We start from the raw sequence: 72089 nt of genomic DNA, 5'->3' as shown, positions 1-72089 counted from the left end.
AATATATATTCATAGTAAAACAAGTATTAAAAGCACCACAAATTATGAAGAGGAAAACAAAGACCACTCCAAGCCCTTGGCAGCATCTAGGCATCTCTCCTATTAAAAAAAAATATATAGGGCTTCCCTGGTGGCGCAGTGGTTGGGAATCTGCCTGCCAATGCAGGGGACACGGGTTCGAGCCCTGGTCTGGGAAGATCCCACATGCCACGGAGCGACTGGGCCCGTGAGCCACAATTACTGAGCCTGCGCGTCTGGAGCCTGTGCTCCGCAACAAGAGAGGCCGCGATGGTGAGAGGCCCGCGCACCGCGATGAAGAGTGGTCCCCACTTGCCGCAACTAGAGAAAGCCCTCGCACAGAAACGAAGACTCAACACAGTCATAAATAAATAAATAAATAAATAAAAGAACGTGAATTTCTTAAAAAAAAAATATATATATATATATAAGTACACGTATTTTATATATTTGTAAAATAGACAACATAAAATTTACCATTTTAACCTTTCTGACCATTTTAAGTGTACAATTCAGTGACATTAAGTACATTTACAATATTGTACAACCATCACTGCTATCTGTTTGCGGAACTTTTTCATCATCCCAAACAGAAACTCTGTACCCCTCTTCAACACTAACATCCATTTCCTCCAGCCCCTGGTAACCTCTATTCTACTTTCTTTCTCTATGAATTTTTCTGTTCGAGGTACCTCATGTAAGAGGAATCATACAATATTTGTCCTTTTGTGCCTCACTTCTTTCACTAAGCATCGTGTTTTCAAGGTTCATCCATGTTGTAGCCTGTGTCAGAACTTCATTTCTTTTTAAGGCTGGATAATATTCCATTGTAGGTACATACCACATGTTGTTTATCCACGCATCTGTTGATGGACACTTGAGTTGCTTCCACCTTCTGACTGTCGTGAATAATGCTGCTATGAACATTGGTGTACGAGAATCTGTTTGGGTCCCTGCTTTCAGTTCGGTTGTGTATATTCCTAGGAGTAGAGCTGCTTGATTGTATAGTAATTCTATGTTTAACTCTGAGGAGCCACCAAACTATTTTCCACAATGGTTGCACCATTTAACACTCTCACTACTAATGTATGAGGGCTCCAGTTTCTCTGCATTTTCACCAACACTTGTTATTTTGTTTTGTTTTTGGTAATAGCCATCCTACTAGGTGTGAAGTGGTATCTCATTGTGATTTTGATTTGCATTTCCGCATGACTGATGAAGATGCCTGTTTTTAAAATACTTTAAAAATCAAAACATAATTTAAATACAGTAGAATTGTAGTGAACAGTTCAATGCATCTGGTCTGGTGGCCACCCTGTATCAGTTTCCTGTGACTGCTGTAACAAATTAACACAAGCTTGGTGGCTTACACGACAGAAATTTATTCTCTCACAGTTCTGGAAGCCAGAAGTCTGAAACCAAGGTGGCATCAGGGTCACCCTTCCTCTGAAGGCCCTAGGGGAGGATCCTTCCTTGCCTCTTCCAGCTCCAGGCATTCCTTGGTTTGTGCCTGCATCACTCCCATCTCTGCCTCTGTCTTCCCATGTCCTCTTCCCCATGTGTATCAAATCTCCCTTCCCGTCCTCTTACGAGGACACTCTCATTGGATTTAGGACCTTCCCTAATCCAGGATGATCTCATCGTGATCCTTGCCTAATTACATCTGCAAAGACCCTGTTTCCAAATAAGGTCACAGTCACAGGTACCTTGGGTTAGGACTTGGACGTATCTTTTTGGGGGATGCAATTCAACCCATGACATAGCTTCCACAGTCAAGATAGAGAACAATTCTATCACCCCTCCCTCAAATTCCATTATTTTTTTCTTTCATTTAAAAAAAAATCAAGATGGAACCGTAGTGTCCTTACTGTTTTATAACCTGCCTCATCCATGTAATGCTGGACTCTACACGCCTTTTGCATGTCAGTCGATTCAAATCAAAGTGCTCCATTATCATGTAAACTGAATGCATATTTATAGATGTGAGTTTCTTGAATGACATGTTGTACTGAACTTGAACCCTCAGGGCCTAGTACAATGGCCAGTGCATAGTAGGTGCCTGATCTGTGTTTGTTGAGTGACTAAATGAAGGAATGACCTTTCCAGCAGCGGTGAGGAGGTTGCCTATGTCTGCGGCAGGCCTGGGCTCTCCGCATCTCCAAGCTCCCCCTGTCCTTTCTAGGTGAGACTTGCATTGTCCAGTCCCAGATCGGACCAAAATGACTTGCTTCCCTTGCCTTCCCTAGAAACCTCCAGAGACTTTGCAGCCGACTGCCTGGGAGATCAGAGGTGTGTTTCTCCCCACTTTGGATGCTCCCCCCTTGAGGATTTTCATTCCAGAGAGGGCTAAGTCGACTCTCTCCAGGTTTTATAAGCTGATAGAACAGAGCTGTCAAATGCTTTTTATGGGAGAAGAAACAGGAAGATGGTTTGTTTTGCAGACAGCGGGTTATTGGGTAATTACATTTTTATAGAGCGGTTGTGGGACAAATCAGGGCCCTGCTGTCTCCTTTGATGCTAAAAGGCAGACGGTCCCATAAAGATCAGAACAAGGGAAGGTGAAAGGGGTCAGGGACAGAGCCTCCCCTTGGGGGTCAGCTTCGGCCTGAAAGCCTCCCCACCAGGTGCCCCTTTGGGAAATGTCCTCCTCTTCCTAGGTGTTTCGATTAGAGTCATATGCATGCCAAACTCTCCTACCTCCTTCGCTAATGGCACATAGAGAAAAGGAGAGACAGAAAAAAGGTGTGAACCCTAGGGCCACCCCTGAGGGAGCCATCACTATTCATTTTCAGTCTTTTGCTTACTTATTCACTCATTTAATCACCCATTCATTCATTCTCTCACTCATTCATCTCTCACTCTGATTCATTCATTTTTGCTCATTCATTCTTTCGCTCACTCATTCATTCATTTGCTCATTCACTCATTCGTGCATACATTCAAGAGTTTGGACACTTGCCTCGGAGCCTGAGTGTATTTTATTCTGAGGGTCCATTTATTCATTCATTGAACCCATATTAATTGAGGGCCTACTATGTGTCAGGCACTGTGGCCCTCATGGTGAGCATGGCAGAAGGACTGGAGAAGATTGGCAATAGACAGTTGCACCTGTATCAGATGTGAAATGCTAGCTGTGATAAGCACTGGCAAGGTAGATTTTGGAGCGAGGGTAGGTACAGGAGAGTCCATCACATGGCATCTGAGCTTGTCATAGTGATCAGAGGAGGCTTCCCTGGAGGACCGAGGTCTAAAGGATGAGAAGGTGGTGATGGTGGGGATGGTCGGGGTGGTGTGGAGAGAGTGTTCCAGACAAAGTGAGAAAACTCTGCACGGCTCCATGGAAGAAGAGAGCATGCAGCTTTCAGGAAAGGAGAGCAGCAGTGCCCCAGAGCTTTCCTGCCCAGGAATTCCCTGTTCAGACCTTGTCTTGGTTCCGTTTCAAAGACAACCTCCTTTCGCAGAAACAAAACACGCCACTGGGCTACCATCTTAGCTCCAGCCAGAAACCCAGAGGAAGCCGTGTGGGGACAGGTCTGGTGGGAGCTCAGGCAATGTAGCCTGCGTGGTGGCCTGGAGAGGGCCATTCTTTCGGGCCTGGAAGTTTCTAGAAAGCTGTTCACTGCTCTTCCTTTTCCTGCAAGGTTTGAAACCAGGCTGAGGGCCTGCGTTTTTACTGGTCCCATCTGGAGACAAGTGTTTCAAATCAAGTTTTCTTCCCCCCCTGTCTCTTAAAGATGCCTACCTTCTTCGGGGGAGGCTCCCCGACCCCCATGCTGATTTCCTGCTGTGGAGACAAGTACCTTAATAAATGACTATTTATTTGGCTGGGCAGCCCTTCTGTGTGTGTTTGGTTTCCTGCTGAGACCTCCAGCCAGAGTCCGGAGGTGTCTTTCTTAAAGGGGTAGAGGAGATGCAGGCCCTTTCTAGTATTTTTTTTTTTCTGTTTATTTGCTGTGAACTGACAATGCTCCACTAGGCGGCTTTGCTCTAGGGATGCATCCCTCTCCCCGAGAATCTCTCCCTCATCCTGCTAGATACAGGCCCTCCCAAGGCCCCCCAAGCTGCTGGTTGGGACCGGCTGGCTGTACGTCTAGCCGTGGGGGCTGGAGACTAAGGCAGCAGCGGCCCTGGGAAAGGACGAGGGAGATAAAGAAGGGCTTGGACAACGTGTCAGTCCCAAGTGTTTTAGCTGGGATTCTAAGGAATCAGCGCATCTGAGTTTTTGGTGGTACGAAGAGGCCCTTTCCCGTAATTGAGGAGGTGGAGCCAGGTTAAAGGAGCCATCTACGGCTCCTGCTGGGGTCATGCTCTGTTCCCCACTGCCATGCCTTTGCTCAGGCTGTGCCCCCTTTGCCCGAAACACCCTTCCCTCCCGCCTCTTGGGGGAGCTATTATTTACCAGGGGCCCGAAGGGTGAGAGGTCCTGTTCTAAGTGTTGGGGATGCAGCGATGAACAAAACAGAGGACGTCTCTGCCCCCATCAAGCTTATGTTTAAGGACGAGATATGAATCCACAAATAAACAGATATATGGTGATAAGTGTCAGGGAGAAATAACCCAGCAGGATAAGGAGGTAGGTGGTCAGGGAAGATCGGCTTGATAAGGGACACTTGTGAGAGATTTGAAGTGGCCAAGGGAGCCACGGGGGGTACCTGTGAGAAGGGCCTTCCTGGCAGAGGGAACAAAAGGTCCAAAGGCCTGCAGGCAGGGCGGAGTTGGGTGTGTTTAAGGCACTGCCAGGAAGCCGGTTGATGGATGAGGAGTGAGTTAAAGGATGAGACCAGAGAGGGAGGTAGCTGGACAACCAAGCCCTTGTCAGACCTCGTGGGCCCCTCCCTGTAAGGAACTAGGGTTTTATTCCAAGTGAGATAGGAGCCAATGAAAGGGTTTAGTGGAAGAGTGATGTGATCTGATTTATGTTTTTAAAGGGCTCACTGGCTGCAGCAATTAACACGAATGAGCTCATCTCATCTTCACATTTCTAGGAAGCAGTACTTTTATTGTTCCCATTTTACGGATGCAAAAATGGAGGCACCGAGAGCTTAAGGAACTTGCTCAGGGTCCCACAGTGAGTGAACAGCAGAGCCCGGATATGATCCCATGCATCTGGTGGCAGAGTCTGTAGTCGGGCACCGCCACCTCCAGGAAGCCCCCTCTGTGTTCTCCAAAGCTGGGTGAGGAACCCTTATGGACTTAACCTTTCTGAGCCTCAGTTTTCTCTAAAATGGGTATGATAGAAACCATCCTTGTCTTATTCAATGCAAAGAGCTATTGGCAAAACCAAGTGAGGTAACCTGTAAAATAAATTATACTACTAAAAAGTATTGTTTTAATAACTAGCTCCTATTTATTGAGCACTCATGGGGTGCTAATTCCTGCTTATTGGGTGTCATTTAATCACCAAACCACCCCAAGGCACAGGTGCTATTATTATCCCACAGAGCCTGGAGTAGAGAAAATGATCACGACACTTGGAGTGAATTAATAGAGGTGATTTCCTTGGATTCTTTTCTTTTTGCCCCAGTGGGTCTTCAAGAATGCTCTGTTCGTAGTGTCTTCATCTCCAATGATTATAATAATATTTTTTACCTAAAAAGATTGTGAGGCTGCCCTGCAGCCACTCAGGTCCCTTCCTAGGAAGCAAGGAGTTACCCATTTCTTTTGCTTTTTTCCAGAGATAGTCTACACAAAGAATGCATGCAAAGAAGTTACAAAGCTCTAAATATTTGTAATGCAAATGGTATCATACAAAAACCTCTTATTCATTTCATTTAACAATAGGCCTTGAGATGATTTCATTATAATACAATAGACTACTTCGTGTTTTTAAAGAGTTACCTAGTATCTTATCCTATGGCTGTCTCATAATTTAACCTTTTGCTATTAACCAGAGCTGCAATGACTATTATTCTATGTCTGTCTCTTGGCACACAGGTGAGGATATTGGTTGGGTAAATATCCAGAAGAGGATGTGCTGGGTTAAATTATATGTACATTAAAATTTTGGATAGACATTGCCAAATTCCATTTCCTAGAGACTGTATCAATGTACACCACCCACCAGTAATGAATGAGAGAGCTTATTAGTCCGCAAGCTTGCTAACACAGTATATTATCAAACTTTAAAAAAGCATACTGTGAGAACTTGTTATACATACTAGTTTTTTGATATGCTTATTTTTGACTTAATATTAAATTACAAACGTCTTTCTGTTTCAAAAAATATTTTTCAGCAAAGTAATTTTTAATAGCTATACAATATTACACTGCATGGGCATACTGTAGTTTATTTGATCAGTTCCCTCTTGTCAGATATTTAATGTTTTTTGTTTTTTTTTTTTTAAAAAGAAAAAGATGGATAAACTTGACTGTTAAAATCAAGAATTTTGCTCATCAACAGAAACCTTAAAAGGTGAAAGACACATTACCAACTGGGAGAAAATACAATACACAGAACTCACAAAGGAGAGTATTATCAGTCATATGTAAAGAATTTTTAGAAATCAATAAGTATAGCTCAACGACCCAATAGAAAAATGGGCAAAATACATGAACAGACATTTCAAATGAGGGACATATATGGCTAATAAATACATGAAGAGATGTTGAACATCATGAATCATCAGGTACATCAAGACCAGAATGAGATAGTATTTTACACTCATTTGTTTGGCAAAAATTAAAAAAAAAAAAATCTGACAAACCAGGATGAAAAAGGATGTGGGGTGCAGCGGGAATGCAAATTGGCACAAGTGCTTTGGCAAAACAGCTTCATGTTATAGTCTCAAGTTGAAAATTCATAATCCTCTGATCTAGTAATTTTTCTCCTACATGTATATCCAAGAGAAATAAGAATGATCCCAGCTACTGTTTACAATAATGGCTAGAGACAAACTGAGTGCACATTGGTGATAAAGTGGATGAAAAAAGTGAGGTGTTTTCAAACACTGAAACATAACACAGCAGGCAAAACAATGAAGGATGCTGATGGCAACAGCGTGTGAACTTTGGTGCAGGTGACACTGTTGACACCTGCTCTACCTATGACTCTGTGCTTGTATCTTCAGCGCCACCAGCTGGAGCCCACTTACTTTGCCATTTCCATTGCAGGCTGGAAGTGCCTGCGAAATCGCATCCCTTAGGGAGAGTTCTCAACCCTGGACTGACATTTGACACCCCAGATCCCTCACCATTTGGGGGAGATAACTCTGCTGTGCGTGGATGACACACCCTGAGTTTCCCCAGAAAGATTAAGCTCCACAGTGAGTTTAAGAAATTAAGAGATTAAATCATCCACAGTGTGGTAAAATTGATAAAACACTTAAAAAATGAGACAAAATTCGTATAACGTAAGTTAACCATTTTAAAGTGAAAGATTCAGTGGCATTTACTGTATTCACAATGTGGACCAACCACTGCCTTTTCTAGTTCCAAAACATTCTCATTATCTCCAAAGGAAATTCATATCTATGAAAAGCTGTTGCACCCCATGTAATGTGCATTTACTGGCTGTCTTCCTCTCCGTGATGGTCTGAATGTTTGTGTCTCTCTCCAAATTCCGGATATTGAAACTTATCCCCTCCACCCAGCAGGCGATGGTATGAGGAGGCGGGACCTTTGGGAGGTGATGAGGTCAAGAGGGTGGGGCACTCGCTGATGAGATTAGCGCTCTTTCTCACCCGAACCTGGACCATACTAGCTCCTCGATCTGGAAGCCATAAAGATGAAGAGTCAAAAAATTATATATTACTTAAGTATGTGTAATGGTAATCAGTTCTTTTACTTGTATAACTGTGTTAAATTCTTCAGAGTGTATCCTCAACCATTCTCTCCTTGCCTATGAAAGTGGGTAAATCCACACTGTCCTTTAAATTATGTTGCTTTCGTCCCACGGGATCCACATTTTATCACCAATGACTCTTCCTCCCCATCTTTAAACCTCTTTGAAAAACATTTCCCTTCCTGCTTGCTTCTTTTTCCACTCTCTTAGCCAAGTCTATGTCCTTTGGTCTAAAGTTGCATTTTTTAAAAAAGACTAGTTGCTCTAAAATATGATGTTCATCTGTGACATAGATGAATGTTAACGGCATTGTCGTCCAGTGTATAATTTGATGACAGTGTTCTGGGAGATTCTGTATGGAGAGAAAACTTCTGCCCCTGACATTTGAAAACCCAGAGCTGTAGCAATTTTAGAAAATTGAAAACATGAGTGGCAACAACAGAAGAAAATGAAAATTACTCCATGTCTTGTACAGAGTGGTTATTCTTCCTTGCCTCACTCTGCCTGGAATGATTTCTCCTTTACGTGTCCCCTGGCACACTGTTATTCTTCTGCCTTGACATGGAGACTAGGGCTTTTCCAGTGGCTGAAATGGTAAGGAAATTAGACACAACTATATATATATTTTTTTATTATTCTACTAAAATATACATACCGTAAAACTGAACATCTTAACGATGTTAAATATACAGCTCAGTAGCGTGGGGTGCATTCACAACGTTGTACAAGCATCATCACCATCCACCCCCAGAACTCTTTCATCGTCTCAAGCTGAAGCTCCATACTCCAAAAATACTAACTCTCCATTCCCCTCTCCCCCCAGCCCCTGGCAACTACCACTACTTTCTGTCTCTACGAATTTGAGTATTTTGGGTCGTGTGAGTGGGACTGTGCAATATCTGTCCTTTTGTGTCTGGCTTGTTTCACTTAGCATAATGTCTTCAAGGTGCATCCATGTGGTAGTATGTGGTGGGATTTCCGTCCTTTTAAAGGCTGAATAATATTGCATGGTAAGTAGATACCACAATTTTGTTCATTTTTTTCATCATTTGATGAACACGGGTTGTTTCCACCTTGTGGCTGTTATGAATAACGCTGGTAGAAACATGGATGTACAAATATCTGTTCGAGTCCCTGCTTTCAGTTCTTTTGGGTATGTAGCTAGAGGTGGGCTTGCTGGATCACATGGTAATTCCATGTTTAATTTCTTGAGGAACCACCATACTGTTTTCCACAGTGGCTGCACCATTTTGCATTCTTACCAGTAGTAATGCAGGAGGGTTCCAATTTTTCCACGTCCTTGCCAACATTTGTTGTTTTCTGTTTTTGTTTGTTTTCATAGTAGCCATCATGATGGGTGTGAAGTGATATCTCGTTGTGGTTTTGGTTTGCATGATATTTGTTTTGAATGCAGTCTGGGGACCTTTCTTCCTGTGAGTGTGGTTTTAGGTGTCTTACCGGGAACCTGGGAAGTGCTTTTTTTTAATGATATCGGCTTGTCACAATCTGTGTCTGGAATTACCTGGACCTTATCTGGATCCTGATTCTTAACAAATCAAAAAAAAAAACCTTGAAAAAATGGTGATTAGACTTATCATGGAGATGATTTTGAAATGTCTAGAAATATTGAATTACTGTGTTGTGTAACAGGGACTAACATAGTGTTGTAGATAAATTGTACTTTAAAAACAAACAAACAGCCTCATAGAAGAAGAGATCAAATTTGTGGCTAGCAGAGGCAGGGGGTGGGAGGTGGGGGAATTGGATGAAGGTGGTCAAAAGGTACAAACTTTCAGTTATAAGATAAATAAGTACTAGGGATATAACGTACAACATGATAAATATAATTAACACTGCTGGATGTTATAGATGAAAATTGCTAAGAGAGTAAATCCTAAGAGTTCTCATCACAAGGAAAAAATATAGTTTTTCTGTTCCTTTAATTTTGTATTTATATGAGATGATGGAGGTTCACTAAACCTATTGTGGTCATCATTTCATGATGTCTGTAAGTCAAATCGTTATGCTGGACACCTTAAACTTCTACAGTGCTGTATGTCAGTTATATCTCAATAAAATTGGAAGGAAAAAAGAAATAAATATGAAAAAAATTTTAAAAACTGAAAAAATAATGACATACGAGATTACTAGAAATCTGAATACTGGACTGGACATTTGATAATATTAAAGATTATTGTTAAATTGTTAAATTTGGGGGTGTGACAGTGGTATTGTGGTTATGTTAAAATAGAAAGCCCTTATCTTTTAGAGATACATTCTGAAATATTTGTGAACAGCTTGATGATGGGTATGATGTTTGGGATTTGCTTCAAGATAATGCAAGAGATGAGGGAGGGAGATGGAAGGTGTAGATGAAATAGAATAGCCATGAGCTGAAAATTGTTGAAGCTAGGAGATGGGTAGGAGGGATTTGTTATATTATTTCCTCTACCTTCCCTACTTTATTATATGTTGAACATTTCCAGAATTAAAAAATGCTCACTTGAATTAGGTTATGAGTGTACCATTGAGCCACCTTAAAGTGCATGAACTTTGGGGTCAGAGCAACCTGGGTCGGAGTCTGACCCTGACTGATCTCAGATGGACAGTTCTGTGTGGGGCTGGGACCAGCTGGGGGGCTGGGGCTCGGAACATGCGAGAGACTAATTTGGAAGGAGGTAATCCCAGACAAAGGAAGTTTTGTGAGTAAAGACACAGAAATGACAATGGACGGGAGAAATGAGGCTTGAGGCAAGGAGGCTAGTTTTGAGGCTGGTCCAGGCTTCTCCAGAGAAACAGAACAGATAGCATGCATATATATAATTTATAAATATAAATAACCCATATATTATTTATTATATAGTACATAATCTTTTATTATAACCTTTGAATTATAATTACTATTCATAAACTATAATTTATGAATGTGTATACATTTATATACAATTTATAATTATATAAATATCATGTTTATGTAAATATATAAAAATATAAATATGTTTATAAAATATAAAAAGTATACATAGAGAGAATGAGACATAGAGAGAGAAAGAGATTTTAAAGAATTGACTCATGTGATTGTGGGTGCTGGTAAGTTCAAAATTTTCAGGGCAGGCCAGCAGGCTGCCTGGGGACCCAGGGAAGAGTTGCTATTGCAGTATGAGTTTGAAGACACTCTGGAGCAGAATTTCCTGTCCCTGGAGGAATCTCAGCCTTTTTGGCACAAGGCCGTCAACTGATTGGGCGAGGCCCACCCACATTGTGGAGAGTAATCTGCTTTATTCAAAATCTACTGATTTAAATGTTAATCTCATTTTTTAAAAAAATGCCTTTACAGTGACATGTGGACTGACGTTTGACCAAATATCTGGCTACCGTGGTCTAGCCGCATTGACACATAAAACTAACCACGACAGAGGCCATTGTAGTGCTCCAGACAAGATGCACTGAGAGTCTTATCCAAGACACAGGCAGGGAAAATGTAGATGAGGGGATGGATGTGAGTGTTGTTGAGGTAGTAGAATTGACAGCACCGAGTGGGAGATACACGTGTAGACCCGGTGTCTAGCATGAGTGCTGGGGCAGATGGTGTTAATATTAGCACGATGAGAAGAAAGAGGATTCTAGATCATTCACAGGTCATTACTGAGCAGCTGCTTTGTCCCTGGCACTGTGCTGGGTTCTTGGGATGTGCAGCTCTGGAGGTCAGATGTGGTCTCACTGGGCTAAAATCAAGGTTGGGCTGCGTTCCTTCCGGAGGCTGTAGGGAAGAATTGTTTGCGTGCCTTTTCCAGTTTCTCAAGGCTGCCCCCACTCCTTGGCTCATGGCTCCTTCCACTTTCAAAGCAGCACTGGCTAATCAAGCCTTTTACATCATATCACTCTGACACTGACTCTCCTCCCTCCTTCTGCCCACCTCCCTTCCCACCCCCCAATTACATTGGGTCCGCCCAGATAAGCCAGGGTATGTTACAGTCAATTGAGTAGCAACCGTAATTCCACCTGCTACCCGAATTCCCCCTTGCCATCATGGAACATAGCAGATTCACAGGTCCTGAGGATTAGGATGTGGCCATCTTTAGAGATGCCTAAGACGCCCTTTTAATTTCCTTATGGTTCAGATTAACCTGCAGTCATGGTGTGTGCAGTGGGAAGAGAGAAGGAAGGGAGGGGCAAGGGCTCATTGTGGGTAGGGAGGACCTTCCTCTGTAGATCATACTATTGTAGAATGTTAGGGTTGTTGCCTGAAACATCAGACTTTTCTTGAAGCGTTGATGTCTCTCCTGCTTCTCAGATCCTGGAATGGATCTCCCCTAAAGAGGACTGGACGTATATGAATTGATAGCTGGGGTTTATTTTCCCATCTGGTCCATTGGCTGCTGACGGATGAGCTTGGTACCTCTTCCATAGAAGACACTGCGATACTGTCATGTCACAGTGGTGTGTGGGGTGAGGGCTCCCTTCTCCCCACTACCTTCCTTAATTAAATGGAGGCTCAACCTCTGCCTGATTTGCATCTCTTTTCCTTGATTCTCCCTCACTCACCCTCTGGTTCAAAACTAAGAAAGGAGGAAGAAGAGGATGCAGGGCGTGCAGTGGGTGATTAAGTACACGGGCTCCAGGTTAAGACACATCTGAGCTTTTAGCCCAGCTGCGCCACTCAAGAGCTGCGTGACCTTGGCAGGTCACCTACCTGCAGCCCAGATTCCTCATCTGGAGCCTGGGTGTGGCAGGACCACCCACAGCCTATGCCCGTTGGGTGGATTAAAAGAGGTAGCCGTTTGGAAATCCCTCTGCAAGGCGAGTGCTGCATACAGTAGGTGCTCAATAAATGCTCACTCTTGTTATCATTGTTCTTGTGTTATTGAAATTGCCTGCTTCACGTCCCAGTTCAAAATTTACCTCCCCTCAATCAGGAATTCTTTCCAGGTGTCCCTGCCCTATTCTGAAAACAGCCGTACTCTGTGTTATTCCAGAGAGGTCTGTGCTCCATTATGGCAGACTGGATGATATGCTTGATTCATCTTAGTGCACATTAAAGAGTGTGCCAGGCTCTGACATGTTCCCAGAGAGCAGGAACAGCGCCTGCTGATGTAGGTCTAGGACTTGTACCGGGTAGGTGTTTGGCAAACTGCTGGAGGGAAATGACGGCCAATGTGTGTGGCTTGTGAGCCCTGCTCCCCAGAAGCCCCTTTCCCATATTTTCCACCTTTTAGGAGAGAGGGATGACAGGAAGGGGGCTTTGGACCACTCCACGCGTAATAGGGAGAATCCTACAGAGAGAGGTATTTACTTTATCCTAAGGCACCTCCAGGCACTTAGCTTCACTCCAATTAACACAATACCCAGCTACTGGATTAACCTCTAAGCACAACCGGGGCTATGTCACTCACCCCCTTGGTGGTTCCCCTCCGCCCACAGGACAAACCCACGCTCGTTAACCCTGACTTACAGAGTCCTTCCCCACCCGGATCCCACCCTGTGTCCTCTGTCTGTCCTCAAATGCACCCTTTTTGTCTCACCTCTGGACCCTCTCTTCGGCTGGTCCCTCTGCCTTTAGCACCGTTCCCTCCCAGTCTATGTCTAGCCAACTCTAATCATCTTTACACTTCAGCAGAAACCTCACCTCTTCCTGGAAGCCTTCCATGATACCTCCATGCTAGGTGCCCCTCATCTGCCCTCCAGATAGCCCTGGGCTCTCTCTTTCCCAGAACTCCCCCCACGTTGCATTATAACTGCCTCATCCTTGTCTTTCTCCCAGGGACACTGGAGGCTCCTGTAGGTAGCACCTGGCTCTGTTTTACTCACCGCTGAGACCATGGTGCCTGTTCTAGTGTCCTGGGGCTGATGTAACAAGTTACTACAAACTGGGTGACCTGAAACAACAGAAATGTATTCTCTCATGATTCAGGAGGTCAGAAGTCCAAAACCAGGGTGTCAGCAAGGTTGATTCCTTCTGGCGACCTCCGAGGGAGAATATGTTCCATGCCTCTCCCCCAGCTTCTGGTGTTGCCAGTGAGGCTTGGCCTTTCTTGGCTTGTGGCTGCATCACTCCAGTCTCTGCCTTCATTGTCACACGGCCTCATCCTGTGTGTCTGTCTTCCTCTAAGGACAGCAGTCATTGGCTTTAGGGCTCACCTGAATCCAGTACTACTTCATCTTAACCAGATTACATCTGCAAAGACTCTATTTCTGTTTTTGTTTTTTGTTTTTTTTTGGCCTCCTCGTGGCTTGCAAGATCTTAGTTCTCCAACCAGGGATCAAACCCGTGCCCCCTGCGTTGGGAGTGGGGAGTCTTAACCGCCGGACCACCAGGGAAGTCCCCCTATTTCTAAATTAGGTCACATTCACAGGTATGAGGGGTTAGGATTCGAAACATATCCTCTGAGGGGCACAATTCAACTCGCAACAGTGCCTACCATATCTATTCATCCTAAATATTTGATGAGTGAGTGATTGCTTGGAGAAATAAATGAATACGTGCATCGTCTGGGAGTCCCTGTTTCTCTAGGAAATGTCACATCTAAGCTGGTACGTGAAAGGTTCTGTGGAGAGTGGAGACTAGGAAAATAAATTGTACGAGAGGATTCGGGTGAAAATACACACACAAATACACACTCTCAGCCCCCCTGCACGGGCAGCGCTGGGAGGAGGCTGGGAGTGGCGGCCTTTGGGTGGGACCCTGGATGGCTCTTCCGCCCCCGACCTGTCCCTCGGGGCCATGCTGCGGTGGGGCTCAGGCACCGTTTTATTAGTTGTGATCTACCGTCGTTAACTCCCTTAATCTAGACTTGCTTGCCCATAAAGCCCAGACCTCAGGTATTGGATTTCCCTGATCAAAGGGTGGTGTGTGGAGAGCGCTGCCCAGGAGGGCTTGGCGAGGCTCGTAAACACGGCCGGCCCGGGGCACAGCACATACCCTCCCAAAGATGGGCCGATGGATGTCTGGAGCAATCCCATGTGAAATATTACTGCTGCTTAAATGCTGCTTCTGGGATTTACAGCTGGGTATTAATCGGCCCTGCTTAATGCATTGCCCATTGCCCTCCAGCAATTCAGGGAATGGCGCTGGTAGGGCCAGAAGCTAATTCCGTGGATTAAAGCAGAAAGAGCCCCCAGCATTTGGAAGTGTAAGGGACAGTTTTGACACCAGCAAAACGTCTACGGCTTTCCCCATCACAACAGCCGAAAGTCAGGCTTTTCCAATAGGCTACATGTAAAAGGAGAGGAAAGTCCCTTTTGCTAAATGCCATCAGTTTCTCCGTCTTGTTCAGCCCTACTTTACTTAACCACGCTCCCCTCCTGCTCCAGGACTTTGTTTCCTGTTTCCTACCCACTGCAATGCTCTTCCTTCCATGGGTCCTTAGGTTGTGCCTTGGAAGTCACCTCCTCCAGGCAGTCTTCCTAACCCCCATGTTTTGTTCACCCCGTCATCACGATCATAAGGTTGCCTCGCAATTGTCATTGTGATTTTTCTAGCCTGGCTCATCCAGCAAACTGTAAGTTGCTGGAGGGCAGGAGTTGAGTTGTTGCCCAGATCTCCTATTTACAGAACCAAGCTCAGAGTAGACACTCAGTAAATCTTTATTACATGAATGAATCAAAAGAGGCCAGCAACAGCCAAGGGTGCAGTTGACAGTTTTTAGTGATGACATAATTGCATTTGGTGTGTTAAGTCTTTTGACCAGGGATGAATAGGTGGAACACAGAGGATTGTTAGGGCAGTGAAACTATTCTGTATGATATATAATGGTGGATACATGTCATTATACATTTATCCAAACTTATAGAGTGTATAATACCAAGAGTGCACCCTAATGTCAACTATGGTCTTTGGTGATGACGGTGAATCAGTGTAGGTTCATCGATTATAACAAATGTCCCACTCTGCTGGGGGCTGCTGGTAATGGGTGAGGCCGTCTTTGTGTGGGGGGTAAGGGGTGTATAGGAAATCTCTGTACCTCCTGTTCAGTTTTGCTGTGAACTTATAACTGCTCTAAAAAATAAAGTCTGTTAAAAAATCTATTGAGCCAACACTAAATATCAGATTTCATATAATAATCTCAACCTCTCAGCTTGAAAAGGTGGGAGATCTAGCCACACCGGGCTCATGTCCTGATTGCCAGCAATCCGTAGAAGGTGAGCAGGGGCGGCCCTTTCAGACGCAGCACGTGGCTCCGAGTTTGCCGGGAGTTCCCACCGCTCCGCGCCGTGTGCTTCTGTATTTCTACTCAGATGCCTGCGGTGTTGGTTTGTGTTCCTCACTTGGTGTTGACCCAGAGGGAGAAGACAGACCTAAGAAAGGGCACAGGGACTTCCCTGGTGGCACAGTGGTTAAGAATCCACCTGCCAGTGCAGGGGACACGGATTCGAGCCCTGGTCCGGGAAGATCCCACATGCCGCGGAGCAACTAAACCTGTGCGCCACAGCTACTGAGCCTACACACCACAACTACTGAAGCCCGGCACCTGGAGCCCGTGCTCCGCAACAAGAGAAGCCACTGCAATGAGAAGCCCGCGCACCGCAAGGAAGAGTAGCCCCCGCTCGCCGCAACTAGAGAAACCCCGCATGCAGCAGTGAAGACCCAACACAGCCACAAATAAATAAATAAGTAAATAAGTAAATAAATAAATAAAAGGGCACAGAAGACAGGGCAGGGCAGGCTTCCTGGGAGCAGAGCAGGCAGAGGGGGCTGACCTCACAGCCTCCATCCTCTCATTGTCTCCCTCTGCAAGCTTGGGCTGCCCTCTCAGCTGGACCCATCCCAGGTAGAGCTCCAGCAGGGGCACTGCTCCTCTGTGGTTCTACGAAGTTGTAGGAAGCTGATTATGGACAGATGGGAACTTTCCGCGTGGAGGGCAGGGATTGCAGGGGTGAGAAGCATCTTGATCTCAGAGGACAGTCATGCAGGGGGATTTGCATCCAGGACAACTTGTGCTGTCCAGTACAGCAGCCATCAGCCACGTGTGGCCATCGAGCACATGAACTGTGGGTGATCCAGACTGAGATGGGCTGTAAGTGCCACACACGCGCCGGCTTTCAAAGACTCACAAATGACGCAACGGGTAAAATTCCTAATATTTTTCACTTGATTGCATGTTAAAATGATACCATTCCTCCTCTATGTAGACATAAATAGCTTTGGGAGAGAGCTATTCGTGGAGCGAACCTGGAATGAGATAATATTGGGAAAAGACTCACTCAAAAACTGGTAGGCACTTGGAGACTTGTTGTTGATTCAAATTAAAGGACAATACAGCCCATGAATGAAAAAGAATTAAACCTTAATATTTATGGAGTACTTAGTATGTGCCAAGCACTTGGCACAGACCATCTCACTTAAGTCTCCAAATATTCCCGGGAGACTAGAACTATCCCTATTTTATGGATGAGGTACAGAGAGGTTAAGTAAGTTGCCTAAGGTCACACAGCTGGTAACTGGTGGAGTCAGGATTTGAACCCGGGTCCTTACAGTCTTCCTATAAATCCTTGCTGATGCCAACGTATGTCCTGGGAGGAACTGAGTTAAGAAGTATTAAAAGGCAATGTATAGTTTTTCTTATTTTGATCTTTATCTGGTTTTAAAGTGGCAGGTGGTATAATCCAGATCAGTTAGATGAACCTTTATGAAAAGAATTTAGGAACTACTCATCCCCACTCTGGATCTGTGATGGTGGTGGGTGACAAACCTAGAAGAAAGTTCTCTAAGGTTATGAAAGTTGGGTGAGCAGCTTTCTCACTCTTTTTTCTGGGCTGTGGATTTTACATGGCAACAGTGCTGGTCTCCACCTAGGGATCTAGTTTGGGGATTTGATATCCTACCTTTGGGCTCAGGTGTGGTTAAGGTTCTTGAAGAGAAATCCTGGACCCCAGGGGGCTCCAAACCCTCTGAGTTCATCTGTCCCTTCTGAGCTCACATGGAAAGGTCTCAGGCTTTCAAACCACAGGGACTGGGGTGACATACCAGCTCTGACACCTACCAGCTTGGTACCCCCGTAAATTAGCTGACCCCTCTGACCCTGAGGTTGCTCATCTGTAAATTGCATTAATAGTAACTTTTGCTTAACTATGTTATGAAGAACATTTTTAAAAAGGTCATATTTATCATGTAATTCCTTGAAAAAATATTTGATTGCCAACTGTGGCCCAGGCACTGTTTAGGTGCAGAGGACACAGCAGTAAATAATGCAAACAAAACCCCTCATCTCAGTGGGACATACCTTCTGGTTTGGGGAGCCAGACAAGAAACAAATGATAAGTATTATAAAGTCAGTTAAAGTAGGATATAGGGCTTTTATAAATAGGGTAGTCATGGAAGACCTCTCTGATAAGGTGACGTTTGGGTGGAGACATGTAGGAAATGAGGGAGTGAGACATGCAAGTATTGGACTAAGGTGTTCCAGGCAGAAGGATTTGCAAGTGCGAAGGCCCTGGGGTGGGCTGTGCTTGGCATATTCAGACAACAGCCAGGAGACCCATGTGGCTGGAGCAGAGTGAGTGATGGGAAGGCGGGTAGAAGATGAAATCAGAGAGGTCCAGGGGGCCTGATCACATAGGTAGACCGTGGTAAGGATTTTGAATTATACTCTAAGTGAGACAAGGGACCTGATCTGACTTAACCTTTATGAGGCTAACTCTGGTGGCTGTGCTGAGTGGACAGTAGGGTGCAAAGGTGGAGATGGGGAGACTTAAGAGATTATCGCAATAATAATATACATCAAATTATTGGCGATGTTTTAGGGAAACAAAAGCATCACTATTATCAACTGTACACATCAGTTTTAATACATATTTGGATTTCAGAATTTTTTTTTGGGAATCAAGGCAATAGGACGCTGAACGTTTTTAATTGAAAGAGTATGTACTGGGAACTCGAAGTTTGTTCTCTTTATTTCCAAGTTTGGTCACCTTTGGAGCTTCTAGTAGGTCGACAGTGAACACTGTGTTTCTGTAACATCACTGGAGTTGCTTTATGTAATACATTATATGTATGTATTTACGTGTATGAACTCTTTTGATTTATAAAAAGAAATCTCAAAAACCAAAACATTAGGGTTTTGGGACTACCCCAGTTGACTGGGAATAGGAGACGTGCTCAGTGATGTGATACTGAACATGGGATTCTGGTTAATTCAGTGTCACGGTGGACTGAGCTTTATGCTTTGCAGTTTTGGGGTATGGCACCTTAACTCTAATGCTGCTAAAGATGAGGTGGAAATTGGACCTTAAAAACATCTGCTTGGCCTTATGACATTCCCTGGATCCTTGCTGCTCCCTCCAAATATTTGAGGACCAGCAGCCTGCATATCACCTGGGACTTTGTAAGAAATGCAGAGTGTCAGGCACCAGTTAGAATCTACATTGTAACAAGGTCCCTAGGAGATTTATACGCTTTTTAAAGCATGAGAAGTACAGGTTTGGTTTGGTCCCAATCTCCAGTAAGGAACTGAGACCATCAGTTGTACAACCTGCAAGATACTGGATCCTGCTAATGACACAGGAGCTTGGGAGTGGATCCTTCCCCAGTAGAGCCTTCAGATGAGACCCCAGCCCTGGTCGACTCCTTGACTGTTGCCTCATAAGAGATACTGAAGCAGAGGCTCCAGCTGAGTCATGCTCAGATTCCTGACCCACAGAAACCATGAGACAACACGTGTGTTGTTTTGAGCCCCTATGTTTGTGGTAATTTGTGATGCAGCAATAGACAACTAACACAATCAGCTAAGAAACTCAGAGAGCAAACACAATACAGCCGAGTCCAACTTCTGGCCAAATAAACCAGCATCGCCAGGGTTGGTCCAAGCAACGGTATTTAAGAAACTCTTCCCCCGTGTTGTTGATGCACAGCTGAGGCTGAGGAGTCCTGCCCAAGATACTGCTGTTGGAAAACAGTCTCCAGTGATTATAGGTTCCCTGGGCACTCTCCCCCCACACCCTCACCCCAATGTGTGGTCATTTGAGCTTTCTGATTGCTCACCCCTGGGTTAGCAGGAGTTTAATCTTTCCCCCAGCTTTCTTCTTCCGGCCTCACTCTGGGTTGAGGGGGTTCTGGTGCCCTTTCTGTCAGAAAGACAAAGACCTTTGGGAAGATGGCGCCACTGCAGTCAGGTGTGATGGCTCCATCCATCCATCCATCCATCCATCCATCCATCCATCCATCCGTCTGTCCGTCTATGGGAAAGGACCTTAATGAAGAGCCTGGGGACCAAGAGGCTGGAGCCTCAGTCCACAGGGGCTTTGAAATCGGAGCTTTCATATCATATTCACACATCTGAAAAACATCAGAGGGTGAAGGACAGACAGGGGGTAATGGATCTGGCAAGATTGGGGACGGATGAGAGAAGACCTCTGGTGACTTCCCTGTGGCGTCTCTCTGGGTTAGGCCATTTTGCAGGGGGAGGGGAGAGTTGGCTGGTCTGCTGCCATCGTCCAGCTGGAATGTCAGGAGCTTCACCCAGATACTCCATGTCCCCTGGCCATCTGCTTTATGACTTGGCCTGCCTCCACCCAACTTTATCCCGGGTCATGTATTCCAAAGATAAGCTGTTAAGGGGCGTGTGAGAGACAGGGAATTTATGGCCGAGAAACTTAACTTCCCTGGCCTGGCTGTCCCCTGATCCTGCCTGGGGCTGCCAGGACTGACCTATGGAAGAATAATGTGCATAAGAGGATTTCCAGGAAGCAGGACTAAGGGTGAGTCTACACCTGAGAACTGTGCAATTTTGAGATCTGGAAAGGGCTTGGACATCAACCAGTGAGGCTGCTGAGCAAAATGTTCTAAATGTGTAGCATCAAACAGCCCAGGGTTCAAAACCTGCCTCTGCCACTTGGCTTAACCAACCTCAGTGTTCTCATCTGTAAAATGGGGGTAACAAGAATATATGCTACAGAGGGTTGATATGATGCTTATGTGAGATGTAATGTATACCAATGTATGTAACCACTAGTGTAGTATCTGAAAAGGATAAATGCTCAATAAAAGGGAGTTGTTAACCCAGTTTTTCTTTTCATAGCCAGGAGAGATGAGGTGTCCAATGCGGATAGAGCATCCTTGCAGTATTATTGCAGGGAAGAGGGGGCCACACAGAATATCCCAGCAGGAGTCTGTCTGCTAGCTTAGAACCTGTGTGGGCAGACTGCTCCCAGATTTAAGTTCATATACATTTTTTCCCCTGATTAACCAATGGTTCATCAGATAATTTATTTTCTGTAGTGGTTTCTCCAAAGCTTGTTTGTTAAGGGTCTTTCCAAAATGGCTCGATGCCTTGTCTGGTGACTGCATTTGACTTTTTATGAAGGAAATTCTTGAGGAAAGCTCATTCATGGCTCTAATCATAGTTAGAGCAACGGTAAAGGCTAACTTGGCAGAGCACAGTCTACACACCAGGGGCTACATTCAAGGTCTTGTGTTTTTCATGTAAGTCTCAGGCTGGCCAGTCTTTTTACAAAAACAGGCTCAGAGAGGTAAAGGTAAGCTTGGCTGACATCACAGACGGGAAAAGTGTGGGAACGAGGATGAAAATATGGGTCCTGATCTATAAAAAGTTACTTAAAAAATGAAATTCCTGACAACCATTTTTTTTTTTTCACCTTTTCCAGTTGAGAGTGTGGAAACCAGATTAGAGTTAATTGAGGCTCCTACTGAAAATGTCCTCTTCCGGGGTCACCCTGTGTGTTTGTGAGAACGGTCTTAGCACAGAATGGCATGTGGGATGAGACAGTTGGGGCAAAGACAGATGGTTGCTCCAGAGTGGCAGTTGGAGGTGGCCCATAGGCGCACTGGTTTAGGAGCCAGAAAAGTGGAGTTCAAATCCTGCCTTTAGCACTATGAGCTCTCTGCTTCAGAGCAAGACATTTCACGTTTCATGGCCTCAGTTTCCCTTCTAGGAAAATGGGGATAATAATACTTACCTGGAAAGTTGAAGGGAATCATAAATAGAAAAGCAGAAGTGGGGGACTTCCCTGGCGGTCCAGTGGTTAAGGCTCCGTGCTTCCACTCCAGGGGGCATGAGTTCAATCCCTGGTGAGGGAACTAAGATCCCACATCCTGGGCAGAGCAGCCAAAAAATAAAACCAAACAAACAAACAAACAAAAAAGAAAAGCAAAAGTGCTGTGTGAAGGCAAAGCAATAATAATACTCTGGCCCATCCGCTTGTCCGGGGAACTGTGCTTAAGCCATGCATGTCTATCCCTCACCCCCACCTTATTCCAACCTCCTTTCCAAAATCTCTCCTTATCTTCCTTTTGCTTATGCAAGCAAACAAACAAAGCAAAACCCAAAAGCCCTAAGTTAAGACACGTCAAGGACATCCTTTGCTGCTTGGGCAAGTGACTAAACCTCCTTGACCTGGGTTCTTACCTGTGAAATGGAGCCGAGATGTAGCATCAATCTCATGAGCCTGCTGCTACCTTCCAGCCCTATCTCATTCCTTGCTCTCCATAGCCCTCCTCCCTTCCTACCCTTCAGCAATACTCCCTGTAACCACAGGGCCTTTGCACCAGCTGTTCCCATTGCCTGGAACACTTTTCCACTCCCCTCCTTGCCTGCTTAACTCCTATGTACCATTCTTCAGCTCTTAGCTTTCCCCAGTCAGTCCCCTCTCCTGACCCCATGGTCAGATCCCTCTATAAACACTCTCATTACCTTGGATAACTTCTCCTTGGTGTACTTGTCTGTGGTCTGAAATAACATACTCATCTGTACAATAAACAGAGCTATTAGCTCCATGATGGGAGGGACATTGTTTATTTTTCCCCTTTATCTTCCTGGAGCCTGGAACAGTTCCTGACACATAGAGATGCTCAACAACTGCTTATTGAGAGAAAGAAAGAATGAATGAATGAACAAATGAAGTGATCTTTCTTCTTGGGTCTGAGGGCACAAGGGAGCTTGCGAAGTCCCTGTGTCCTGTTTCTCTGTTGAGCGCCGTGATTGATTAGCTTGAAGTCACTTGTAAGATTTATGGCTGTCGCATCACTCCTGTTGCATTTCTGGGAAGCCGGGGCCATGTCCTCAGGGCAGATTCCCACGGTACAGGAGTGGGACGATTTTACCCCCAGTCCTTTGTGGTCCTGAAAAATCTTTGCTGATGGTTGGAGGCCTCTAAGAAGGATGCCAAGGAGAACGTCTGCGGGCTGAGATTGAGGGAGAGGAAAAGGATGGTCCGTTTGCATCTTTCTTCCACAGTCAGGGAAGCTCATGGCCACACAGATGTTTCCAGCTCACCCAATAATAGTAACACCAATAAAAATGATGGAGAACATTTACTGAGTGCTTCTTACATGCCTAGCGTGGTGCCTGGCCCATACGTGGGTCCAACAATTATGAATGGAATGAATGAATGAATTCCAGTCATTATTATCTCAAGCACTTTCTACACCAAGTGTCATTTTACCCTCAGAAAATCTTACAAGAGAGATTCTATTATGATCCCCATTTTGTGGAAAAACAAACTGAGGCTCAGAGAGATGCAGAGTTGTGACTCAGGCCCTCTCAGAAGCATCGGAAGGAGCATGATCTTTTTTTTCTTTTAGGTTTTCTCTCTGCATTTCTCCAGCCTGTCTCTGGGGTCCCTTTCCTCCCCACGTACGTCATCTGAGGTCCTCTCTGCTTTTATCCTGCCCTTCCCAGCTCTCATCTCTGATGTCTGGGGCTGGTGTACAAGAATGACACATTGCTCCCTCTTCTTCCCTTTGTGTGTGCTAGACTGTTGTCTCAAGGCATGGGGATAGTCTGTTCATGGCTCTCCCCTCTGTAATTGATAGGCTTCTAAGAATTATAATGATAGCAGCCCTGAAGACAGCCTTGAATCGAATCTTCCTGCCACCCCTGAGGGGTAGATGTTACTATTGTACCCATTTTAAAGACAAGAAAACAGAGGTTTAGAGAGGAGAAATGAAATGGCTTGCCTGATATCACATCTGTTATTGGTTTCTAGGACTGCTAAACTTGGTGGCTTAACACAACAGAAATTTATTCTCTAAGTTCTGGAGGTGAGAAGTTTAAAATCAAGGTGTCAGCAGGGTCATGGCTGTCTCTGGAGGCTCTAGGGGATGATCCTTCCTTGCCTCTTCGGTTTCTGGAGGTGCCTGGCATTCCTTGGGTTGCAGACTCATCACACCAGTCTCTGCCTCTGTCTTCAACTGGGCTTCTCCTTGGGGTTTCTCTGTGTGTTTTCTCTTTTCTTTCTTTTATAATGACACCCATCATTGGATATAGGGTTCATCCGAATTCAGGGTGGTTTTATCTTGAGATTCTTACCTTAATTACCTTTGCAAAGACCCTTACTGCAAACAAGGTCACATTCTGAGGTTACAAGCAGACACAGCTTTGCAGGGACTGGTATTTAACCCACTACAACATCTCTGCCAAGTGCTAGAGCAGAGAATTACCACCAGATGGGACTAACTCCAAAGCCCATGCATTTAACTGACACATGATACTAGGATTGTTCCTTAGAAAACTCACAATGGTATTGAGCTTCCTTTACTAGGGACCTGGGACCTGTGGCTCGCTTCCGGCTTCTCTTTTTGCATGAAGTTGTCTGTGTCAAGCATAGATTTGTAATTTTCAAACGAAAGAGAAGAAACTTGACTTTGCATTTAGATTCACTCTTTCCCTGGTCCCCACCATGAGCCCCTGGTCCAGCCACTGGCTAGATGTGTGTCTGAGCTCTTCCTGCCTCCACACCCTAACTTCCTTCACGTCCCCAGGTGCCTCCTCATTTCTTACCTCCTGTCCCAGATGGAAGCCATTATGGTGGCATTTTCGGCTGGAACAGAGGGGAGGAAAAGGGAAGTGCTGAGATTACCTCTCGTGAGACTGTTCCGCTGACAATAAGCCAGTCACTTGCAGGAAGCGCAAAAGAAATAGAGGAACCGCCGTACTGTTTTCCATAGTGGCCGCACCATGTTACATTCTGACCAATAGCGCACAAGAGTTCCCTTTCTCCACACTCTCACCAGCACTTATCTCCTGTTTTTTTAATAATAGCCATCCTAACAGCTGTGAGATGATGTCTCATTGCATTTTTTTTTAATATTTATTTATTTTCTTAATTTTTTTGCCTGTGTCGGGTCTTTGTTGTGGCGCTCGGGCTTCTCTCTGGTTGAGGCGCGCGAGCTCAGTAGTTGTGGCACGCGGGCTTAGTTGCCCCGTGGCATGTAGGATACTAGTTCCCCAAACAGGGATTGAACCCGTGTCCCCTGCATTGGAAGGCGGATTCTTTACCGCTGGACCACCAGGGAAGTCCCCTCATTGTGGTTTTGATTTGCATTTCCCTGATGATTAGTGATGTTGGCCATTTGTACATCTTTAGAGAAATGTCTGTTCAGGTCCTTTGCCTGTTTTTTAATCAGATTATTTGCTTTTTTTTTTTGGTGTGTGTATGTTTTGGGGTTGTATGAATTCCTTACATATTTTGGATACTAACCTCTTATCAGATACATGGTTTGCAAATATTTTCTCCCATTCCAAATTTTCAGTTATGTAAGATGAATACGTTCTGAAGATCTAATGTACAGCCTGATGATTATAGTCAACAGTACTGTATTGTGTACTTGAAATTTGCTAAGAGAGTAGATTTTAAGTGTTCTCATCACACAAGAAAACAAAAGAAAATGGTAACTAGGTGAGTGAAGTGATGGATATCTTAGTTAACTTGATCGTGTTGATTATTTCACAGCATATGTGTGTATCAAAACATCATGTTGTACACCTATATACAGTTTTTATTTGTATACATATATACAACTTTTATTTGTCAGTCATACCTGAAGGGACTTCCTTGGTGGCTCAGTGGTTAAGAATCCACCTGCCAATGCAGGGGATACGGGTTCGAGCCCTGGCCCAGGAAGATCCCACGTGCTGAGGAGCAAATAAGCCCGTGCGCCACAACTACTGAGCCTGCGCTCTAGAGCCCGTGTGCTGCAGCTACTGAGCCTGTGTGCCGCAATTACCGAAGCCCATGTGCTTAGAGCCTGTGCTCTGCAAGAAGAGAAGCCACCACAAGGAGAAGCCCGTGTACCACGACGAAGAGTAGCCCCTGCTCCCCGCAACTGGAGAAAGCCCGTGCGCAGCAATGAAGACCCAACACAGCCAAAAAAAAAAAAAAAAAAAAAAAAAGAAAAAAAATTATACCTCAGTAAAGCCGGGAAAAAATAAAAAATGAAATTAGATAGTCTAAGAATGAAAGGGAGATTTGAGCCAAACCTGTTTGCCTGGCTGGGTTATAAAAAAATTGACTAAAGAGTTGGTGGGGGGTTGGAGGTGGGTCAGGAGAAATGGAGGAGCAGCTGCATTTTCTCCTGACAGATGTTCTATACACTTGACCCTGGTCCCTGAAGGAAAGGGGCTGTTGGTAGGAAACACTGACTTCTGATCTACCAGAAAGATTTCCGTATACTCCATTCACTCATTCACCTGGTCCAAGCATTTATTGAGCCTCCGGAAGGAACCAACTCTGCAGACACCTTGATTTCCGACTTCTGGCTTCCAGAACTGTGAGAGAATAGATTTCTGTTGTTTTAAGTCATCCAGTTTGTGGTAATTTGTTATGGCACCCTAGGAAATTATGACAGAGTCTAAGACACAGACCCTGCTCCCATCCTGGTCGGGAGCAGATTGACACATAAACACAGGAAAGTATAATAAGAACATCAGTAGGCACATTGGCCCAGAACTAAGGGAGCACAGGGAAAGGATCACAACATCTTCTTAGAGGCAGGACAGGAAGGCTTCGTGGAGGAGGTGACCGCACTGCATTCTCAAAAACTGAATTTTTTAGATAAAGGGGAGGGAAAACGGTGATACAGGCAGGCAGGGAGTGACCCTATACAGAGGCACGGAGGTGATAAAGAGCATGGTGACTTCTTTGTGACTGGAGAGCAAGGCAGTTGGGGGGAAGGTGGGAGTGAGGAGAGGATTTTATTCAGGCTTGGAACATAAGTTGGATTTGATCCAGGTTCTGAAGAATCTTGTGAAGGGGTTTAGCATTTCAATGGCAAGAGGGAGCCATAGAAGTTTCTTTTTTTTTTTTTTTTTTAATTAATTAATTAATTTATTTTTGGCTGTGTTGGGTCTTCGTTTCTGTGCAAGGGCTCTCTCCAGCTGTGGTGAGCGGGGGCCACTCTTCATCGCGGTGTGCGGGCCTCTCACTGTCGCGGCCTCTCCCGTTGCGGAGCACAGGCTCCAGACGCGCAGGCTCAGTAGTTGTGGCACCCGGGCTTAGTTGCTCTGCGGCATGTGGGATCTTCCCAGACCAGGGCTCGAACCCGGGTCCCCTGCATGGGCAGGCAGATTCTTAACCACTGCGCCACCAGAGAAGCCCCATAGAAGGTTCTTGAGTAGAGGAGTGCATCAGTCAGAGTTCATAGTGGCCAGCAACAGCATCTGCTTTAGCCCAGGGGTCCCCAACCCGCAGGCTGTGGACCGGTACTGGTCCATGGCCTGTTAGGAACCGGGCACACAGCAGGAGTGAGCGGTGGGTGAGCGAGCGAAGCTTCACCTGCTGCTCCCCATCTCTCCCCATCTCTCGCATCACCACCTGAACCATCCCCCCCAACCCCGGTCCGTGGAAAAATTGTCTTCCACGAAACCGGTGCTTGGTGCCAAAAAGGTTGGGGACCGTTGCTTTAGTTAGCTTAGGCAGAAAAGGATTGCGTTGAGGGTACCAGAAAGCTTACTGAATTTCCAGGACAGAAAATAAGGCTTAAAATCTGCACAGTTTGAATTGTACCCCTGGGTTGCTCCACCAGGCCTGGGCACTGCAACGTGACCCACTAACACTACCGAAAACAGCACCACTAAGACACCTGTCACTGGTCCCTCTGCAGGCTGGATGTCTCCCCACCACAATGTCAGAGTGCATCCCAGGCCATCCCCTTTCAGTGCAATGGAAGTTACACCTGAACACATCTGATGGGCTGATCCTGGGTCACATGATTGGGTTCTAGCTGCAAGGGAAGCTGGGAGAGTGAGTTTCAGGCTCTACCTCTAGGAGACTGACTTCATAAAGTGGGTGTGCCCTTTTTGTTTGTTTGTTTTGTTTTTTTCCATTAGTGCTTCCAGGTCCACTTTCTCATCCTGGGAAGCTGTCCCAACTGGAATGCATCAACGGGGTTACCTGCATTCTGGCTTTGGTTGGATTCAGCTATTGGGAGGAACCAGCATGAGGTGTGGGGTTGGTTTCAGAGAGGTGGAGCTGAGTGTTTATGATCCAGGCTCCTCCTGCCAGGTTGATCATGGCCCTCCACCAAAGCTCTGTTCTTATCAAGGCTGCCTCATCTACTTGACTTTCTTCTGTCAGGTTTTAATATCACTTTCCCCCTTGACTCTTGAGAACCAGGGTAGTAATGGCTCCCAGCTGTTGTCAGCCCCTGGGTACTACACCAAGCCTTGCTGAATCTCCTTGATCCTGCTAAACCTTTGTAAATAATCCTCCCAGCAGCACAGATGGAGTGGGTCATCTCTTTCTTTCCAGGACTGACGTATACTAGGGTCACTCCCTGAAGGATCCTGGACAAAGAGGCAGATGAGATATTTCACCCTGGCAATCTGGTTAGGTGATGAATTTATATTGTAGATTTTTTCCCTTTAGGATCTTAGAATCTTTTCTTCTATCTACCCTCCTAATAGCCCAGAAAGAAGACAGAAAAAAAATATCAGTGAGGAACAGGAACAGGAGCATGTGAAAGGCCAGAGGGTCTCCAGAGTCGAGAATAAATCAAAGGTTGGCTGATTCGCAAACTCTTACACACACTTGACCCAGACTTGTTCCCTCTTGGAAAAAGAGGGTCAAAACTTGTCTTGTGGGGCTTCCCTGGTGGCGCAGTGGTTGAGAATCCGCCTGCCAGTGCAGGGGACACGGGTTCGAGCCCTGGTCTAGGAAGATCCCACATGCCGCGGAGCAACTAGGCCCGTGAACCACAACTACTGAGCCTGCGCGTCTGGAGCCTGTGCTCCGCAACAAGAGAGGCCGCGATAGTGAGAGGCCCGCGCACCGCGATGAAGAGTGGCCCCTGCTTGCCGCAACTAGAGAAAGCCCTCGCACAGAAACGAAGACCCAACACAGCCAAAAATACATAAATAAATAAATAACCAAACCAGAACAAAAAAAACTTGTCTTGTATCCTTGGCTAACTTCTCTGAGTTAGTATGGTGCTATGGTAAAAATCAGGCTCAGGCATCAAACAGATCTGAGCTGGAAACCCAGCTCTCTGGCTTACTGGCTGTGCAGTCTTAGGCATGTGACTTAACGCTCCTGAAGCTCAGTTTTTTAATCTGTATAAAAAAGCGAATTAACGTCAGGCTTATTGTGGGTATTCAGTGACCTGGTAGAGAGGGAATGGTCAGAACAGTGCCTGGTGCATACAACAGCACTCAAAAAATGTTGGCTATGACTGTTTATCGTCTCTGTACCCTACACACCTCTCATCCAGGACAATCCTTAGAGCTTCGAGTGTGAGTGAGGCGGTGATTCATGCTCTATCTCCCACCCACATAGGGCAGCTGGGCCGAGTTCCTGGTACTCTGTGTCCCTGTGCTCTGATCCCATCTTGAGTCGGTGCCATCCATTCCCATTTCACCGTGAAGCATGCAGCTTTTTCTCTGCTTGTTTTTTTCTTTCCTATTTGCTGAGGGTTGATGTCATTAGTTTAATGCAGGCTCCCAGACATCAAGGTCTGCGTCTCTGTAACTTGTTTTGTATTTATACTGAAAGAATGCTTAATAGTGTTTGGTGACGCTGGTGTATTACAGATGACAGCTGAGTCAAGAATGCTCTCCCACTGGCTCGAATTGGTCAAGGGAGGGTTTGAATCATCATTCGTACCACAAACAGATGTTTAGCACATAGTAAATGCTAGGTGGGAGGGATGTAAAGATGATTAGGATAGGTCTCTATCTTGTTTACTTATCTGCCTAATCTGAGCTTTTTGAGGTCAGGGACCATGTTTGATCACTGTCACAAAGTCTAGGGCTTAGCACAGAGTCTGACACATAATGGGTAATAAATACATCTTTGTTTTATCCATTGTTAATTTGAGAATTATTTTTGTACTATCTACTGTATGTGAGCCTCTGTCCAAGACTTTGGAAGACAACAGTGAAACAAAAGAGGCAGTCTTCTAGGGGGATGACAAATGTGTAAATAAGTAATTAAATTCACGATGACAAGTCTTGGAGTAGAGGTGAGCTGGGACCCCAGAGAACAATTGGTCAGCTCTACGTGGAGGAGTTGCAAAATAGGAGTATTTGAGTTGGGTCTTGACAGAGGAGTAGGAGTTCACCAGGTGAAGAATGGTGACAAAGGTGTTCCGACAGAGGGGACAGCATGTGCCAGGTCATAGAGGTGAGAAAGCACCTGCTATTTTAAGGACTAGCAAATGACTTGTTATGGCCAGAGCTCAAAGGATGAATAAGGGAATGAATTCGGAAAGAGAATTTGAAGGCATATTAGCTATGGAAGGATTGATATGGAATGCCTGAGTCTGATTTGTGTTTTCTGAGGATGGATTGGGGATGGTAAACAGATCCTTCTCTGATCCTCTTGGTGGATGTGAAGAATAAAAAAGGTCATGATTTGTAGCTTTTGCCAGTTTCCAGGTAAATATCCCACCATGGCTGATTCCAGCTCCCAACATTATGTCGACAAATGCAGAGTGGGAAGAGATGTGTGTGCCCTCTTGGTGAACGTGGTGGGAAACATCAGAGCCAAAAAACTTTATTATGTTCCTTACAGAGCCTTTGTAAGGTTCCATAGGGATCATCTGTGGGAAAGAGCTTTGGAAATTGTAAAAAGGTAAACTAAATGTGAGGTGGTGGTGTGTAGTGGGCATACCGTCATTCAGTCCAGTCTTTCCCCACTAGCACTACCTAGAGTTTCTCTCTGCAGGGATTTGTCCCTCTTAGCCAGAAGGTTTGGGTGGGATGGGCCCAACACCCAGCTCCCAGGTCCAACTGGTGCAAGCAATGAGCAGATCTCTATCCGGACTGCAGTCATTGGCTCAGGGATGAATATCTAACCCGTCAGTGCCTGTGAAATGCAGGAAGACATTTGATTGGGTTTCTGAGACACAGGGTGCCTTCCCCTTCTGAGGGGGCTGCCAGTGGAGACCCTCTAACTTCCTCAGAATGGGGGCTGAGCCATTGGCAACCACGCTCCTTGAACTTCACAGGGTGGTCTTGTATAGAACTCCAGCAGCAAACTAACGCTACCTAAAGCTATCAGTTTCCAAGACAGAATGGAAAGATGGAGAGCAGCTGGGTGCTTGTTTTAACTCCTGGGTCCTTGTTTTAAGTTGCCTGACCTGACTTGGAATTTTTGGTTAGGTGGACCAATGCATGCCCCACCCCCCGCCTCTTTTTTGTTAAGCTAATTAGAATTGGGCTTCTATTCTTTCTAGCTGATGGTATGATTCTCACTATCCCTGGCACTCAACACCACTATCATGACTCAGTTTATGAAATGACCAACCCTGAATGCACAGCCTGTTTATAAGGCAGATCAAATGGCTGTAACCTCAAGGAGGTTTCAGTTTGTACAATCCACCCCATTATTGGGCAGATGGGGCTGTCAATCCGCTCCAGTGGGATTGTAGAAGACATTGCTTGGGTTTCAATTTCATTATTACTTATACAAATATGTATTAGCATTTACTATGTGTTAGGCTCTGTTCTAGGGGTTGGAGATATAGCACAGAGAACCAAAATCTGCCTTCATGAAGTGTATATGCTTTCCCACCTCTTTGCTCATTTGGACTTGAGGTGACCATCTGAGATGTGCAGGGGAAATCAGATTACCCTATCTTGCAGTAGAGGAAAGCCATGAATTGTAGACAACAAGAAGTAGCATAGTATAGTAAGTCTTTATATCTGAGAAGGAATTGCAGATCTGAGCTCCAGAATGTGTCATGTGGGGCAGGTCACATGATCTGGGTGACCACTGGCACAAGGAGGATGAAAGACACTTGAAACAGATTTGAACTCAATTCACAGCCTGGAGCCCACAGTCAGAATCTGGAGGCTGAAACCTATCTTATTACCTCTGCTGGTCGCACTCAACTCACTGATCTGCAAACATAAGAAGGGTGGGAGGGAGATGCAAGAGGAAGGAGATATGGGGATATATGTATATGTATAGCTGATTCACTTTGTTATAAAGCAGAAACTAATACACCATTGTAAAGCAATTATACTCCAATAAAGATGTTAAAAAAAAAAAGAATACCTGATTGTCCTTACAATCCACTGAATTTTGGGATATTTTGTTATGCAGCATTGTTGTGGCATGGCTGACTAATACAGATGGCTTGGGTCACTTGGGCAATGGTTCTCCTATGCAGCAATGTTGGGTCATTGACCCCCGTATATTGTATTTGATAAATCAGCCAACCTCCCATTCCAATTTTGCAATCATGTGCCTGCCTCTGAACCCCATGCAGATTAGCTCTGTTATTTCTTTTCCTGATAACCTCTGTACTCCATGGTGGATGGGGCTTATGAACATATCATTGGAAACAAGACCTATGGGATAATGAATTAGAAAATCAGAAAGTCCTTTCCCCAACCACCTTTCACCCACCTTCCTGCTGCCCCTTAAGCCATGCAGTTTAGGATACCTCTGAGCTTTGAATGACTCAAAATTTATTTGGGGGAAGGACACATGGAGGGTGACATGTGGAAGAAGTTACTTACCCAACACTGATGACGTCATTTAAATGTAGGAAGGCAGAAACCCACCAAACCAGGGTGAGACATTTCCTCTAGGAAACAGCGTGCCCTGATGTATTGAGTGTTTGGCTGTGTTCAGCACGAACACAACTTAGGTTTTCTTTTTATGAAAGCAATCAGCATTTATAAAATTCTACCCCTTCCACCCTTCACCTAACTTATGAGCCCTTTAGCTATAACCTTCTTATGACCTGCAGCTTATATGGACCCAAGTCATTTAAAACTCAATCCAAAGTGAAACACGTTTCAGCCGTGGTAAAATTAATTCCCTCACTCTTCATTGGTCTGAGACCTCATGGGGGAATCTGTGGCTTAAGGGGGGTTGAGGGAAAAAAAAAGCAAAGAAGGAGAGTTTTGTGAATAGAAAGAGGCTTCTAACAGGAAAGATATTTATAAAGCTGCATTTGGGTACCGTTCAGTTTGGAAGGAATTTGTTATAATGGCAATATATAAATCTTTGAATGGTCTCATAAATCATAGCTTCATGCCCAGCCAATGAGAAGCCACGAAAACCTGGCGCTTTAGAACACTCAAATCGTTACTAGAAAGATCCAGTGTGGCTCCTTGGAAGTGGAATCGGAAAATCTGGCTACATTTGGGGATGTGTGGAATGTCTTGAATTACTTCTCAAACATTTTAGATTTGATAAAACCCAAGACACGGCTTTTCCAGCCCCATTTCCCTTCTCCCCCACCTCCTATAATTATTAAACCCATGTGTACATCAAGAGAAGCTTAATCCATGTGTTTCTGATTCATTTACACTTAACTCATCAAAATATTGTTTTTAAAGGGCTGTTTGTTGTCCAAAAAGCCTTTTCCCCTAAGCTTGAAAGCTTTAACGTCGCAGAAGCAGGAAGCTGCTTTTTGCCAAGAGTAAATGGGTGAGAAATCCAAGGGATAGGGTTTTTGAAGTATGTGCAACGAATGTTCAAACAGGTTCTGAATGGAGCCAAACCTACTTTTCTATCTCTGAGCAATCTTGGGAGAGCCACGGGGCGGAAGTTTCAAGGAACATCATATCTTCCCAAACCGCGTGAAATTGCATTCCAGGGAGAAGCATGGCCAAACCAACCAGAAATACAAAATGCAGGCATGGAAGGAGACTGGGGCCAGTGACCTTGTGAAATGAGAAAGCATTGCCTTGAAATTTAGTAAAAGCCACATGGTTTTTGTCACAGCAAAGTCACTCATGCTTTTTTGTTAATAAATTATTTCATTTATTTATTTATTTTTGGCGGTGTTGGGTCTTCACTGCTGTGCGCGGGCTTTCTCTAGTTGTGGTGAGCAGGGGCTACTCTTGGTTGCGGTGGGCAGGCTTCTCATTGCGGCGGCTTCTCTTGTTGCAGAGCACAGGCTCTAGGTGTGCGGGCCCAGTAGTTGTGGCACGTGGGCTTCAGTAGTTGTGGTGCCTGGGCTTAGTTGCTCCGCAGCATGTGGGATCTTCCCGGACCAGGGCTCGAACCTGTGTCCCCTGCATTGGCAGGCGGATTCTTAACCACTGCGCCAGCTGGGAAGTCCCACTCATATGCTTATTTGGGCGTTCTCTGCCTGAAGGGCTATCATTGTGTTCTTGCCCTGCTTTAGGCACCGGTATCCATATTTTCCATGTGTATTAATTCACTGAACATCCTGAGGAAGGAGGTACCGTTATTATTCCTATTTTACAGAGGGGAAAACTGAGTCGTGGACCAAGATCATTCCTCCAGGAAGGAGTGGAGGTGGGATTCAAACCCAGATGGTCTGCCTCTGAAACCTGAGGCTGTAAACCTCACACTACCCTGTTTGTGGCTAGTTTGTGACTGGTTAATTCATTGAACAAATATGGGTGGAGGTCCTACTATGTGCTGGTCACCAGAAATAATACATAAAGGAGGCAGTACAGTCCCTATGTCATGGGACTTAATCTGGTGGTGGGGGAGAAACATAAAACAAATAATTTATTTGAGCTCTGAGAAGTGCCACAAAGGGAAAGCACAGGTATAGTGCGTATGGGGATGGGGGAGGGGCACTACTTAGTCTGGGGAGTCCGGGGAGACTGTCTTGTGTGACATTTTAATTTCAGACTTGAAGGATGGTGTTGTGGGTTGAACTGTGTCCCCCCCCTTACTCCCCCAATTTACATGTTGAAGTTTTAACCCCCAGTACCTCAGAAGGTGACCTTATTTGGAAGTAGGGTCATTATAGATGCAATTAGTTAAGATAAAGTCATCCTGGAGCAGGGTAGGCGCCTAATGCAGTATGACTGGTGTCCTTATGAAAAGGGGAAATTTGGAGACAGACACGCACACAGGAAGAACGCCCTTGAGAACATGAAGGCAGAGATCAGGGTGAGGCATCTACAAGCCAAGGAACGCCGGAGATTGACAGCAAACCCCCAGAAGCCAGGAGAGAGGTGTGGAACCATCGTTCCCTAGCACCTTCAGAAGGAGCCTGACCCTGTCCACAGCTTGATCTTGGATGTCTAGCATCTAGAATTGTGACCAACTCCAGAACTATGTTTCAGCTGCTCAGTTTGTGGTGCTTTACCATGGCAGCCCTAGTAAACTCATACAAGTGGGAAGGTGGTAGCCAGGTGAAGGAGGCGTGGGGCGTAGGAAGGAGGGGGGAGGAAGAGAAATCCAGGAAGAAGAATGGGCTTTGCCAAATCCCCGAGGGAGGAGGGAACTTGTAGCATTTGGGGACTCGGAACCAGGGAGCGAGGGAGAGAACAGGCAGAAGATGAGGCAGATTGAAACCAGACCCTGGCATCTGAAATACATCATGCGGCATCTGTATAGGGGAGAGTGTGGAACCAGTGAAGGGCTTTAACTGGGGGATGGACATGATTGGAGGTGAATTTTATTTATTTACTTATTTATTTGGCTGTGCCGGATCTTAGTTGCTGTATGCGGGATCTTCGTTGCGGCATGTGGAGGCTTTAGTTGTGCCATGTGGACTTCTTAGTTGCGGCATGCGGGACCTAGTTCCCTGACCAGGGATTGAACCTGGGCCCCCTGCATTGGGAGCGTGGAGTCTTGCCCACTGGACCACCAGGGAAGCCCCAGAGGTGAATTTTAGAAGCAGTGCACTGACTGCTGGAGGGGGATTGAACTTGGGTGGTGGTGAGCAAGAACGGGTATAGAAGTACCATTTGGAAGTACTGTGTCATGCCCAGCGGTTTCGGCTTAATTGCTCTTCTTAAAAGGCCATATTCATCAAGTCATTCCCTCCCCGCCCACCCCCAGGCTTCATGTGCCTGAGGAAGAAGGGTAGACTAGGATACGGAGGGACAACCTACCACGTATTCTGTGCGCTGTGAGCTCCTCTGACCGTGTGCTCCTACGTCAGCTCTGAGCCCTAGCACATCCTCTGCAGTGGCAGACATCTGTGATTTCCACCTGCTTGGCATCCATTCCCCCTTCTTTCCAGTAGACATCTGTCTGCTTTTGCTCTGGGGAAGCCACCCCTCTCCCAAGGGTGGGCATGTCAATCAAAGTTCCATCCTCCCCGAGTCGTGGGGTGAGCGTGGAACCCAGGAGGATCAGTTGGGCTTTCCAGAAAATTGAAGTCTTGAGTGGAGTGATGCAAGGACTAAAAAGGGTTGGAGCTGATTCATCCAGAGTGTGACGCCTTGAAGAGTGTCACCATTAGTTCTTGCTTTTGGACATAGTGCTCTGCTTCTTGTTTTCTGAGTCTATTCTTTAGGCTTTGTGAGCTACCCAGTAATCTTCCAAAAAAGTCCTGCTTTGCTTATGGCATCCAGAGTTGGCATCTGTTGCTTACAACTGAGAACACCCTAGAGGAATACCCTTGTATAGAGTCAAGGCTCAAAGATGGATAGATGGAAGTAATCAACATGGATCACAAAACCCTCCCCTTGCCAGCTTCAGAAAATGGCTGTGTTTGAACTGGGTCAGGACGTGGATGATTTATGTGACCTGAGGCACCATTCAAAGAGGAGGGAACGTTTGAGCTCATGGGGTTTTAGATGTCACAACCCCCAGTCCCCCAGTCTGAGAGGGTCTCATGTTTTACATGCTTGTCAGATTCATAAATCTGAGATGGAGAAGGTAAAAAAAAAAAAACCCCTCAGTCCACTTCCTGGAGACCCATGCCAAATATTTCCCTGCCATGGATTATTTATCTTGAGATGCTCCTTGGTCTGGATCTTTGTGAAAGTTGCCCTCTACTAATGATGGTGCCCTTATTTCTGGACCATCAAATTCATCCTAAACTGTGAGATCATTAGGCAAACTAGTTAAAAAATTTAACACTCAAGGATTAGGCTACTACCTTCACCTTTCACCTTTCCCAAGATCGGGAGCAACTCTGTGAGTCTTCCTGTCTATTTCCAACCATCACCATCACCACCACTCCATCTTAGGCCCCACAAGCTTTTGAGGGATTCAGACAAATGCCACCTCATGAGTGGCATGTGTTCCAAAAATTTACAGTAAGTCAGTGGATGGGAATAAATAGGTATTTTACCATAGAAGCAATGTTACACATGTGCAGAGTGATATGCTTAGAAAGATCTCATTTTTGTTAACCGCCCTCAAAAACACCCCGTCACGCTCACACACACACACATATATATCCGTGTCTATATAAAGATATATAAAAATGTAGGATACACACCAGATTGCTAATGCAGATATCTTTGAATAACAAGATACTGGGCAATTTCTCTTTCCACCTCTTATTTACATTAAAATTTTTTTCCTTTCAATGAGCACGATTAGTTGTCTAATTAATCAACCAACAACTACATAACTGTGAAAAGAGAAAATATACAATTAACCAAAAACTACAAAACTATGAAAAGAGAAAATATATTTCCAAAGGTATTGCATGCTCCAGGCCAGCACTATTCTAATAAATTTTTTTTTTAAAGATGTATTGATTGATTGATTGATTGATTGATTGCTATGTTGGGTCTTCGGTTTCTGTGCTAGGGCTTTCTCTAGCTGTGGCAAGTGGGGGCCACTCTTCATCGCGGTGCGCGGGCCTCTCACTATCGTGGCCTCTCTTGTTGCGGAGCACAGGCTCCAGACGCACAGGCTCAGTAGTTGTGGCTCACGGGGCTAGTTGCTCTGCAGCATGTGGGATCTTCCCAGACCAGGGCTCGAACCCGTGTCCCCTGCATGGGCAGGCAGATTCTCAACCACTGCACCACTAGGGAAGCCCTATTCTAATAATTTAATTGCAGTGGTTTTAGAATATTAATATTTACAAACCAACACAAACATAATGCTGATTCTGTAAGTGAGCTTATTTAAAAAATGGTTTCTGAGTATAGCACTAGGCTGGAGGCATGAAGGCAGGGACTGTGTGTTTGTGTACCGTATCCCTAGTTGTTTAGCACATAATGAAAAGAGAAAGACAGGAAGCAAGGGAGGAAGGGGCCATCTAGTACAGTGGAGAGAGTTTTAAAAAGTGCAGTCAACATTTTAGGCTTTCAGCTTAAGCTCTGACTTGACCTAGGTGTGTGGCCTTGGGCAAGTCATTTCCCCCCTTGAGCCTTGGTTTTTCCATCTGTAAAATGAGAAGATAGGACTAAATTGTCCTGGATCAGGGGTTGATGAACTCTGGCCCTTGGGTCAAAGCTGGCCCACTACTTGCTTTTGTCAATAAAGTGTTATTGGAACAACTCACACTCATTTCTTTACATACGGTTATGGCTGCTTTCATGATACACTAGCAGAGTTGGGTAGTTGCTACAGAGACCTTATGATATGCAAAGTCTTAAATATTCACTATCTGGCCCTTTACAGGAAAAGTTTGCTGGCCCCTAGTCTAGAGGACTCTCAATTGAATCCATATAGGAATCTGTGCTGCTTAGGGTTTGGTTTTCCACTCCTGTGACCTTGGGTTTGTATTTTCCTCCCTGATCACTCCCCATCTCAGCCCAGTGATAGGGAGGGAGGGTGGCAAGGGTTGCCTTTGAACTTCTGTGAGTCACTCTAGTGCAGGGTTCACCCCCTTCGTCTCCTGAGCTGCTGTTGGAGGGTGAGCAGGGATCTGGGAGGAGGGATTTGAGGGGTGGGAATGGAAAAATCTGCCTTTTGCATGATGCTCCTCAAATTAGAAAATTGCCTGAGTAATTGATCATGCCGTCAGCACCTTTAAACGCTCCGTAAAATAGATAGATCCTTCCTGTCTTGTCTCTTATGCCAGCTTATGGACATTTCTGAATACGAATCTTCATTGATTATTGGAAACATTTTTCCTTCCTGTGCAAAATAATCATAATCATTTTCCTAAGACGGTCAGGCGACGGAACCCGTCCTACATGTGCATGTGCTTTTCCCACTGATGCAGTTCTCCTGCTCTGGTTGGGTTCATGAATTATAGATTATATTCTTCTCTTTGCCTTTTAATTTGTCCCATGGATGCTGAAACCATTTCAACCGACCCTGCACTTTCCCCGCTTAGGGCTTTGTAGGCAAGATAGACCTAATTTTCTGGGCAAATAACCCCTTGCTGCACCAGCTGTGTCTAATCAAATTCCAGGGCCTTCTCCCCCACCAATGATAACACTGATTCACAAGCATCTCCATCTGATTCTTCGGGGGAGACAGACCTCTGGTCCCAAAGGCTTGGAGATGCTGAAGTTGTGTGTAACCAATGCCGGTAATTGCTCCCCTTTCTGGGACCTTACAAGAGCTTATTACAAAGGGCTCTCCCACCTCCTGGAAAAGCACACTAGTCATAACTCAGTGCGGCTGTTTGGTCCTGGTTTTTCTCAGGGGAATCTGTCCCCATTTGACTCTGATTTCTGGGGTAAGCTGAACAGAAAACGAAGACCAAACATTTCTGAGTTTCCTCCCTTCTGAGCCCTTCTGACTGATGAGCCCTTTCCAGATCCAAGCGTTTCTCCTGAGTCGTGCCTCTGCAGCCCACATGGTCATTGTATTTCTCCAGGGCTATTAACAGACGTTACAATAAGTCAAAGAGGAGGGAGAGGATGATGTAGTCATATTTTGCTGATGGGTCCATATCTTTTAATGTCTTTCTTCCAAGGATGAAATTAAATGATGGGTCCAGAGTGTTTTGTAGAACAATGAGTCTCAACCTATAATGGTCATACAAACCTGTTAAGAATGCAGATTCTGACTCTGTAGATCTGGGTTGGACCAGGGATGCTGCATATCTAATAAGCTCCCACGTGATGCTGACGTTGCTGGGCTAAGGCTTTCATTAACAGGTTGGGTAACATAACAAGGTTTGAATAAAAGACATCCCATTGGATAAATGTTGGCTTTCCCTTACAAGTACACTAGACCCTAAGAAATGGGGTAGGGATCCAAACCCAGGTCTGCTGGACAAGCCTGCTACAGTGCTCTAGGGACTTCTGGTATACCTACAACAGCTTGACTGGGTAAAGTGAGGATGGCACAGGACTAAACAGGTGACTGTTTCTTCTGTTCAAGCAACAAATAGGTACTGAACACCTACTCCTTTTTTCAAACCCAGTGATAATTCTAAGTTTTGGCTGGAGGGGCTTTTGTATGTCCTCCTTTCTCTCTCAGTGTGTTTGAACTTGTACCCCCTTCTTGAAATGTTCTTTCTCCAGGTCTTCCTGTTGGCTGGCCCCTGCAGTTCTTTTAGGTCACAGCTAAAATGTCACTTCCTCTTAGAGACCTTCCCTGACCATCCAGTCAGTCCAAATTACGCCTCCCATCATGCTCCGCACTATTTTGTTTCCTTCAGAGCCCTTGTCACTCTTTGACATTGTCTTGTTCACTTGCTTATTTTCTGTCTCTGTCCACTAGACCGTCAGCCCCACGAGAGCAAAATTTGCCATGCTTTGTTTACTATTTCTCTCCCGGGGCCTGGCACAATACTGGATACACGGTTGGTGTGCAATAAATGTTTGTTGGATGGATGAATGACCCACAGGAAAGTTAACAGGGACAATGTTTATCCTGCTTCTAATAACCCCTTCTGATCATACCTAGCAGGATTTATAGGACATCTACTAATAGAGTAATGGTAAATTACTCTTAAAGGGCCAATAAAGCTACTCCCATTAAGACCTTTGTGGTATGTCAGTATTAACGGAGTCTCAGGTAATATATATATAACTGAAAGCCACAAAACCAAATACACTTGGTGTGTTAGTCTGCTTGGACTGCTGTAACAAAGCCCCATGGACATGCTGGCTTACACAACCGAAATTTATTTTCTAACAGTTCTGGAGGCTGGAAGTCCAAGTTCAATGTACCAGCAGGATTGGTTCCTAGTGAGACCTCTGTCCTTGGTTTGCAGATAGCACTTTCTTGCTGTGTCCTCACGTGGCCTTTTCTCTGTGTGTACACACAGAGAGAGCTCTGGAGTCTCTTCCTTTTCTTAGAAAGACACCAGCTCTGTTGGTTTAAGGCCCCACCCTTATGACCTCATTTAATCTTAATTATGTCCTTAAAAGCCTTATCTCCAAATATAGTCACATTGGGGGCTAAGGTTTTGAATAGGAATTGGGGTGGGCAGGGAGACACAATTCAGTCGATAACACTTGGTTTGTAGAGATTCTGACTTAGGCTAACTCAAGGTAAAAGGGCTTATTACAGGAATATAAGGGGGAATTCAGAAGGGTTTCCTGGCGGAAGGGGCCCTCGGGTCCTCAGAAGCTAGTCTGTGATTTATATTCTAGCTTCTGCCATCAAGGTGACTTGGCTCTTTACTGAGCATCTGCAGTGAGAATCCACTTCTTTCCATCTCACTTCTTCTTTTTTTTTTTAAAGAGATGTTATATATATATATTTTTAAAATTATTTATTTATTTATTTTTGGCTGTGTTGGGTCTTCGTTTCTGTGCGAGGGCTTTCTCAGTTGCGGCAAGTGGGGGCCACTCTTCATCGCGGTGCGCAGGCCTCTCACTGTCGCAGCCTCTCTTGTTGCGGAGCACAGGCTCCAGATGCGCAGGCTCAGTAGTTGTGGCTCACGGGCCTAGTTGCTTCGCGGCATGTGGGATCTTCCCAGACCAGGGCTCGAACCCGTGTCCCCTGCATTAGCAGGCAGATTCTCAACCACTGCGCCACCAGGGAAGCCCCTCACTTCTTTTTTTAAACCACTTTATTCAGGTTTGTTTGACAAACACAAAGCTGTACCTATTTACTGTACAACTTGATGAGTTTGGAGATAAGTAGGCACCTGTGAAACCATCACCACAATCAATGACATAAACATATCCATCACCTGCAAAAGTTTCAAACACTTATCATAAGATGTATCCTCTTAGCAAAATTTCAATTATACAATACAGTGTTGTTAACTATAATCATTATGCTTTACAATAGATCTCTAGGACTGCGCCACCAGGGAAGTCTGTCCCTTTTCATTGTTATGAACACCATCCTGCTTTCTAATTTTTGCTGAATTTTAAACCATCAGGGCCCCAAATATTATAGAGTAGAATGTTAAACTAACGTGACTTCCTATTTGCAGAGCACACTTTTGCAAGTACTGGATCCGAAACCAAAGCATTTCACCAAATAACAGGAGTTGATTCTGTCCCAGAAAGCTTGTTGGTGTGGTCCTGTTACCTCTCCTCACATCAGCTTCATGAGTTCTACTCTTTTTGGTCTTGAGTAGACAGGCTTTGACAGATAAGGAATTCCAAAGATACTCTTGAATGCTAAATACCTTAGCACTCATTGTAAACCTTCCCACGCACAGGGTATGGCAAGCATCAGAGCTGATGGGGATTATTTTGCATTTGGTTGATTTCACTAAACATCTTTTTCTCTTGTTGCTTTTGCTTTATTTTTATCTTAAAATCTTGACCCAACACTGTCTGCCAAGTTTGAGTAGAGATGCAGAAAGATTTTTAAATCAAATTCCCCACCTGTCCAGAATCTAGGAAAAACCCCACAGGATGTTATGTCAAAGGCCACATGACTAGTTCCTTTCTGGGGAGGGTTGGAAATACACGGAGAAGTGTGTTTCCTAGAATCTACTTTATTGTCCAAGCAGGGCTTGGGCCCTGCCCTCAAGCCTTAGTCAGAAGCCCTGGGGTTAATCTTCCTAAATGACGATTAACAGGTGGGACATCTTGAAATCCCTGTGGCAAGACCTCTGGGTCTATAAATCTGCAACGGGACCAATGCTCTGAATTCTTAATCAAGCCTGTTTCCTTTATTAATCTCTAAGAGCGGCAGTGATTTATAAGATGGGTTTCCATTTGGTCCAGAAAATGAAATTCATTTCACAAACCTATAAGTGTGGTCCAAATCAATTGGCCATGAGACTTTCCTATTTCATGCTCTGTGTCACGCTGCTCTTTTAACTTGATTGTTCCATTACCAAGTATTCACTTAAAAGCCTCTGCTGGGTCTCTGTGTCCGACGCAAATAATATCAACCCCAATGCAATGGTCACAACTGTGACTAAGGCTGGACTTTCAGATGGCTGCAGTTGGAAAGGAACAGGGGATGAGCTGAGAAAAGAGGGGGAGGTAATGGAGACCTAAATCATCTGGTGCTGAGGCTCCTGAACTGATGGAGAATGGGGTGATCATGGGGAGCCCATTCAAATGCAGGTTTCCGGGTCCCACCCATGCCCTGTCACATTGGAACCTCTGGGAATGGGAAAAAGACACCTTGAGAATCCTACATGTGAAGCCAAAGAATCTAGGGATACGGGGAATTTCGCCCTCAGTCTAACAAGACCAGCTTGTTCATTCATTCAGACATTTATTGAACACCTACTATGTGCCAGGCAGCATGGTGGGAGCCTGGGCTACATCAGTGAACAAATAGAAAAGAATCTCTAGCTTTGCGGATATGGTGACCACTTCGTCGATAGTGGAAAATATAATAATAGTGATTATTAGCGCTCCTTGAATACTCACTAGAATATCTTATTTAATCCTCAGTGTAGCTATAAGAAGTGGTGAGGCTACCCCCCATTCAGAGATGGGAAAACTGGGACTAGAAAAGTTGAGTTACGCAAAGTCACTGCCGATAAGTCATGGAGCGGAGATCTGGACCAAGGTCCGCCGATCCAGGCTGCTACAATGTGCTGTGGACTGTATGTCTTCATCTGCTTCAGAGTGTAAGGTGAGGATGGTATTTGACTAAACACGTGACTGGTCCTGGTGTTCAAGCAACAGGCAGTTATAGAGCATCTGCTCTGAGAAGACCCCTTCCCCAGAGGCGAAGACCCAAGGGTGAATGAGATCGCACGTCCGGCAGATGGGAGAGCCTCATCAAGGCACAGTATGACACAGGTGGTAAGAGCTGCAGTGGGGTTCTGGACTGGTTACTCAGGTGCACACGGCAGGGGCTCCTGCGCATGGTTAGGAGGTCTGCAGAGGATTTGTGGAGGAGGAGGACCTGTGAGAACAGAACGGCCTGGATGATGGGGAACTGCATGTGTAGTAGTTCTCAGGTTCTTAGCCTGGCCAGAGGGGCTGGTGGGAGATGAAGCTGGAGAGGAAGGCAGAGGCCAAGTCATGGTGGTGTTCTAAGGAGTCTGAACCTTCCCGAGGGTGTTTGGAACATGTTGAATAGTTTGATAGTTCCGCACTTAAATTTCAAAAAGAGACTTTCTGCTGCAGCGGATTTGGGAAATGAGTTTCGGTGAAGCAAGGAGCCCACTTAGCCAGGTCAGAGGTAGTGGGAGGAGACATTGTCAAAGGATATCTCAACAACCTCACACGTGTGTGTGTCCATGAGCTGGAAATGTTGGGGGATCTCCTTTCTGAAGAAATGGTGCTATGGTACCACTCAGCTGGGGTGCTAGTCACCTGAGAAGGATTAGTTGCACTTTGGAATAGCTTCCAGGAGTCAAGAGCCAGGATGAGGCAGGCACTGGTTAGATGATGTCAATACTGATAGCCTGGAGCCTTGTCAGTTGCTGTTAATAATATCCAGATAATTTGGACCCATACACCACATATTACCCAGGCAATGATCCACTTGGTTTGGGCAAAAGGCCATGAGTGACGAACACATGATATCCATGGGGGCAGTTGGTTGGATTCAGGGAATTTCTGCTGATACCAGAAGGAAGTGTAGAACAGGGATGTGTAAGCAGAACAAGTGTTAGTCCTGCTAATGGGTGCCACCTGGTGACCTTTCGGTGATAATGGTGTCAGGCACATGATAAAGACTTGCGGTGACAGGAAACACCCTATGTTTACAGAACGATTTTCTCAGCATGGGTTCAAAGTGCAAATTGCCTGTGTTAATTTGGAAATCCTCAGAAGAGCTCAGAAAGGTGAGAGTGTGTCTTTGTTAAGCCAGGATGCTATTGCTGGAGGGCTGGGTGCCACGTCATATCACATCGCTGTCACCATTGCCATCATCACCGTCAGCATCTTCATCACCACTCTTCCACTTGTTGGAATCTTCTGTGGGCCAAGTTGTGGTGGTCATTTCATATGCTCGTGTCCTTATAGTGGCCACAAGGTCCTGCAGGATCGGATCCCTTGTTTCTTCTCTGTCCATCTCCTTGCTTACTCTTCTCTAACCTCAATAGGTTGCTTGCTACGTTTGACTATACCAGACACATTCCCACCTCAGGACCTTTGCACTGGCTGCTTTCTCTGACTGGACCACTCTTCCCCACCTCCTCACCCCCTCACTCACCTTCTTCAAGCCTCTGCTCAAATATCGCCTTCTCAGTGAGACTCACCCTGACCATCTTATTCAATACTGAAACTTTCCTTTCATATACTCTTCATTTCTGCTACTTTGATCTACATTTCCCCCCTATAAAACTTATCTTTTAACACTCAAAATAACTTACTTATTTCTTAATGTCTATTGTCTGTTTCCCCTGCTAGAATATAAGCTCCATAATGGTGGAGAATTTTGTTGATTTTGTTTCTTTTTATATTTCCCAGTACCTAGCACTGTGCCAGGCAAGTGTAGATGTTCAAATAATGTTGAATGGATGACTAATCCTCAGAACAATTCTATACAGTAGAGGTTATTTAACCTCATTTTGTGGATGAGAAAATGGAGATTCAAAGAGGTTAATTCACTAGCCCCAGGTTACACAGGAGAGCTGCCAATTTGAACACAGCTCTGATTCCAAAGAAGCTTTCACCCACCACTCTTTGTTGGGTAGAATCGAATGAGGGGCTTAAAGAGATCATTGGGCTTGATGAAAGTTACTCCTTGAGATGAAGAAAGAAATCCATCTTTTTGGAACCTAACCCCACATGTTCCCTATGGGGTCAAGCTTCTTCTCATTAGCAGTTTGTCTTTGATGTAACATTTAAGCCACAGTTAAGCCAACTGAGTTGAAAATTCAAGAGGATCAGCAAATTTTAGAATATCAGGAAATGGGGTAAAACTCCAGAGGGGGACTAACTTGTCTTGAGGAGGTCTTATGGGGATCATTGAAATTAGTCCTGCCTCTGTATTCACCCACCACTGGGATCTAGAATTTTCTATGTGAGAACCCAGAACAATTTACTGCACTGGTCTATTTATGAGCCTTGTAGGGACCCTGCTGCTTCCCTGCCCAGAATCCCTTCCTTCTTCACTGGAAGCAGCCTCCTCGTTTCTCTTTGGAGGATTACCCCACTCCACTTACAGGTCATGTGGCTTGGGTGGGGCTGACACCCATCAGATTCAGAGCTGTGCCTGAGACTTAGTCTGGCCAACTGGGCAGTCCATCCCTGGGCCCCAGTGATTGGTTGAGGGACGGGTGTGAAACTCAGATGGGTTCAATGAGAAATAGCTCTGGGACTTTTGCTGGAGCTCTCAGGAAAGAGTTATTCTCCTTCGAGTGGGTTTCTAAGCTGGCAGAATGCGAGTCTGGAGCTCCCTGTGGCCTTTTTTGAGACTACATGTGGAAAGTCTGTCTAGGAATGACGTTAACAATGAGGGAGGAGAAGAACTGAGAGGTGGAAAAAGGTTACTGGCATATAATTTGAGCCCCTGGATCCAGCCATGCCTGAAATCAGTCCTCTACACTTCAAAGCTACACAAGCCAGTAAAGTTTTTCTTTTGCTCAGGCTGGTTTCAATTTGATTTCTGTCACTTGCAATCAAAAAAGATTTCTGCTTAATACAAACGGGTTTGGGTTTTAAGTTGGAGAAATAAACAAGTGGGATTACTTGTGTACCAACACAGTCCTAATAGGAAAGTCCACTAAAAGGGAGGGGATCGTTTCAGACCCTCCTTAACAGAAATGAATGATACTCAAGTCACTTTATAGCTACCTATATGAGCCTGTGCTCTTATTCCTTTAAATAGGGGTTTGAGCTGGAAGGTTCATGTTTTTCTGCATTTGGGATCCCTCTCAGTCAAAAAGCCTGGGTCCTTTTTCCTCCTCTTTTATACCTTCCATTCCCTTCCATTGAAACTTGCTGTGACCCAACTGTGCAGAGAATTCAATGCCTTTGTACTCTTCAGTGTAGCAGCCCTCAGGCCTCCTTTCCTCCAGATAGATTTCTATCTTCTGAACGTATCCTTGTATGTCCTGTTCCCAGAGCCTTAGAGTGGACAGACTAACTCATACTAAAGTGTAAATGGCTAACAACTCAATATTTTAAGTGGAGTATTTGGATAGGACAATACTTTAATCCAAAAGATGGGAATGGTAGGAAATGTTAGAGACTATTGAATGTGATTCCTTTCGGAAGGAGTGGGGAGATTCCCAGCATGGTTTTTCGTCTATTCCACCTGTATGTGAGTTTAGCCTCCCCTGTGTTGGAGGACGGTGGGGGCATTTCCCAAACCTCGTATGCTGTAAAAAGTCAGAGGGGTAAAGGAGCAGTGACAGTCCAGCCTGGGCCTCTGCATCGCTCCCCACACTCCCATCCCATGAGGTTGGGCGTTGACACGCTGCTGAACAGCAGCCGAGAATAGCCTGGCACTGGTCCCAGAGGCCATCCTCCCCCATCAAGGACTCGGAGGACAGAACAGTCCATGCCCGGTAGCAGGAGGGTTTCCACCTAGCACCTGATAAGCTGGAGCTGAGTTTAAAGAAAGCCCATCAGATGGGACATGTTTTCAGGAATAAGACGCCCCTATCGGTCCCAAGTGGGGGGTGATGGAGACACTGGTGGACTTAATGCATTGCTGGCCCAGACCCAGGCTCTGGCGGCCCATTCCTCTCAAATTCCTCTGTAATCAGCTAAATTAGCCCATTGATAGTACAGCTCGTCAAGGGGCAGCTCGGAGGAGGGATTGATGGACGGTCACCTTTTCCAGGAGCTCCGGACTGGGGGATAAATGGCCCATTTACTCATGAGGTTGCAATCGAGTGCTCTCCCTAGGTCAATAATTTTTTCTTTCTTGCCCTCACTCTTCCTGGTCCTGGGCAGAAAGAGGCCCATGCCATATCAGGTCTGACTCTTTCCCAAGCTGGAGTGCAAAGCTTGTCCTTAACCCACTCATTGCCGACAGAGTACAGCCATCCTTTTAGAGGGGAGGTCCTTCCTTTACATACACTGCACATGCACAACTATAACGTGAGAGGCCCCTCTCCATAATTATCCTGCAGGAGAGAAGAAGTTGCAAACACTTAGGTCCCTGTGAGGTGTCTCACACGATGGGACACTCCTGCAATTATTTTATTTAGACCAGCAAGGTCCTATTTAAGAATAACTTGGACATCAAAGCTAGTTCTTTGGAAGATTTCAGCATTCACCTGTCAGAACCAAAGAGACGTAACAGTAATTCCAGGAGCTATGACTCAGAACTGCCAGTATTTGATGTCAGTGTAAACAAGCCTTCTAAAGATGACTTTACAAACAACCCTGTAAGCAGTGGTGTTGTAGAGGTCACATCGAGACACCTACAGGATGCATGAGGGAAAAACACAATTGTCCCAGCTGTCACCATGTTGTGTTTATCAGTACCTGTGGTCTGAAATAACATTTCTAGTGATGGTGTATTGCATGGGTTAAAAACGGCTGCGTTTCTAAAACACTTGGGCAGAAGTGAATGTGACTTGAGCTGGAACGCCACGTGAGATGGTACAGAAAGGGGCTTTCTTAAGACAACGATGCAGGCAAAGAGTTTGAATGAAATTGTTTCATGGTATGTGAGAGTGGGAGAAAGATTTTCTACATCAACATTATTTTATATTATATGTAATTTAAAAATATATGTCAGACTCAATAAATTACATATGATAAATGTAAACACTGGACTCTATCTAGTCCCTAAAAGTTGTAAAGTCAAGTTATATATACATGTATATGTGTACATATATATGTATATATAATTAAAAATTATTTTTAGATTTTCCCATTGGGAAAAGCATGGGTTCGTCTTATAGGTGGGGTCACCTTATATTTGGAATTCTCTTATATTCAGGTATATACCTAAGAATCTTGGGTATTTCTGAAGGCACAGGGATGATTTCTTGAGAGACCTGGATAATTTTTCTTTCGGTCTTAGATTTAAATGTGTTTAAACTTTTCTACTGTTTTTTTTTTTTAATGTGCTTGGAAAAACAAGCAAGGAAAAAAGAAGGTATGTTTGATTTGGGATAGCATTTTCCAAAGTGAATTCTGTCCTGGGAGATGCTTCATGAGAAAAAGGGTTCCATCATCAAAAAGTTGGAACAGCACCGTACTCAGTTGCACCTTTTTGAGGAGTCAAGTGTACTTGGCATATCAAAGGCTCTGAAAAGTCTTGCAATAAGGGAATGTACCCAAGAAAACGAATTTAACTTAGAGCTCCCTAAAATCACTAGATCTTGAAACTCTTTTCTTACAAAACACTTATTACCATCACACAAAATAAAACTGAATGGTATCCCGGAAACAATGAATTTGAGCTGGCATTAAAAATTTCAAGGGAGGTCACAGATATGAAATATTTTGCACTTATCTTTGGTATTATTTATATAGTAGAGGGCGTCTAGGTATTTAATTGACCATGTAAGAGTCCATCCCTTTTCTCTCTGACGGAGTACACAAATTGTGTACCATGGAAGGCTTAGATTTTGTGGCCAGGTAGGCGTAGAATCAAACTCTGGCTTTGCTGCTATCAGCTGTGTGTCCTTGAACAAGTGTCTTCACCTCTCTGAGCCTCCATTGCTACCTCTATAAAATAGCGGACCAATCAATACTTACCTTAAAGGATATCTATGAGAGATGACATAAGATGATACAGAAGTATCTAGCCTCGTGCCTGACACTTTTAAGGACTCAGGGAATTATCGCTGCTGTTTGCTATAAAATTTCTTCTCACAGCCCCTGAAGTTTTGTAGGTTTGCTCACTTGGCCCAGCTTTATCTGGTTAGCGTGCTTGAATTGAGTTGAAAAAAGAGTGATTGTAGCGATCAAGTTAGGGCAGACTTCATTGTCAAGGCATTTATCTTGGGAGTATGCAAATGACCTTGCTGATTCCCACCTGAGAGATTCGGGAAGACTCCCTCTCCTATTCTCCAACCCCCAGAGAAGAAGCCTTGTCCTAGGAGTGCGGCCACATCACAACCAGCTCACCAGAAATGAGGCTACTGGAAACTTCAGAAGTCATACGATTTCTTTCAGGAGAGCTGTCAGCTTCATTCATTAAAAAATGAAACTCCGCTTTATTGTATTTTAATGACGAAAGTCAAATATACACATGATAGAAATTCAAATACGACAAATGTCTGATGTAAACAGTGAGAGCCTCGCTCTCATTGACACTCTTCTCCGGGGGGTTGGACACTGAAAAATTTGCCGGGTTTTCTTAAGGACCTTTTCAATATCATCATCATCATCATCATCATCATCTTACAAGCATCTTTTGAGTGCTTAATGTACCAAGCCAATGAAAATCCCTTCCATCCATCTCTCATTTCACCCTCACACCACATCGCGCATGGGCTGGGCACTAGCGTTTCCTCTTATTTTACGGGGGAGGCAATTGGGGCTCAGAGAGGTTAAGAAAACCCAAGGTCACACAGCTAGGAAGTAATGGAACTGGGTTGTGAACTCCAGTTGGTTCGACTAGGGTCCATATCCTTAGTGATTATTACACACACACAGACACACGAACACCCCACAATTTTCTATCACCAGATAGGATCATATTATCCCTAGTGGTTTGCAACTTATCTTTTTTCCTTAGCTGTATGTCATGAACACCCTTCCTTGACAGGACCTATAGCCCTAGCTTATTCCTTTTAACAGCTGCATACATTCCATTATGGGGATGAACATAATTTATTTAACCAGTTTCCTGCTGACGGGAATTTGTCCATTTGTGACTGTTCCCTGTCCCACCTTGGCCCCAGAAGGGCTGAGCTTCCTTCAGCTCTCCGGCTTTCAGAGGAGAATCAGCATCGTGTCTCCATCAATCTAAGCTATGTGGTCTTTAAAAATACATAACCCAAAAAATAAGGCTCCATTAAACAAACTTATAAAATATGAATTAGTTGCTTACCCTGCTCCCTGTTCAAGAGCGTAAGGGTCATCCCCCCGGAACTTAAGAACGGGGGTCTTCTCTGGTCTTCCTCCCTAGGTTTACAGGAGGGGTGCCACCCTCTCAGATATGGGGTCTTGAACCCAGTTAAATTGTGCACCTCAAATGGAAAGGACTTAAGTAATTTGCTGAGCCATGAAGCACAGCTAAATGTACTTGAGTGAGTAGGCGTGTGTGTGTGTGTGTGTGTGTTCAGGTACGCTTTTATCAAATCATGCACTGAACAAAAATGTGTTCAGATAAACTCTTAGGAAAGCAGTGAGTTGCCCACTGATGAAGAGGCTGAGGAGTTTTGTGGTTAAGGCCATGGATATGAAGCCAGACCACCTGGTTTGGAGGCTTGACTCTGCCATGTGCCAGCTTTGTCATCTTGGGCAGTCACTTCATCTCTCTGTGCCTCAGTTTCTTCATCTGGAAAATGGAGATAATAACAGTCCCTACCTGGTGGGGTGATTGTGAGGATTAAATGAATTCAAATAAATAAAACAGTAAGCGTCTGACGCATAGTATCACACATGGGTTGGCTGTTATAATGATTAGATATGTGTTCACTATTATAAATCTTTTAGAATTACACAATTAATATATGACCACTGAAAAGGCAGTATTGATTAGCAGCAACAAGGAACCACGCCTTTGCTCCCTCAAATCACCTGTACTCCCATCTAGAAAGAACCACTGGGAACACTTTGGTCTGTAACATTGCAAACATTTTCCTTTGTGGGTGTGCACTCTCTCTTTTGCACACACACAGATGCACACCCCTCCACATTCACAGGTGTGATTTAATTATACAAAACTTATATCTTAGGTACTCTTTTATAACTTAATTTTTTGCACCTAACAAATTATCAACATACCCACTGTATTAGTTTGTCAGGGCTACCAAAACAAAATACCATATGCTAGGTGGCTTAAACAGCAGAAATTTATTTTCTCACAGTTCTGGAGGCCAGAAGTCTGAGCTCAAGATGTCGACAGGGTTGATTTCTCCTGAGGCCTCGCTCCTTGGTTTGTAGTTGGCTGTCTTCTTCCTGTGTCCTCACATGGTGTTCCTTCTGTGTGTGTCTGTGTCCTAATTTCTTCTTCTTAAAATGACATCGGTCATATGAGATTAGGATCCACCCTGATGACCTCATTTTACCTTAATCACCTCTGCAAAGATCCTGTCTTCAAATTACTGTCACATTCCAGGGTACTGGGGCTTAGGACTTCAACGTATGAATTTTTAGAGGACACAACCCAGTTCATAATACCCGTTTTTGGGACATCAGATAGTCTCTGAACCAGAAATCATAGACACATTTTGTCTTGTGTGGTGACTCTGATCAGCTGCTATATCAGCTCGTATAGCCTGGAAGGTTCAGTGTTGTGAAGGATTCTGAGGTCCTCTCTGGGCACAGTGGGGAAGGTTAAGATGATGTCTGCTGTAGGTGAAGGCCTGGGGAGTGGTGATACGCATGTAGTGGGTTGTGCGTTTGGCTGAATCCAACTTGAGCTGGCCTGCTTTGTGACCTAGCTTTAGTCTATCTCCTTACAGAGAGTCATGTTGTGCGGTAGCCACAGCTGGAACGTGACTTTGCCTACACTGGTTCCTCCCGTCCTGACCACCAGGGTGATAATGATGCTTGAGGAGTGGATGGACATGGTTGAGTCCATATGGCTGACACCACTGGCCACATAACTCTCAGCTCTGCAGAATCACCTGCAATGGGCTTGACTAGATTTTCTCCCCTCTGAAATGACCAGGTGCTTTGGATCATCTGGCCACAGTGACTGACGTTTGTTCTGCCTGTGCCACTGCTAAGTAAGGCCTGATTTAGGGCAAGGAAATAGAGTCCATGTGTATCCTTCCTTGGCTCACAATTTCATTTTGAGGGACCCTAATCAATTTGTCAATATATATTTTTTAGTTACATCCTACCAGTGATTTGAAGATCAGCAAGAAAAAAAAAAAAACTTGTGGAAATAGACTTTCTATATCACTCATTCATTCATTTCATCTTTTAATTCAGCAAATATTTATTGAGAGCTTAAACATACAAAGCGTTATAGCCCATTTAAGAAATGCAGAAAGTGAAGCAGAGGAAAGGTTAGAAACTCTCTCTTGTATTTGATGGTTAGTCCTTTTTTCTTGACTCCCATCCCATTATTCTTTCTCTTCCCTCTTGTGCAGAAATGCACATCTTAAGACACCAGGAAGATCCTGGCACTGAGAAGAGAACGAAACAACATGTCAGCATCGGGGCAGGGCCGGGGAGAAAGCTTTTATAGATCAAATTTAGCTCCTGCATTACTCAGGTGGTGAAATGGAGTTTGTGAGAAACTAAATAATTGTCAAAGTCACATAGGTTGTTGGTGGCAGAACACGATCCTGGAGCCAGGCATTCTCCTTCTTGGCTTGATCTCATTCTTGGGCACCCCAAATTTGACTCTTTTGTTATCTTGGAACCCCCAAATGTGTAGGAATCAGGTGTTGTTTTTGTAAGCATTTGCTAAGAAGAGTTACGTTCAAAAACTTTCCACCTGAGGGAAATTGCCGAACAGTCACCTGAAATGTTTCCAAGGGGTCTTTCAGTAATGTACATTCCTCTCACCTAGGTAGCAGAACACCTGGTCCACCCCATCTCCATTCTCACTGGATGTAGCCATTCACAGTAAGGACAACCACAGAAACAAAACTTTGCTAATTCGATAGCGGGAAAGATGACATCACAGTCATTTTCATGTTTCCTTCTTTGACCTACAGTGTTGTTGTGCATTTTCTGATATGTTAATTGCCTATATGTATTTATTCTGATCTGAATTGCCTATTCATGTCCTTTGCTCATTTTTCTATCATAAGGTTTTGCAAGTATGCTTTACATAGGAATATTAATAACTATTTTTATAATTAAAACATGAAGCTTGTGGATGCTGCAAATATTTCAGCAAATATTTTTGTATGGATTAAGAGGCTTTGCCATTTTTAATCTTTGCCATCTCTGTGGTTACTCCACCAACTCCCTTCCTCCTAATTATGTGTATCTTGCTTATTTTTTTCTTGATTAAACCCCTCGGAGTTTTGTATCTTTGCTTTGGATTTTTTTTTTTTTTTTTTTTTTTAATAAATTATTTATTTATTTATTTATTTATTTATGGCTGCATTGGGTCTTCCTTGCTGTGTGCGGACTTTCTCTAGTTGCGGCGAGCGGGGGCTACTCTTCATTGCCGTGCGTGGGCTCCTCACTACCGTGGCTTCTCTTGTTGCGGAGCACGGGCTCTAGGTGCGCGGGCCTCAGTAGTTGTGGCCCACGGGCTCAGTATTTGTGGCTCGAGGGATCTAGAGCGCAGGCTCAGTAGTTGTGGCACACAGGCTTAGCTGCTCCGCGGCATGTGGGATCTTCCCGGACCAGGGCTCGAACCCGCGTCCCCTGCATTGGCAGGCGGATTCCCAACCACTGCGCCACCAGGGAAGCCCTGCTTTGGATTTTTAAAATCTAAACTCACATATTTCTCCTTTTCTCTTGGTTAATAGTTCTTTGTATTTTCCTCCAGTTGTTTTTTGTTCTTTTCTAACTTCCTGAGTTGATGCCCAACTCATTTATTTGTATCCTTTAAAATACAATAACGGTAGCATTTAATACTATGACTTGCACTTCTGATTACAGCTTTGGGCACCTCCCATGTGATTTTTAAAATACACAGTATTCTCATTATTGTTATTTTCCTTGTTGTAATTGTTGAGTTTGATTTCCTCTTTGTCTCATGCTATTTGGGACGTGCCTTTAAATTTCTAAATAGGCAGGGTTTTAAAAAATAAAGTAATATCTAGTTTTATTACCCTGTGGTCAGACAATTCAACTTTGAGCCACTGCTTGACATTTTGAGTTCAGAAGCTCATGTATCTGAGATAGGCCTGAGAATGCCCCTCCTCTTTGGGAAGCTGAAGGTCAGAAGATCCTCTGATCCAGGATGGAGTTGAAACTCTCTCCAGAGAGTTCTCGTCTGTAGGCCTGGTGTGGATAATAGTGATGGTTGTTAAAAAGTCAAGGGTTAGAGGGGCAGCTCAGAATCTGCTTTTTTATCCCTACCCCACCGCTGTATATTTTAAAGCTGAAAGGTACCTGGCAATATTGGAGGCTAGAATTTTCTCCTTTTCAGTAGATGACGGTGTGAATGATATAGAACATAATAGTGTTCCCTCAGTGCAGGGACCTAGGGTTCGAAGGTGCTTATGCTACTTCATCCAGAGAGAGTCCCAGGACTGAGTATGTTTCTTAGGAACTTTACCATACCTTGTGCTAGGTTCTCACTATACCCTAGAACTGTTGGTCTAGTTGATTACTCGCTACCCATAAAGTGGAGCTTTAAGAGGGGGGCCTAGCCAGTTGGCTGAAACTACCTTCTTGAGTCATTGGAAAGGCGTGTTGTTGAACCGTGGATTTTCATTTGAAGAAAAAAAGTGTTGCCCATTATAGCATCCACTTAAAAAATAGAGCAAGGGAGAGATTTTTATTTCCATATGGGTTATGTTAAGGAATATGTGTGCATGTATGTGTGTGTGAATGTGTACACATACGTTAGAAAGAGAAATGGCCCTATTATGGGCAGCCTCATTAAAGAGGCCTGGAAAGGGTTAGTCCATTTGCAGACTATACATCTTAATCTCCTTACACAGCACACTAACCTGGAAGGAGACAGAGAATCTATGGCCAGAGGGACCCTGGCTTCATTCCAAGCCCTGGATCGAGTAGACCTTGCCTTTTCCCACCGGCTACCCGTCATTAGCACTATATATTAATCTGGAGAAACTGTTCTCCCAAGGGGCCCCAGGAAATGGGAGGACATGGAAGCCAGAGCAGAGTGGGGGAGACCTCCCCGTCTCTCCTCTGGCTGCTGCTCGTTTGCTGGCAGGTGCATCTGGGGATTGGGCCCCTGGAAATTGGGGAGAGAAAGCCAGGAGCATGCTATAGCTTAAAGCAGTGCTGATAGGTTGAGCGGCCTTTCACCTGTTGCTGGCTGGTTCCCATGTGTGTTAACAGCTTCCAACTGGCCTCGTTATTTGAGAAACCGGAGGCCTTTTGACAAGGACCCTTAAGCTGTTTCTGCACACGCCCCCAGGTCCTCTCAGGGCCCCATTTTAGGTTCCATGTCACAACACAGAGGAGTGGGAATAGGCAGGGGCTGGCTGCTGGGATTCTGGCTTGACTCTACCCAAAGTGTAACCTGTGACGAGTTAGCCTAAGTTTCCCCATGTGAAATGTGTGCGTGTGTGCGTGTGTGTGTGTGTGTCTGTGTGTATGCTGGGTTGGGTGGGAAACAGCAATTCCACCTACTTCTAAGGTAGAAGGATTAAGGGGAGAAGGAAGGTGGGAACTTTTTATTTTTATTTAATTTTTAATCATGTGTCAGGCTTTAGACTGGTACTTTCATGCAGATGTTCAGAACATCACTCATTTCCCTTCCTACCCTTGTCCTATGCAGTGCAGCTTCCCCTCTCCCTAGTTCCCTTCTCTGTCTTCCCACAGCATCTAGTCTGTCCATTAGCCAGCCCCTTGCTCCTCAAGGTGAGCCAGCACCATGGGCATCACCTGGAAGCTTGTTAGAAATGCAGCAGCTCTGGCCCCACCCCCGGTCTATTGAATGAGGCTCTTCAGTTGAACAAGATCCCCAGGTGACTCCTGTGCATCGTAAGGTCATCAGTCCTGCCCAACAGGCTCTTCTCCACTTGTGTGCATGTGTTGGTAACATTCAGGAGGCTTTCTCCATGAGTAGCTTCTGTTCTGGGCATTGACATGAACAAAGGAAGCACTGAATGGGCCAGGCCTAAAGGTTTAGTCATGCAGGGGACCGTGTTCTGGATACACAATGTTCTCTCTTTGTCAGTGCTCTTCCAAGTCTTCTGATTACATCAAGAAGGGAGCCTCTATTTGGGGATTTATAAGGCTTGGTGCATTATTATAAAGGGATCCTGAATCCATAGTCAAGAGCGGAGACAGCTGCTCAATCAGGGCTAAAGATGTTCCTTGGAACTGAAGACAGTTAAACCTGGGGGAAGTGGGTAGGAGTCACTGAGAGCATCTGAGGCTGAAAGTCCATCTGATATCCAGATGCTTTCCTAAATGTCCGGTCTTCCCAGTTAAAGTAAGCTCCTTGATAGAACAAAGCTTGCATTCACAGCTTCATTTTGTATGGTCCCTCTGAGGGATGCACAATGTGTGCTCCAGAATTTATTGCCTTGACCTGGATTTTAGCCTGTTAGAGCAGGAAGGTGTCATCGAGATATTCCATGATAAGACACACATTGCAAACATGCTCCTATCCTTCTTGCTTGTGCCCAGGGCAGACATCACTAATCAATTATTGCACTCTTCCACTCTGAGCTCAGATCTGGATACAGCACTATAGACCATCATCAGCTGATGAGAACTGGTTTGGTCTGCATCAGCACAGTTGGCCTCAGTCCAGATCTCCTGAGTGCCAGAGGACCTGTCTGGCAGGTCTGTTTCTGAACAACCCATCTGAATGCCCTTACAAGCTAAGTATTGGTAATGGTGATGTACGTAATGAGGATGATAATTAGGATCCTTTGGAGAGAGAAAACCTCTTTGAGTGTGGAATTGGAGACAGGAATGATCTCAAGTAATTGGTTTCTTTAGCACAGATGGAAGGAATATGTCATTTTTGTCGTTCCAGCATCCATCATCCTTATTTTCTTTGGGAAACCCCACTCTTAGTTCTAGTGGTTCAGGTAGGATAGACACTATCTCCCTAGTCCAGGGACTAGCATGTGACCAATCAGAGCACTCCATCCCTCTGGCCTCAGTGATTGGTTCAGAGGAGAGCATGTGACCCAAGCCAGGTGTGTTAGACTAGATCACAAGGTTTAGTCCAAGTTTGAAGATGGACAAGGGTAAGTCCTTTGGTCTTGGTGCCTTTTGCTTTTTTTGTTTTACTACTAAAGTAGTTGATAAGCAATATGAAGGATATAAAGGATACAAGCCTGTAGGTAGTGAATGTGGTTCATTATCTCATTGAGGCATCTGTGACCTTTGATTGTCTCAGTACAGTGGGATGTCTGCCATGTTGAAGGTGGGAAGAATAGGGACTTGTTGTCTTTCATATTCCACCATGTCATCACCCAGGCACAATATTTATTATATATAAGGTAATAATTCTCTGACTCAGAAACCACATGGTCAAGCTCTGAGTTTCTAGGCCTTGAACTCAGCACTGGGGCAATGTCCTCTTATCTGCATCTTTGCTCTCGGCCTAGGAGATTTTCACTTGGGACTTTTCAGCAGGCAGGTCTGGATATAGCTATCATCCCAGGCTTCCATTCCAGGACTTATTGGACTGTTGGCAAAGAAGTTCTTGCTGTCTAGTGGAGTTGGATCTGGGAGGAAGTAAGCTTAGAGATACTATAAAAAAAAGAAAGACCTCAAGCTCTAATGATTTCGCTTTAGCCCCTGGATCCAACTATGCCTGAAGCTTGCATGCCTGTAGATTTTTTTCAGTTAACTGGGCCTTCCCGTTTTTGCTTAAGCTAGTTTGAGTTGGGCCTCTGTCGCTTCCACAAAAACAGTCCTGACTAAGGCAGATGGAAAGTGGGGGTGTTTGAAGTGTCTTGTTTGAATTGTGTTTCTACTCAGTATTCATCACTGGAAAAGGTAATGGCATGTGAACCAGGAAACCTCCAGCTTCGATCATCTCCCCACAATCACTCACCTTCTTGGAGTAGCAGTTTCTGCTTCTGTGGTAGAAGAGGGTTTTGCTGGATGGTTGCTAATGTGATAGAGACACTCTAAAGGCAGAGGAGAAATTCCTCAAGAACAGCCAGGAACAACCAGATAAGCTACACGACAACACTAATGGTCGCTATTGTGCATTGAGCACTTACTCTGTGCCGAATGGTACAGTCATCAGCTCACTGAGTCCTACCAACAACCCTATGAGGTAGGTACTGTTGTTATTCCCATTTTACAGATGGTGAGACTGAGGCACTGAGGGGGGAAAGTAATTTGCCTAGGGTGACCTTGCTAACAAATGGCAGAAAGAAAGAAAGGGGAAGAGAGAGCAAGAGAGAGAGAGTGAGAGAGAGATGGTGGAGTGCTTTGCCTTGCAAGCCCTTTTCCACGTGTATGAGACTGGCAGATTACTGGCCCAGGAATAGGTTCCACTGCGGTAGGTCATGTGGCAGCGCTCACCATAAAGGAAACATCTTCTTGGGTGGGTGCACATGCTTATACCTACTCGGCTGGTGTAGACTCCAAGTTAATCTACCGATCTCATTAGCTACTGCCTATTTAATCAGGTATGCTTTGTTCACATTTAAAATTTTACTTTAAAAGATGCTGCATCTGACAAGATCCAGGGATGGATACTGAGACAAGTGGGCCAAAGTTTGAGAAGTAGGCTATTTACCTAATCTCAACTATAGTATCTCCTCCAAGATGTTTATTAATTACAAAGGGGTAAATCGTAACTTTATAGTGGAGAAACCTGGCAGACACCCATATTAGCCAAGTGATCAAGGTTAATATCACTAGTAAATTAGACATCACAACATCTTAAACCTCTTGACACAATGCCCTGAGAAGGATGCACCATTGTTTCTGTAGCATTCTTGCCCCAAATGCAAAACCTCCATGCAATCATGGGAAAAATCAACAAATCCAAATCAAGGGACATTCTACCCAAGAAGTGGCCAGTCCTCTTTAAAAGTGTCACGAAAGGCAAAGAAAGACAGTGGAATTGTTACATATTGGAGAGGATTAAAGAGAAATGACAACTAAATGTAATGTGGGATCCCAGATTAGATCCTGGAACAAAGAAGAAACATTAGTGAAAAACTGGTAAAATCCAAATAAAGCCTGTAGACTAGTTGATAGCTTTGTACCAATGTTAATTTCCTGGTCTGGATAATTGTACTTCAGTTATATGAGATGTTAACATTTGAAGCTGGGTAAAGGGTATATGGGAAATCACTGTACTAAATACTTTTACAACTTTTCTGTAAGGCTGAAGTTATTTAGAAATAAAAAGTTAAAAAAAACCCCTGATGCTGCATCTTTATTTGTAAGCCAAGGATGTGGAAAAACTGGCATTTTTCACATAATGCTGGTGGGTTGACAAGTTGAGAAATAAATTTAGAGGACTGAGAAATATGTAGCAAGAGTCTTATTAAACATGTGAGTCCCTTTGACCCAGCAATCACATTTCCAGGAATTGACTTTAAAAAAAAACAAAACAAAACAGGAATGGTGCGCAAGATGTATGAACGAAGATGTTCATTGCTGTGTTGTTTATAATATTGAAAAATTGGAACCAATCTTTTTTTAATCTTTAATTTTATTTTTTGAGGCAATAAAATAATTTTTTATTGAGAGAAAAAATGCAAGGAAAAAAAAAGAAAACCTTGATTACAGTGTGTATTACCATTATTTGAAATGAACATTTCTCTCATAATTTTCAAGGTTAATTACATTTTAGGACAGATTGCCAATTAAAAATTGGAAACAATCTTAATGTCTTATATTTAAGTCAAAAAATGTAAACTACAAGATAATATGTGTAGTATAATCTTATTTATCTAAAAAAAGTCTTTAAAGTCTGGAAGGACGCATCAAACTGGTAACTATAGATATCCATGGGAGGTGAGATTAAGGAAGTATTTTTATTTTCTCTATATTGGAACTTTAACATACATCAGATATGTTATGGGGGAAAATGAACGCCTGCCCTTCTTTTTGAGAAACAGGCATGAAGGACTGCTAGGAATAAATGAAGTCAGCCCTTGCCTTTGCTCCCCTGGCAGTGGGGTTTTCCATGTATGACTCCTAATATCAGGCCCCTGATTTGCCTTCCATCAGCTAGAGCTGTAAGCCCAGCCGATGGGAGGGAATATGCCTGTTAGAGAAGCTGCAGAATTGCAGGTGCTTTCTGCTGACTGTGAACTCAGAGCAAAGGTCAAGGCATGGGTCTGTCTGGGTAATCTCCTGGCAGGAAGTGGTCTGGTCCACTTGGGTTGGACTCCTGAAAGTAGGAGACCACTGCTCCCTGGGGAGCCCCTGACAGAGCCCTCCACAGGGACTCCAAACCCGGAATGGGGAAGGAGGAAGGAATTTTAGAGGGCAGGGGAGGAAACAGGAGAATTCATGAATCTAAATTCCAGGCATGGAGCGTCCTTACTTTCACTCTCCACCGGGAGATGGTGAATAGGAACTTTGGGGGGAAGATGAATTGACAGAGGGGAAATTCAGTAGCAAGGGTTAACACCTACCTATAGCTACAGCAACAGAGAAAGTACTGAGAAATAGCTGTGGAGCTTAGCCCTCCTTTGATATTTGGGGCAAGTCATGTAAGTAAAAAAAATTTTTTTATTGAAGTGTAGTTGATTTACAATGTTGTGTTAGTTTCAGTTGTAGAGCAAAGTGATTCAGTTATATATATATATATAAATTCTTTTCAGATTCTTTTCCATTGTAGGCTATTAAATGATACTGAGTATAGTTCCCTGTGCTATACAGTAGGTCCTTGTTGGTTATCTATTTTACATATAGTAGTTTGTATCTGTTAATCCCAAATTCCAAATTTACCCCTCCCCTCTTCCCCCTTTGGTAACCATAAGTTTGTTTTCTATGTCTGTGAGTCTATTTCTATTTTGTAAATAAGTTCATTTGTATCATTTTTTAGATTCCATATATAAGCAATATCATATGATATTTGTCTTTCTCTGTCTGACTTCACTTAGTATGATAATCTCTAGGTTCATCTGTGTTGCTGTAAATGGCATTATTTCATTCTTTTTTATGGCTGAGTAATATTCCATTGTATATATGAACCACACTGTCTTTATCAATTCATCTGTTCATGGACATTTAGGTTGCTTCCATATCTTGGCTATTGTAAATAGTGCTGCTATGAACAGTGGGATCATGGGGCAAGTCATGTATTCTTTCTGAGCCTCAGTTTCTCCATCCACAAAATGGATGCGATACTATCCCAGAGTGTGGCTGTAATGATGCAAAATGTAATAATGCACATGACGCACTCAGCACGATGCCTGGCATACAGAAAGTGCTCCCCAAATGGTACCCGTTATTAGAAATTTTGTTATTGAGAATCTTCCCATTGTCTTCTCTCATGGTCCCAGTCAACTGGGAACGCCCCTCTTCCTGATTTATAGTTTATACCAAATACTTTGGCCCTTAAGTATGTATTATCTTGCATGGTTATTTAACCGTTTTGCATGTGGATGTTCACATTCATGCCACTTGTGAGCTCTATCTGAGTTGAGATCCAGTGTTGCACTTCTGATACCAAATACGGTGGTGAGCATAAGGGAATAATATGGCCAGTAATCATTTGATAAGGTAGTTGGAATTTTTCAGTTTTTGTGTCTCTCTAGGTGGGGTGCCCTAGGTCTGACTTCCAAGTTGGAGTAGAGTGACTTCTTAAAATGTAAAAATTCCTTAAATTTCTTTCCAGAAAAATCCCTTATGGGTATTGGCAGGGGAGGACCCAGGTTTTCTGGGGGCTAACAAGTGTTTATAATCTGAGAGGCCCTTTTAAATAATTTGAACACAAAATTATGATTGCAAAATTGTTAGGGCCTTGCAAGGAGTGTGTGTGTGTGTGTGTGTGTGTGTGTGTGTGTGTGTGTATCCACATACAACAGAATCATCCAGGGTATGTCCAGGAATTAAAGTGATACAAAGAGAAGCAGCCTCTCTATATAGGTCTGGATATATATTCATCCATTCATGAGTGAGTAAATGCTGCTGAAGATTGTGGCTTTGGCCCTTTTCTCTGCCTCTTTTGTTTTTTTCTGGGATCATTTATCCACTTCAAAAGCCCTGTGGCAAGTCTCTCTGTCTGGTACCAGGCTGGGTGCCAAGCACACAGCAGAGAAGGAGGCCTCATGGAGCTCGTGGTCTAGCGGGGAGACAAGCGCCCCAAGAGGCAATGATTGTGCAGGGCAAGCTGTGCACAGGGGCAGGGGGGGCGGGAGGAAGGGCATCTAACCTAATAGGGGAGTCAGTGATTTCCAAGCTGAGAGATGAGGATGAAAAGTGTTAGCTGGAGAGGTTGAGGGTGGGGTTAGCAGGAAAGTATCAGCTGGGGACATGGAGACTTGAGTAAAGGGAACTTGCTCCAGGCGGGGGTCAGTGATCCCTCCTGCGCTCTGCCTGTTTCACACTGATTCCTTCTTCCCTCATCTCTTCTCTCTCCTCTCCCTTCCCTCTGTCCAGACACCTTTTCTTACCTCCTCCACCCGAAATCTCAGAGTGAGAGTTGGATAACTCGCTTGGGCAGAAAATATGGATGGGAAAACTTTCCTCTTCATTTGTGCAGTCCCTTGAGTGTCAAGCCCCAGCTTGACACTAATTCTCCATGGGAGCCAATGAAGAAGTGAGACAACAAAGACCCTGCACCTTTGCTCAAGCTGTGACCCCCACCTGGAATACCACATGCTGCTTTATATCCAAATCTGTCCCGACCTTTAAGGTCCAGCTCAAATGCCACCTCCTCGATGAAGCCTTCTCTGATTTCCAAGATGGGACGACCCACTATTCTGATAACCCCCAGCACCCGTCTGAACCCTTGTACCTGCATTATAGCACTTAAGTCATTCTGCTGTGTATGAAAATCGAGGGAGTAGGGTGTAGTGGTTAGGAGCTTGGCTTTGGAGTTAGATGCATGTTGGGGTCCAATGCTAGCTCTATCACTTATTTGCTGTGTGACCTTGGGCAAATTACCTGGCTCCTCTGAGCCTCACTTTACTTATCTGTTAAATGAAATGAATTCTGTAGAGCGATGCCATGTGTAAAGCATTGGGTGCAGTGCTGGCCATAAAACAACCACCAAAGAATTAGGAACTGCCATCGTGGCACAGTTTGCATATCTCTCTCCCTCACTGTAAGCCTCCAAGGAAAGGTCCTGTCCCTCATTCACTTCTGCATCATAGTAAGTGTCTGGTAAATATTAATTGAAGAGAATCCAGAAAGTATCTCCTCCACCCAGAAAGAATCTTTCAGCAGCCTGCCTGGAGGGAATGTCATGGACTTCATTTATTCATTTAGTGAAATATGTATTGAGGACCAGGGTCCAGGGATTTGGGAAGACACAAGCCCTGGCCACATGGAGATTCTATTTTAGAGGGGAAGGCCGGTATTAAAACAAGGACCCAAGAAATTATTTAAATACACTTGTGGTAAGTTCCAGAAAGGAGAGGCACAGGGACTACCAGAGTGTATACAAGGGGCCCTTGATGAACTCTGGAGAGGGTGTCAGTGAAGGTTTCCCTGAGGGAGGGATGTTAGATGAGATATGGAAGATGCACTGGAGTTAACTGGGGGAAGAACTTTCAAGGCGGAGGGAGTGGCTTGTGCAAATGTCCTGGGGTGGGTGGGAGCATGGAACATTGGAGAGGAGGAGGAAGTCCCGCGCGTTTGGAGCCCAAGGGTGAGGGGTCATGTGTGGTGGGATGGGGCCAGAGAGGCGGGCAGGAGTAAGACTGTGGTGAGCCATGGTGAGGAATCCGGATTTTATTCTGGGGATGACAGTCCAGGAAAGGACACTGGAGGCTGAACAGGCACTCAGGGGCCTTCTGAACCCCTGGGAATGTTGGAATGCCCTTGGCCTCCCTCCCACCTGGGACTTACTGGAGAAACATCTCAAGCCTGGGAATTCCCTCATAAGGCCCAGGTTATGGCCGGGTAAACAGAATGTCATCATGCAGCCCCCACCAATCACATGAGCCACGGAGGCATGGGGTGGGGGAAGCGGTAGAGAGTGGCGGGGATTTCCACAACTTCCTTCACACACCAAGGAAAGGCCACACCAGTGACCAGGGGGCCAGGGTGGGAAAGGAAGGGACATTGTTGAGGAGTAGTGGCAGTGAACTTGGCTCAAATCCTTACCATGTACCAGACTAGTTATCGAACTTGTCTAAGCCTCAGTTTCTGTCTCTGTAAAATAGGTATAAGAACAGGGGGCATCCTGGAGAACTTTTAGGAAATTAACTGAGATAAAATAAGTGTTTAGCACAATGCTTGGTGCTTAGCATGTACCCAATTACTCCCCCAACCAGGGGAAGCAATTCCTCCTCCAAGAAAAACCCATGAACACCAGGCTGTGGTTGGCTGCTGTGTCACATATTGTTGTTGTTAATACTTTATCTCTAAGCATCTTATCCATTTCTATCATATAAGCTTTGGAGAATATCTTTTTAGCTGAAACATGGAAGAAAAGTCTCCGTAGTGGTTGAATGTGGCTTCAAATACCATGGGTGTGGAATAGAGTTTCCCCCCAGCAAAGGTCTCCTTGTGGCCCCACTAATGTTCTCTAGACACTCCTACCCCTGGCTTTGCTGTGTCACCTCCACCTGAGATACACTTTCCTTCTTCTCCTTCAGTCCAAATTCCACTAACCTTTAGGACCAGCTTCAAACACACCATCTCCCTGAAGACTCTGAATGTTCTATTCATCTATGTCCTCTTCGAAGCCTTATATTTCAGTTCTAAGCTTTCAATTGTATGTGTCTTACTTCCTCTACATGATCTTGGAGGTCAGAGAGAGTAGTCTTTCCTCATTGCTGCAAAATAGCTGCAGGGGCTCCAGGCCTCACATCCTCTAAGCTTCTTGTACAGAGAAAAAGAGAACTTTCATTGGCCTGATTTGGGTCAGATTTAATCTATGGACCAACCATGGTACCCAGTGAATGGGTAGGGTGATTAGTTCAGACCCAGGATTGGCAAATTTTTTCTTAGACAGCCAGACAGTAAATATTTTAGGCTGTGAGCCATATGATCTTTATTGCAACTCAGCTCTGCTGTTATAGCATGAAAAGAGTCATAGACCATATGTAAACGAATGGTCATGGCTGTATTTAAATAAAACAAAAGTTTTGTTATTTACAAAAGTAGGTGACTGGCCCTTGGGCTGTAGTTTGCTGACTCTTGGTTTAGACCAGTTAAAGCCCCATCCCTGGTGAAAGATGGACCCAAAGTAGATGGACTGAGTGTGTGGAGGGTCTAAAAGGAAATTCAGTGTACTAGTTTGCCATGAGAAAAGTTAAGGTTTGTTGGGCAGAAAAAAATCAACCTATTGACTACAAGGATTATTGTCAAACAAGGGTCCCCTAGCCATCAATCAGTCTCATGCAATGTATTTAAGTAGCAAGAAGAGAACCAGGTTTATCTTCTCAGAGAACCTCCTTACTCCCAAGGGCTCCTCCCCACGTCATGGGGAGGAGCGAGTTGGCTGGGAAGCTCTCACATTTATGTATATCCTATATCTTTTCAAAGCACTTTTAAATTTACGATTTCAAAGTCTTCCTGTGAGGCAAGAAGGTCAAGCATAGGTATTATCCTTGTTTTACAGATGAGGACACTTAACCTCTAAGTGTGAAATGGAAGACTTGAAGACGGAAACAATATATCTTAAATATTGGCCATACAAGATTAGTAGCATATGTACCCCTACTCCCCACCCCATTCTCGTGGCAGACATCAATAATCCATCACTGCACTCCTTCCCACTGAGCTCAGATGGTATCTAAGAGTCCTTGCCTCGACAGGGCTCTAGGCAGCCAACTCCCACATGGTCAGAAATGGCACGTGAGAGGAAACACATTTGTTATTTTGAGTTGACCATGTAGTACTTGTGGAATTACCAGTTACTCAACACTCCCACTTGGAGCTCTTATTTATTGAGTGCACTGAGTGCTTATTATCTGCTAGGATCCATGCTCATCTCATTTATTTTTTGTCGAAGAGTTTTAGGTAGATGTCCCAGGTGCTGTCCCTGTTCCACATCTTCTCCAGTCAATTCTGATTTCAGCCTCAGCAGTGGTGGACAGTTCCCTGGGAATTCAGACACACCTTATGTTGACAGTCTCAAGGACTTGTTCCCTGGATTTCTGCATTTGTCCCAGGACCTTCTCTGGTGCTCTGAGAGCCTGCTAGGTGGCACCCGAGCTCTTTCTAGAAGTGCAGGGACTTAACCAATGGACCACTGAATAAATACTCCATGCAAAATCAAGACCCTGTTGCCTATGGCAGAGACCTTGATAACACAGTTATAAAAATGGTCTTTTTCCTTCCTCATTTGCTCACTCCTACTTTCTGAGATCACGTTCCAAATAAATTACCTGCACACAAGTTCATGACGTAGGGTCTGCTTTCGGGAGAACACCAACTAGAACAATTAGGACATCAACCAGGACAACCGTGGGTCCCCGTTTTGCCTATTCGAAAACGAACTCTAAGAATTCAGGTAACTTCCCCAAGGTCACACAGCTGGTCTTTCTGATTCTAGAGTTCATGCTCTTACCCACAAGGCAGTACTACCAATAGGACTTCAGACCACAGTTGGGCACCAAGCAACGGCGTTCTGGTACATTCAGTGCTACATTTTGGTAGATGAAAGAAGCTAATTGGATTTGACAAAGAGGAAATGAGCCAGTTTTCACTCTTAAAAATAGCCTGATTTTCAGTCATCCCTTTCAGGAACAACCACGCTTACCCAAGGAAACACCACCAATGTTTCAGAGAGAGTTTCTAGGTAATTAAGGTGCTTCACTAAATCAAATCCCATGAGAAGAGTATGGCAAAGGTAAGCCTTTCAAAGCCCACCAAATGGAAATAATGAGCAGGCATCCCTCTGTCCTTTATTGTAGCAGTTTCAATCCAGGTCAATGCCTGGGTACAGACAAGGGTAGAGGATGTGGCAAAATGATGCTCCTTAAGGCATCAAGGGAAACTCCTGGCTAGTTGAGTTGAGGCTGAAAAGTGTGCCTTTTGTTGACTGTTTAGTTCCCAGTGCAGGTCTGCTTGGTCAGGGGCCATTGTGGCTGGATCTTTTTTCTGATGGTCAATAGATGCCCAGTTGCAACTCTTCTGAATAGGAAGCTCTAATGCTATGTCCTAGTTTAAATACAGTCTCAGAGACCACTAATGTTTACTGATTTCCACTGAGTGCCAGTGCCTGCCCTAAGCATTTTTCATATATAATCTTGTTTACCCCTCACCATAATCCAATGAAGCAGGTTCATTTAAAATCCTGTTTTATGAATGAGAAAACTGAACCTCAAAGAGGGTAAACCACTTGCCCAAGGCCACTGAGTTCTTAGGTGGCGAAGCTAGGATATGAACACAGGTACCTTTAAGCTGAAATTTGGTTCTCTGTGAACTAAAATAAGAATTTTTGGTGGGAGAAAACTCAGCTGGTTTTAGCTTGACCAAATGTGAAAGCAGTGTAAGTTCTCTCCCTTCATCTATTTAAATATATTTATTGATAATCCCCCTGTGTTAGGTGCTGAGGTCAGGACAGTGAAGCAAACAGGTCTGTCCTTCTCTTGTGGCATTTAGAGGTTAGTGGGGTCTCAGTGATAGCTCAGCGACATTCCAGGCTCAAGTCACCTGTGGCTAGGATAAGAGCACAGGATAGCCCCACCTGAATGCCTTCAAATGCATTCTCCGAAGGAGGAAGGATTTCCTATTACCAGCGAAGAAAGAGAGAGATGTGAGATTAACAAAACAACACTGTCATTCAAAGATGCTTAACACTCTTCGGGAAGAGGGGTCAAGAAAACTTCCTGAAGAGGCGACATCTATGTTGAGGGATAAGTAAGAGCGAGGCAGCCAGTGAGTGGGCAAGAGGACACTGGCGGTGTAGGAAGACTGCTCCAAGGAAGGTGGGCAGAAAGCTTAAAAACCTGGGGGCCAGGGGGCACTGAAAAAATTTTGGTGTAGCCACAGCATGGATTGGAAGGAATGGGGATGGGGAGCATGTGAAAGAGATGAAACTCAAGAGGCTGGACAATGAAATGCTTTGTACACCATATTGAGGGCTTTGGACTTGATCCTGTGGGCAATGGGGAGCCATTGAAGGTTTTAGACAGGGAGTGTGACATGATCAGATCTATGGTTCAAAAGATGGTTTTGGGAAAGCTGTCTTGTTCACAGCCGTGTCCTCAGTACCTGGAACAGTGGCTGGCACATAGTAGGTGCTCAATAAATATTGGTTGAATAGAGAGTCTAGGTACAGATTGCTATGCGTCATCAGAACCTCTTTTTCTCCCCCAGGAAGAAAAGTAACACTGAGCATAGATTTAAAAGTGCTTTTGGATTGCGGGTTCAAAGCAGTGTAAGTGACAAGAATATTATGTCATTTTCCTCATCTTGTCTGCTTTCAAAGGCCTCTGTCCTGCTTTATTCCATACCCATCAGACACCCTCATTTTCATGTTTTTGCCTTTGTATTAACAAGTGGGCCGTCCTAACTGCCTTCCACACACAGAGGCACTGATTCCTGGAAGCGGAGGGAGCCTGCTGGATGTTGGCCGCCACTGCCCTGGGTATATTTCCCCTCAGGATCAAACTACCTGCAAGCAGTTGTGCTGCTGAAAAGAAACATCTCTTGTATCAGGATGTGCCTGGTTAATTTCAGAGCTTCAGGCTCAGGCAACCCCTTGACATATCAGAGCAGAAAGAGAAGAGGGAGAACTCCATTGAAAATGCTGGCATCCAAACCAATGTGTCATTGATGGAGGTGACAGTCGGATGTAGTTTTTTAAAAAAAAGGATAGATTTTAAAGTTACACGATCTTGGTTCAAAACTCCAGGCTCTGCCACTCGTTAATTAGGTGGCAATTTAATTGCTCTATGGCTTAGTTTTCTCCTCTGCAAAATGGATATAACTTTTCTATTCTGCAGGTTTTTGTGAGGATTAAATGAGCTAAAGTAGAAAAAAGTGGTAGCTGTTTGGTAAAGAGTAGCCATGATTTTCTGGGGAAACTCAAACCCAGATGACATCGATGCATGAGCTATGGCCTGGGTCAGAGACTGAGCCAAGACTGGATGCGGAGGAAATGGCGATTTGGGGCCTCCTTTTCTCTCCATATTTCTTCCTTGCCTCTTTTTCTCCCTGATGCCCTTTTCCAGATCTGTTTCACAATTCTAAGTAGTAGATGTAGTGTGTGTGTGTATGTGTGTGTGTGATGGGATATGGCCACAAGTATGCAAGACTGGTCAAAAACTCCTCTTAGGATTCTATTGATCCTAATGACCAAATGACCAGATCACAGCTCAGACCCTTACTGGCTCAGTAACTGGGAAGGACAGGTGTGGAGCTGGTTTCAGCAGCCCATCCATGGGGTGAGGGTTCCTCTCTTCTTTTCTCCCATTTCAGTTTCTCTGTTGGCCACATTCTTCTCTCTGCTAGGGGGCTTCCCTTTCATGGCACCGATGGGTAGGGTGGCCGTGGGGCAAGGTCATCGGAAACTCTAAGCTTCTATCATGTCAGCTTAGCAGCTCTAGAGAAAAGAGAAATCCTCTCTTTCCCAACTTCAGACCAGGGGAGGGCTGTGATTGGCTGTCTTGTGTCACATGTCCAGTACTAGAACCAATCACCAATCATTGTGACCAGGCGATGGCTACTATCGCACTATGATAGAGCAAGCATGGGTCACGTGACCTAGGTCCCACGCGACTGCTGCCCTTGAGAGGGTTGTGTGATTGGTGGTTCCATCAGAACTACAAGGATGGCAGAGGAATATCCCCTAAAACTTTGTATATCTGTATATGTGTGAGACACACCTTTACACGCACCCCTCCCCCCCAAAAAAAGGGAAAAAGGGAGGCTGAGCAAACAATAATGATGTTACTACCACAAACAGTCCTTTTCCTCTTTTGTCCTTGCCTCACATGCTAACTAGGGAATCTATGTCTGTGTTCAGTAAACACAGGCCCTGCCAGGACCTGTTAGATTTGTGGACAAAGGAAGGGGAGGGTGGACTTTGGGTTTAGACACGTCTGAGATCAAATTCCATCTTTTCCCTTTCCTGGCTGTGTTAGTTTGGGTAAGGTACATAACCTCTCTGAACTTCAGTTTCCTCCTGTGTAAAAATGAAGATCATAGATCTACCTTATATGACAGTTGCAAAGATGAAATAAAAGTGCTTCAATAAGTGGTAGCTAGTATAAGAATAATTACTATTATGTCCTAATTATTATTAATATTTCTGGAGTTGAGGTGGATGGGTAGGAAGGAGTTCCAAGAAAAGAACCTAAGAGAGACTAACAATGTTAGCGTTGGATTAGAGATGATCTAACCCAACTACTTCATTTTACAGGTGGGGAAACTGAGGCCCAGCAGATAGCCGGGCCTGTGTTAGGTACATGAGGGTGAACTGAGGAACGGCAAAGATGAGATCTTTATAGGAGACTGAGCCTGGAGTCAGTTAGCCTTACCAAAAGCTTTCAGAAATTAGGAGGCCACAAAAATGCTTTTTGGCTGGAAGCATCCAGATGGGTCCCACCCATCTTGCTTACAGTCAGGCCTCCTTCTCACTCCCGGACCCTGTGTTGCCAGGTTGGTGAGTCTGTATTTTTTTTTTCCCCAATAATTTGTTCTGAAATTATTTAGGTTCACTGGGTCTTTTCGTATGGGAATTAGACCTTTGAAAAACTTGGTTATGGCATGACTTTTCTCCAGTACTCACATAGGATGTTCTTTTCTTCCTCCTTCCCTCTCCTCCCTTCCTTCCTCCCTCCCTTCCTTCCTTCCACTTCTTCTTCTTCCCTCCTTCCCTCCCTCCCTTTCTCTTTCCTCCCTTCTTTTGTCCAAAGTTTAAACCTTCAGTGCATTGTGCTAGGCACTATGCCAAGGGTGGGGTCAAAGAATCACTCATTTGTACATTTACGATATTTCTCAAGTTCATCTATATGCCTGGCATTGTGCCAGGACCCTGGGTACTGGGGATGCTGCAGGAAACAAAACACACGTTGTTTCTGCTCCTATGGGGCTTACAGTGTAGTGTTTCCTATTCTGGAAACTGGATGTTTAGTCTGGGTTGAGTGTCTTCAGTGAGAAAGGCTGGCATGGGGTAAGGTGGAGAGGTGAGCGGGGCCAGAACCTGGTGAGGGGTTTGGAATTCATTGTGAGGGCAGGGGGCAGTCACTGAAGCGTTCTTAGCAGGTGAGGGTCACACTAGGACTCACGTTTGGGAGGGGGCACTGCCCTCTGCCCACCTCTGTAATACCATCTAGCATCACTCCTTCCTGCATGCTCTGGGCTCTGGTCCCTCTGAGCTCTCATTTTCAGCAATGTGCTGTGCTTCTACCTCTCCAGGCTTTTGCAGAAGCCATTCCTTCCACCTGGAAACCCTTCCCCCTCTTTGCCTAGTTAACTCCTCATTCTTAAGT

At 44.6% G+C, this 72089-nt stretch overlaps 2 long non-coding RNA genes across 2 annotated transcripts; one reads left to right on the top strand and one right to left on the bottom strand.

Moving 5' to 3' along the window:
* Nucleotides 1–27132: 27132 nt before the first annotated feature.
* On the top strand, nucleotides 27133–28896 carry LOC309639550. The gene is made up of 2 exons (XR_014251730.1): nucleotides 27133–27381; nucleotides 27416–28896. It is a non-coding gene; the product is annotated as an uncharacterized lncRNA (long non-coding RNA).
* Nucleotides 28897–40319: 11423 nt separating this feature from the next.
* LOC309639552 lies at nucleotides 40320–53977 on the bottom strand. The gene is made up of 2 exons (XR_014251732.1): nucleotides 51838–53977; nucleotides 40320–51307 (listed from the first exon to the last, which is right to left on the bottom strand). It is a non-coding gene; the product is annotated as an uncharacterized lncRNA (long non-coding RNA).
* Nucleotides 53978–72089: the final 18112 nt, after the last annotated feature.

This window comes from Balaenoptera physalus (genome assembly GCF_965194825.1).
Source record: "Balaenoptera physalus genome assembly, chromosome: 12".
Lineage (NCBI taxonomy): Eukaryota > Metazoa > Chordata > Mammalia > Artiodactyla > Balaenopteridae > Balaenoptera > Balaenoptera physalus.
The sequence above is the reverse complement of the archived record's forward strand: the minus strand, read 5'-3'. Positions and strand labels throughout refer to the sequence as shown.